Below are 59,481 nucleotides of genomic sequence, written 5' to 3' on the forward strand. Positions count from 1 at the left end.
AAAATTTTAGAGGTTTAATAGTAATGAAAATAGTGATAAAGATTAGAATAATAAGAGATAAAAATTATAATAAATAAATAAATAAAAACATAAATATAATAATGGAAAATATATACTATATAAATATAAATAAACATATAAAGTTAAATAAATATAAATAATAACAAATAAATAAACTCAAATCAATAAAAATAAATAAAAATAAATATAATAAAAATAAATAAAATAAATAAAATAATAAATAAGACAAAAATGAATAAATAAATAAATAAAAAATAATAAATAAAATACATAAAAATAAATAAAAATAATTTAAAAGGTAAATAAATAAAGTAAAATAAATACAATAAAATGAAAGTAAATAAATAAAAAATAAATAAAATAAACAATAAACAAGATTTAAAAATAAATACAAATAAAAAGTGAAGAATTGTGGAATTTGGGTGCCTGGCACTCTGCCACAAGGCACACCTTGCCAACAAAGGGTTAACCCTTAAAATCATGAGCCTGTTGCATATTCATAGATCTCATACCTTATTCTTGGCATGTTTCTGTTTAATTTTAGCTCCCTCCTCATCTTGTAAATCAACTTCCTTGGTTCCTCAAAATCTGGGTTTCCCCAATAAGGAGGCAATAACTCTTCTCTTGGGATCTTGGTGTCTGTTATTTCTATATTTCTATTTCTGTGCTCTTATTCCTATCCAGATAGAATAATGAGAAGAATTTCTTTATTATCTTTTCCATTCCTTGGAAATGGGTTAATTACAAAAACTATCTTATTAATCTATTTTAATGTTATGCTACAGACTAAAACCTATATTTAGGACACTACTTAAAATAGATTAATACAGCACTATTTAAAAGAGATTAATGCAGCACCAATTAAAAGAGATTAATGCAGCACTAATTAAAAGTGATTAATACAGCACCAATTAAAATACATAAATACAGCACAACTTTCCAACACAACACATATAGCATGCATTTCAATATTTGTGTGAAAAACACCAATCACTTGGTTTTTAAATTTTTAAAAGTTTAACAGTAATAAAATGGTCTTAAAAATAGAAATATAATTAGAGTAATAATAATTTGGACAATTAGGATTAGGAGAATACTATCTTGCTGCTATCCGATGTGAGTTCTCTCTTTTAAAAAGTATCTTACACAGCATAGTTTCTATTTTAACATTTTGGTATAACCTAAAACTGTATTCAACACACTACTTAAGAAAATTAACACAGCATAACTTTCTAATTGTGAAAAACGCCAATCACTTGTTTTTAGAATTTCAAAAGTTTAATAGTAATAAAATGGTTATAAAAATAATAATATAATTAGAATTAGGACAATATGAGACAATAAAAACAAAGAGTTACAGACTGTCTGGATACCTCTTTCTGGGCAAAATAAACCCAAGAAAGGACCCCCGTTAACAGAGGATTAACCCTTAAAAGCAACAGCCTGTTGCATATTCATACACCTCATCCATGATGCATAAATTCCATTCAAACACAGGATTCTGTCTGGGCAGTGTCAGATGCTTCCTCTGGATCCTCACAGCGCCTTCGAGGTGGGAAGAATTTCATTTCTTCTGATAAGGGAGCAATAAATTCTCTTTCTCTGAAAGATTTAGGTGTCCTGTGGCTGCTATCTCGCTACGAGTCCTTTCTTTAGAAAAAAGTATCTTCCACCGCATAGTTTCTATTTTAATATTTTGTTAAAGCCTAAAACTATAACACACTACTTTAGAAAATTAATACAGCATAACTTTCTAACACAACACATATAATATTCATTTGAATATTTGCGAAAAGCCAATCATACAATGCGCATACCTGCAATTTATAATTTAATGATCCGGTCCGCCCCCGTGACCCACCCGGCACCTCCCAGTGCCCACAACCGGTACCGGGGGGGTTCCGCGGCTCCTACCCCCGGCTGCGACCAAAGGCCACCCGGTGCCAGTCAGATTTAGCACGTTCCATCCCGTTTTAGCTGGGTTTACCCGGGTTTAACGCATTTTAGCTCATTTGAGCCCGTTTTACCCGGGGCCCGGCCAGCCACAGCCCTGCCCGCGGCACCGGCAGCTTTGGACCGTCCCGAGGCACCGGGCACTGCCAGGCCAGCACCGACCCAGCGGCGCTGAGGCCGCAGCAGCCGCGCTGGAACCCCGTTCCCCCGGGATTACACCATATTTTATTTTATTTTGTTTGTTTTGTTTGTTTTATTTTGTCTCGTCTCGCCTCCCCTCTCCGCCGCGCCTGGGCGGCGCCACTTTGGCAGCCGCTGGGGTCACATGACACCTCCCCGAGCTCTCGCGAGACTTCTCCTCGCGAGGGCCTCCAGCGCCGTTTCCCGCGCGCGCCCCGAGGAGCTCTCGCGAGAACCGCGTGCTGCAGACGGGAAGGACAAGATGGCGGCGACAACGACGATGGCGCTGGTGAGGGGGCGGCGGGACCGGGCCGGGTTGGGCTGAGCCGGGCCGGGCTGGGCTGGGATGAGCCGGGCCGGCTCCTCGGGGCGGGATGCAGCGCGGCCGCCGGGCGGATCCGCCCGGGCCGGGCCTTCTCCGGTCCCGCGGCTATGAGGGGTCGGCGCCGCTTCCCGTCTCTTGTGGGCTCCCGTGGCGGCCTTCTCCGTGTGGGGAAGGTGTCGGTGTCCCCCCGCGCCGTCCTGAGCTGCCGCCTCGCCGTGGCTGTCCCAGCATTGAAGGGAGCGGGCTCGGCCGTCCCGTACTGGATGCCGTGCAGGCAGGCCGCGGTTCTGGGCTGCTGCTGCTGCCAAATGCATCGCTTTAAACGCTGCTCTTTCGGCTCCCGTTCCCAAATGCATCGCTTTAAACGCTGCTCTTTCGGCTCCCGTTCCCAAATGCATCGCTTTAAACGCTGCTCTTTGGGCTCCCAAATGCATCGCTTTAAACGCTGCTCTTTCGGCTCCCGTTCCCAAACGCATCGCTTTAAACGCTGCTCTTTGGGCTCCCAAATGCATCGCTTTAAACGCTTCTTTGGGCTCCCAAATGCATCGCTTTAAACGCTTCTTTGGGCTCCCAAATGCATCGCTTTAAACGCTGCTCTTTGGGCTCCCAAATGCATCGCTTTAAACGCTTCTTTGGGCTCCCAAATGCATCGCTTTAAACGCTTCTTTGGGTTCCCATTCCCAGATCCATCGCTTTAAACGCTGCTCTTTGGGCTCCCGTTCCCAAATTCTCCCCTTTAAATGCTCTGTGTTGCGATAGGCTTCCCAAATCTTAAATCCTGCTTTTGGACTCCCGTTCCCAAATTCACCTGTGTAAATGCACGGTGTGTGGCTAGGTTTCCCAAATCTGCTTGTTTAAATGCTGGTTTTGGGCCCCCATTCCCAAATCCACTTGTTTAAACGCTTCTCTTTGGGCCCTCATTCGCAAATTCCTCTGTTTAAATGCATGGTGTTGAGTTGGGTTTCCCAAATCCACTTGTTTAAATGCTGGTTCTGGACTCCTATTCCCAGAGTCACCTGTTTAAGTGCTTGGTGCTGGGCCAAGTTTCCCAAATCCGCTTGTTTAAATTCTGATTTTGGGTTCATTCCCAAATCCACCTGGATAAAACCTGAATTCCCTGATTTTATGGGAGTCCTTTGTGAGTTCTGGGACATTTCTTGCTCTTTGCTGGGTGGGTGCAGGTGTGAGAGAGCAGGAATCTCGGGGGTGAGCTGTTGGTTTTTGTGAAAAACGCCAATCACTTGTTCTTAAATTTTTAAAAGTTTAATACTAACAAAATGGTTATAAAAATAGTGTGGAAAACGCCAATCACATGTTTTTAGATTTTTAAAAGTTTAATAGTAATAAAATGGTTATAAAAATAGTCATAAAGTTAGAGTAATAAAAATTTGGACAATTGGGATTTAGGACAATACGAGATAATGAAAACAAAGAGTTGTGGACACTCAGGGTACCTTGGTGTGCTATGGGGCACAGCAGGGCCAGGGGATGTGTGTGGGATTCTCAGGGATTCCTGGATGGCCCTTGGTGTGATGTGTGGGATTCTCAGGGATTCCAGGATCCTGTCCCTTGTTGTGCTGTGTGGGATTCTCAGGGAATGCAGGATGGCCCTTGGTGTGCTGTGTGGGATTCTCAGGGATTCCTGGATGGCCCTTGGTGTGCTGGGTGGGATTCTCAGGGATTCCAGGATCCTGTCCCTTGTTGTGCTGTGTGGGATTCTCAGGGATTCCTGGATGGCCCTTGGTGTGCTGGGTGGGATTCTCAGGGATTCCAGGATCCTGTCCCTTGTTGTGCTGTGTGGGATTCTCAGGGATTCCAGGATGGATCCTTGGTGTGCTGTGTGGGATTCTCAGGGATTCCAGGATGGATCCTTGGTGTGCTGTGTGGGATTCTCAGGGAATGCAGGATCCTGTCCCTTGTTGTGCTGTGTGGGATTCTCAGGGATTCCAGGATGGCCCTTGGTGTGCTGTGTGGGATTCTCAGGGATTCCTGGATGGCCCTTGGTGTGCTGTGTGGGATTCTCAGGGAATGCAGGATGGATCCTTGGTGTGCTGTGGGATAGGGCAGGACCCAGGGATGTGTGTGGGATTCTCAGGGATTCCAGGATGGCCCCTTGGTGTGCTGTGTGGCCAGGTGGAGATGGCATTTGGGGACATGGTCACTGCTGGCCTGGGCAGTGCTGGGGACAGTTGGGCTCGGTGGGCTGTGAGGGCTTTTCCAGTCTCAACAATTCCATGATTCCACACCACTTTGTCTGGTTTTCAGCTTGGCTGTGGCTCCGTGCACTGCAGTTTGCAGCTCCAGCCACCTCTGCTCCTGTGTCCCTGTTGGCGCCCTGGTGTTGCCATCATCCTTGTGTTCCTTGTGTCCCACTCCAGCCATGGGGAACACCTGCAGCTCTGGGTGCTGTCCAGACACCTAGAGAGCAGGATTTTGTCCTGGGAGGGTTTGTTTTCTGCTCCATGTTCACAAATCTGGAGGCTGCACAAAACCAGGAGTCTCATTCTTGCTGCAAAATAGGAGTCAGAATATTGGGGATATATCCTGGAATGGCTGGGCTGGGAAGGGAAGCTGTGGCTGCCTCATCCCTGGCAGTGTCCACAGCCAGGTTGGAGCAGCCTGGGCTAGTGGAAGGGGTCCCTGCCATGGCAGGGGTAGAATGGGATGAGCTTTAGAGTCCCTCCAGCCCAAACCATTCCATTATTCAGGGCAATCCAGGAGAAGCTTTGATTTTGGTCTTGGCTCGATCCTTTTACTCAGGCAAAGACTTCCCACAGGAACATGTCCAGGACCACAGGCTGGGGTTGTCCCGGCTGGTATTTGGATGGTTGGTGGGAAATGTGGAGCAGAGAGAAGGAACCAGCTCTGTTTTGGTGGATGGTGCCATCAGAACCCCTGTGAGCACCAAAGGCAGGGCCAGGTCCTGCTGTGGGGGCTGAGCTGGGGGTCCCAGCGCTGGATCAGGCTGGGATTGGGGTCCCAGCAGGGGCAGCACCGGGCTGCTGGATTGCGGGAGTCACTCATGGCTCCAGGAGTGGGATCATTATCCTGGAGTCAGTCATGGTCCCAGCAGTGGGATCACTGTGCAGGAGTCATGGTTCCAGCAGTGAGATCACCATCTGTCACAGACATTTTTTCACAAAAATATTTTCTTGAAATTTGTGTGTTTTCTGAGAAGCAAAAGCCCCAGAAAGAAAATGTAAACAATTGTTATCAGCTACTGTAGAATGCAGTAGGATGCACCTGTGATTGGTTCATGTTCCCATGTTTATAATTAAAAACCAATCACAAGAGCAAGCTAGGGACAGAGTCCTTAGACACAACTTTGTTATAAATTCTTTCTATTCTATTTTTAGCTTAACAGCCTCTGCAACTTCTCTCTTTATTTCTAGTTAGTATAGTTATAATATATATCATATATCAATAAATCCAACCTTCTGATCAAGAAACAAAATTCTCGTCTTTTTCTCTCACCACCAAGCGACCTCCTCAAGTCGCTGTAATACACCATCCTGGAGTCAATCATGGTTCCAGCAGTGGGATTGCTGTGCTGGAGTCAGTCATGGTCCCAGCAGTGGGATCCATGGTTCCAGCAATGGGATCACCAAGCTGGATCCATGGTCCCAGCAGTGGGATTGCTGTTCTATAGTCAGTCATGGTTCCAGCAGTGGGATCCATGGTCTGAGCAGTAGGATCACCATGCTGGAGTTGTGGTCCCAGCAGTGGGATTGCTGTGCTGCAATCCTAGTTCCAGAGAGCTAGAGAGGGACTTTAGACAAGGGCTTGGATTGGTAGGAGAGAGGGGAATGGCTTCCCACTGCCAGAGAGCAGGCTCATTTGGGGTATTGGGAATAAATCCTTCCCTGTGAGGGTGGTGAGGCCCTGGCAGTGGTTGCCAGAGAGGCTGTGGATGCCCCATCCCTGGAAGTGTTCCAGGCCAGGTTGGACAGGGCTTGGAGCAGCCTGGGATGGTGGAAGGTGTCCCTGCCATGGCAGGGGGTGGGACTGTGTGAGCTTTAGAGTCCCTCCAAAGCATTCCATGATTCTGTGATTTGGGAAAGTTTCAGAGAAGGTTTTAAACTGAGAACTTGAGAAAGCTGGGTCAGCTGGGAGGGAGAGGGGAGGAGAGCATTGATGGGGAACACTAGACAGTGGGTCTGTTGAGGGGGATGGAGATGGTGTGAGCAAGGACTGGGGATTATCTGATGGTCAGTTCACACAAATCTGACTGGAGAACTCTGTAAGTGTCCAGCAATCTCTTGGCTTGGACAGTTGCTGGGATGGCACTTCCCACAGAGAGTGGTGGGAATATGAACTGGTTTTCCTGACATCCAACAATCTCTGGGTTTGTACAGTTGCTGGGATGGCACTTCCCACCGGGAATGGTGGGAGTATGAACTGGTTTTCCTGACATACAGCTGGCTTTGGGAAGGGTTCTTAGCCAGCTCTCATGTTCTGACATGAAGCTTTGGTTTTCTGGGAGGGAAGACAGGTCACTCCTGTGAGAGCAGATTTCCCTGAGCATCTCCTGTTTCCTCAGGGCACGGAGTCCATTAAGATGGAGAACGGGCAAAGCACGGCAGCCAAGCTGGGGCTGCCCCCTCTCACCCCAGAGCAGCAGGAAGCTCTCCAGAAAGTGAGTAAAACTGGTGGGAGTTTGCTCTTTGGGGGTGGGGGTGTGCTTTAATGAGCCTCTGGCACTGGTGGGGCCAGAGGGAACTCACCACCTGGTCTGTGGGGTCGTGGCCATGCTGGAGGGTCCCACAGTCACATTTGGGGCCAGGAACTGCTTGGTTTGGTTTGGAGTTCATGGACACCTCTGGGAGCATGATGGGAATTGCTGTTGGGTGGGTGAGAGTGGGTTTCATTAAAAAAGTCAGTCAGTTCAGAAAAATGGCATCCTGAGTCAGATGGGAATTCTGAGCTAGGGTGTGGGTGCCACTGAGGAGCTCCAGGAGGGCTGAAATTGGGATCTGCTGCACCTGGCCTGTCACTGTCCACACCCAGAGTGGGACACATCCCAGAATATCCCTGTCCTCGCGGTGGCAGGGACACAGAGCTCTGTCCCCCGTCCTCGGGGTGGCAGGGACACCGAGCTGTGTCCCCTGTCCTCGGGGTGGCAGGGACACAGAGCTGTGTCCCTCTCTGTCCTCGGGGTGGCAGGGACACAGAGCTGTGTCCCTCTCTGTCCTCGGGGTGGCAGGGACACAGAGCTGTGTTCCTCTCTGTCCTCGGTGTGGCAGGGACACAGAGCTGTGTCCCTCTCTGTCCTCGGGGTGGCAGGGACACAGAGCTGTGTCCCTCTCTGTCCTCGGTGTGGCAGGGACACAGAGCTGTGTCCCTCTCTGTCCTCGGGGTGGCAGGGACACAGAGCTGTGTTCCTCTCTGTCCTCGGTGTGGCAGGGACACAGAGCTGTGTCCCTCTCTGTCCTCGGGGTGGCAGGGACACAGAGCTGTGTCCCTCTCTGTCCTCGGTGTGGCAGGGACACAGAGCTGTGTCCCTCTCTGTCCTCGGGGTGGCAGGGACACAGAGCTGTGTCCCTCTCTGTCCTCGGGGTGGCAGGGGCACCGAGCTGTGTCCCCTGTCCTCAGGAGGCTCTGTGTGGCTGTGCCTGGGCTGTCCCAGCTGTCCCTCTGTGTGAGCTGGCTGCCTCCCAGCTGTGTTCCCTCTGGCTTCTCTGGAGCTGACAGATCCAAGCCCCCCGGTCCATTTCCAGTTCCCAAAGCACAGCCCTCAAACCCCTGTGTTAGATCCTGCTGTTCCCTGGCAGCTCCCAAGCACAGCCAGGGACACCAGGTGCCAGGGGGTGGCTGTGTGTGTGTCCTGGGGGGTGCCTTGGCACTGAGCTCTGTGCTGGCACCCTGCAATCTCTGGCTTTGTCAGGTTTGGGGAGGACTAAGAGGAACCCCAAGAGAGCCTGGTGTGAATAGGGAGAGCCAGAGGTGAGCTCTGGGGTGTTTAGGGAGCAGAGGGAACAGCTGCGGCATTAAAGGAGCAGAGCCAGAGGTGAGCTGGGGCATTTAGGAGCAGAGGGAAGAGCTGGTGTGTTTTGGGAGCAGATCCAGATGTGAGCTGGGGCATTTAGGGAGCAGAGCCAGAGGTGAGCTGGGGCATTTAGGGAGCAGAGCCAGAAGTGAGCTGAGGCATTTAGGGAGCAGAGAGAAGAGCTGGTGTGCTTTGGGAGCAGATTCAGAGGTGAGCTGGGGTGTAGCGGTGTTTGAGGTTCCCCAGGACAAGGGAAGATGTCTTGACTCCATGTTCCAGAAGGCTGATTTAGTATATGATATCTGTTATATTAAAAGAAAATGATACTGTAAAACTACACTAAAGAAATAGAAAGAAGACATCAGAAGCCTAGAAAGGAATGAATAATAAAATCTTGTGACAGGCTCAGAGTCTGACACAGCTGGCTGTGGTTGGCCATTAGTTAAAAACAATTCACATGCTGGGTAAACAGTTCTCCAAATCACATTCCAAAGCAGCAAAACATGGAGAAGGTGAAGCTTCCCAGCTTCTCAAGAGAAAAATCCTGGCAAAGGGATTTTTCAAAAAATATGTCAGTGACACTGGGGCATTTAGGGATCAGAGGGAAGAGCTGGTGTGTTTTGAGGAGCAGAGCTAGGGAAGAGCTGGCATGTTTTGGGAGCAGATCCAGAGCAGGCCGGGCGTGCTGAGGGGGCAGACCCCAGCACAGGGGTGGCCATGGGGGAGAGGAGCAGGGAGCTGGAGCCCCTTCCCTCCTGTAGCAGCTGTCTGTGCAGAGGCTCTCAGAGCAGAGGACAGGACCGGAGGAGGCCGTGCCCGCCCGGCCCTGCAGGTAAGGGGCTGCGGGGGGCTGTGGGGATGGAAAAGGGGAACGCTGAGCTCCTGGTGCATGCTGCTTCCGTGGGCTGCCGCTCACGACATCCTCTGTGTCCTAGGGCCCTGGGGAGCTGGGGGTAGTGCCCTGGTGCTTAGGCATGGAGAGCAGAAGGTTCTGGGAGCTGTGGAGGCCTCCTTCCCTGCCCCGCTGTGCCATGCTACCCCCACAGCCCCTGTTTTCCTTGCAGGCCAAGAAGTACGCGATGGAGCAGAGCATCAAGAGTGTGCTGGTGAAACAAACCATCGCCCACCAGCAGCAGCAGCTCACCAACCTCCAGGTGAGAGCCCCCTGTGAGCCGCTCCCCGTGCCTCGTGCTCCCCCCGACACGGTGGAGTTCTCAGGGCCCTCGGAACCAGAGCACAGCCCTGAGCCTGCAGCTCCCCCAGGCACCCCGACTAACCTCACAAATTGCCCGCAGATCTCTCTTGTTCCCAGAGGAAATGGTTAAAAGTTCCTGTCCTGTTGGACGTCCCTTCTTGAGATACGAGAAGCCAAAGACTTTGCCGTGGGCTTTGCTTCTGAGCCATGTTTGAGGTGGTGAAGGCAGAAGGGATCCTGGGAACGGTGTCACCATCTCCTCTGCCTGAGGGAGGGTCCCTGTGTCCCCGTGTGCCAGTGCTGCCCCATTTCCCTCCCCTGCACCCGGGTGCTCTCAATTCTGGAGAAGTTCTCTTGGCTGTTCCTGCTTGCACTGGAATGCCCATACCGGGAGAGCCCTTAACTGGGGTTTGACCTCCCCTCCTTCAGAGGTTTCTGGAACATATCTCAGCGCCTTTCCTCAAAGTCAGGAAGGCCAAAATGAGGGCTTTGCCTGAGGAACCCCTGCGGATGTGCTCTCCCTGCCCGGCAGCCGAGGCCGTTTGGGGCTGTGCCTGGTTCTGAGGGTCTGCTCTGGTTGAGGGGCTCCTTTTAAATGCTGGGGGTGAACCAAGGACAGTGGTCGCAGAGGTTGCTATTGCCTTGAGTCCCCCCTGGGATCCCACCCTGCTTCCTGAGGCAGCGGCAGCAGCACAAGCCCACCCTGGCCTGGTGGGACCGGGCTCGGCAGGGTCCTGGCGCCGGACGCTCCTGGGGACCAGGCAGTGAGGGCCGAGGAAGGAGAGGCCTCTCGCAGGTGCCCCTGCGCCGCCGCTCTGCTTGAGTTTGTACAAACAGCCGTAGTATGCTCAGCTCCAACAGACTGAACTCTGTCTTTACTGTCTTTCAGATGGCAGCAGTGACAATGGGCTTTGGAGATCCTCTCTCACCTTTACAATCGGTCAATAGACATATTCACTTCTTCTGGGGCACTTGTCTTAGTCAGGGCCTAGCGTGGGGACGTTCGTAGTGGTGCCAATGCTCTTGTCCGCGCCCAGCGCAGCCCTCCCACATCCCCACGTGTACTGGACACGCCCAGGAGCAGAGCGAGGTGTCACTGCCCCGAGAAGACCCCAGGCTGTGCAGTCTGCGGGGACACTGCCACTCGGGGGCACAGACAGCTTTAGATTTCCACCAGTTCTGAACACACCCGTGAAATTGTGGGAGCTGCATTTCTAGGGATGCTACAGTTCTGAGGTCCCGACCTAAAACTAACGGCCAAGGTAACTCACCAAGGGGCGACTTGTTGTGGAACGACCTCCCAGCAGCCAGAGCCGGCCGCTGCTGGGGAGGGCCGGGGTGCCGGAGGTTGGCAGAGCATGGTGCAGCCCAGGCTCAGACTCTCTTTACTGTGCACGCTCCAGACCAGAGCAGTATGGCACGTTCTGAGTGCAGCCAAAGCAGGACGGGAGGGACAGAACTGCAGGGCTGATCACAGAGCTCCTGTGAGCCTTTGTGCCCCTTCTAATCAGAGGCCACAAAGAGCTGAATGACTTGGCGTGAGACATCCCCTCCTTTTTCTGGCAGAGTGTCCTGCGACTCCTCTGTGCACCCAAAGGTTCATTTGTAAATTCATTTGCACATTTGTAAATAACTCTCTGGCTTGCTGGACTATGAGATTTGTGCCTGGTGTAAAACACAGGTGGAGGTTTGAACTCCAAGGAAAAGGGCACTGAGGTGAAATGCCCAGTCTCCCTCCCTTGGCAGTGAGTGGTGTGTCAGTGGGCAGCCAGAGTGGCTGTTCTGGGGCAGGGTAAGTTTGGAGTGGAGCAGAGCAGCCTTCTTGGTGTGGATTTGGCAGAGATGGTGTTGGAGCCCTCATGCCCAGGAACTCCCCCCATCCCTGGAGCTGCTGCCTGGCAGTGGAACTGCAGCAATTTGGCCTAGATTGTTTCTGGCTCATTCTCCCAGCTGGGCACAGCTGAGTTGGTGGCACAGGAAAGTTTTAATGGCTTGTGACCCCTTTTCCTCAGCCATTCCTCCGTGGGCAGTGACAGGTGGACACAGCCCAGGAGCAGGAGCAGGTACAGTTCAGAGCAGTCAGGATATCCCTTTCTTGGCAGGTGCTTCATCCCAGAGCCCACTCAGGATGCACAAAGTGCAAACAGGCCCCTGTCCAGCACTTCTCCTGTGGCCAGGGTTCCCCAGTTCCTTTGTGGAGGCAGCACAGCCTGAACTGAACTCCCTGAGCTCTGGGTCTCAGGGCCTGAGTGACAGCTTCCCCTGGGCTCAGTCCTCAGTGTCACAGTGTGAGATTTCCCACATCCCTTCACCATCCCCTGTGTCATGGCTGGTGCTCCTGGTGAGGGCTGTGCATCACCTGCTTTGGTTACAAGAGCACCCTAAGGTGGGGTTTTGGCCTGTCCTTGAAATAACCTCCAATCCCTTTAGAGCAGCATTGCACAGCTGCAGGTGGGGGCTGCTGCCTGGCTGAGGCTTCAGGTGCTTTTCCATGTGACAGGAGGAGAAGGAGGCACAGGGAGCAGTGAGATCAGCCTGGGGCTGCTGAGAGCACTGAGATGTCCAGGCAGGAGGCCCTGACACCGACCTGTGCTGAGCTCAGGGGCCCAGGGCATATCCCCCAGCCAGATGCTCCTGTTGGTGACCCACAAACACAGAGTCAGCACAGCCCATCTCAGCTCTGCCTTCTGCAAGCCCAAAATCCCAGGGTTATTGGGGCTGGAAACAACCTCCAAGGTCATAGAGTGCAAGCTGTGCCTGATCCCCACCCTGTCACCAGCCCAGGTGTTCCCTGGACACCTCCAGGGATGGGGACTCCACACCTCCCTGGGCAGCCTCTTCCAGTGCCTGGCCACCCTTTGCAGGAAGGATTTCTGCTGTCTGAAAATCCCAAGTCCTCCTCACTCCCCCAGCTCTCCTTTAGAGTCCTGTGGCAGGGCAAGGTGGGCATTTCCTCCTGCAGAGGCTCCTTGGGAGAGGCACCTCCCTGGGACACCCAGGGTGAGACTGCTGGTGGCTCTGAGCCCCTCAGCAGATGAGCTGCACACTGAGGGGCTTTCCAAAGCTGGGGATGTGCTGGAGCATCTGGCAGAGCAGCCAGCCTCTGTGTGCTGCATGTGCACGTGCCATAGTCCTGCTGGTCACAGCCTGCAGAGTAAAGAGAGCCATGGCCCAGCTGTGCTGGGAAATCCTTAGCCAGGCAGGGGAAACTGGATGTCACCCCAGGAGCAGCAATTGGGGCTGGATGTCACCTCAGGAGCAGCAATTGGGGTTTAATGTCACCTCAGGAGCAGCAGCTGGGGCTGGATGTCACCCCAGGAGCAGCAATTGGGGTTTAATGTCACCTCAGGAGCAGCAATTGGGGTTTAATGTCACCTCAGGAGCAGCACTTGGAGCTGGATGTCACCACAGGAGCAACATTTGAGGCTTGATGTCACCTCAGGGGCAGAGTCTGGGGCTTGATGTCACCTCAGGAGCAACAATTGGGGCTGGATGTCACCTCAGGAGCAAAATTTGAGGCTTGATGTCACCTCAGAAGCAGCAGCTGGGGCTGGATGTCACCTCAGGGGCAGAGTCCGGGGTTTGATGTCACCCCAGGAGCAGCAGTTGGGGTCTGATGTCACCTCAGGGACAGTCTGGGTTGAGAGCTGTCCCTGTTTGCAGTGTCCTGTATGGAATGGCAGGAGTCAAACCCTCCCAGGCTGTTTCCAGTGGCAGTCCTGGACAGGAGCAGGAGTCCCTCGGGTACAGGCTGTGTCCCTGCTGCTGTGCCTGTCACAGACGAGCTCTCCCTCCTTTTGGGCTGCAGCATCCCCAGGCACAGCTCCTGTGCTTGTTGGGGCACCCCAGAAATCAGCGTTGAGGAGGCCCTGAGTGCTTTCCCTCTGCCCCAGGGGTCCTGTGCTCATTGGGACACCCCAGAAATCAGCCTTGAGGAGGTCCTGAGTGCTTTCCCTCTTCCCCAGGGGTCCCCAGGTGTCGCAGAACTCCTCTGCTCCTTAGGGCACCCCAGAAATCATCTCCTGAAGGCCCTGGGTGCAGCCCATCTGCCCTGGGGTTGCTAGGGAGGGAAGGGGGGGCTCAGAGCTCCCTCTGTGCTGCAGGGCAGGGCCAGAGGCATCACTTACTGCTGCTGCACGTGCTCTGCACCAGCCTCTTGGTGCCCCAGGTGTGTCCCACCTGCCCCAGAGCCGTCCCCTCACCTGCAGGCAGTGACGCCCCCAGAGCCCCAGGTGTGGCCGCATCTCTAGGGCTCCGTCCCTCAGCAGCTCTAGAGCTGCTCTGGGGGTGACAGCACGAAGGACAGACACACTGTGCTCTGCTTTTGGGATCCCTCCCTTGAGGAGTGGCTGGATTTGTCTGAGAGCAGGTTTCCAGGCAGACGTAGGGCAGCGCAGCAGGAACCCTGCGTGCAGCGCCCGCGCGGCAGGGCTGCCGTAGCACAGCCAGTGCTGCCAGGCAGGGATGAGTACTGGCACCACACGCTTCCCAGGAGTCCCGCTGGGCCACGGGAGTGCTTGGCTCTGCTGTTGAGCTGTGGCAGGGGTGGTGCCCAGTACTGGATCTCGCACTGCCGGGGGCGGGGGGAGGCTCTGGTGCCGGAGGGAGCGGGGGGAGGTTCCCAGATCCAGGCCCTGTGCTGCCGGGGAGGGGGCGGGAGTGCGATGGATCTGTGCTGCTGGGGGGAGCGGGAGGGGTTCTCCCAGTGCCCCGAGCTGAGCCCTTGGCTGCCTGGAGGGGAAGCTGCCCTAGAGCGAAGGGATTCCCTCCTCCTGCAGGCGAGGCTGGAGGTGAGACCCGGCCGGAGGGGCCGAGCCGTGCGTGCCCCGGACTTTATCCGGGACCGAGGCGGGCGGATCCGCTCCAGCGGCCTGTGCAGCGAGCAGGGAACTCCTTCTGGTCCAGGCTGTGGCTCGCTCCGGGAGGGAAGCAGCAGGGGGAGGAGGCCCCGTGGCCGTGGCCAGCCCGGCACTGACCAGCCAGTCCTTGTCTCGCTACAGATGGCGGCCCAGAGGCAGCGAGCACTCGCCATCATGTGCCGGGTCTACGTGGGCTCCATCTACTACGAGCTGGGCGAGGACACCATCCGCCAGGCCTTCGCCCCCTTCGGGCCCATCAAGAGCATCGACATGTCCTGGGACTCCGTCACCATGAAGCACAAGGTGGGACAGGGTTAGGGTTCCCTGGGAGGTTCCTTGCCTGCAACAAGGGGCGCAACCAGAGGAGCTTTAAGGTGCTGTCCCACCAAAACCCTTGTGGGATTGCCTGGGTCTAGCAAAGAGGAGGTGAACTGTCTTGAATTCCTTGGGGGCAGCAAGAGCTGGTGGTGCTGATGCCCAGTGATGAGGGGTTTTGGGGTCTTCTGCAAGGACATTTCTTTCAGCCATGTGTCCTGAACACAAAATGAGCAACTTTACAGAATTTTGGAAGGAATTCTTCCCTGTGAGGGTGGGCAGGCCCTGGCACAGGCTGCCCAGAGAAGCTGTGGCTGCCCCATCCCTGGAAGTGTCCAAAGTCAGGCTGGATGGGGTTTGCAGTAACCTGGTCTAGTGGAAGGTGTGGAACTGGATGGGCTCTAAGGTCCCTACAACCCAAACCTTTCCATGGTTCCCAGCCCTCAAGGAAGATCCTCCTCTCTTCAAGGCTTGCCAGATGCAGCCAGGAGAGGAAAGGGCCTCTATCCCTGTCAAGAACAGGCTCCTTTTAGCACTGGGGGTGAATGTTTGCAGCTCCCTGATCTGCTTAGGGCAGGATTGTGGTGGGAGCTGGGGGTCTGTGGGGTGAAGTGCATGGAGTCAGAATCGTTGAGGTTGGAAAAGAGCTCCCAGAGCACTGAGTGCCACATCAGTCATTCCTTGGACATCTCCAGGGATGGGGACTCCACAGCTCCTTGGACAGCCCCTTCCAATGCCTGACCACCCTTTCAGTGAAGAAATTCCTCCTGCTGTCCAGCCTGAAGCTCTGGAAGTGCTGACAAGGCAGCAGCCCTTAGTTAGGTGGGGTTTTGCTGCAGAGCCTCAGAGTCTGAGAGGCTCCAGAGTCAGATGTCCTTGGGGGAACCTCTGCAGGCATCTTCTGTCACATTAAAATGCTTTTCTAAGGGATCTCCTTGGGCCACGAGCAGGAATCAGTGAGGTGGGAATCAATCCCACCTGTACATCCATGGGCAAGTTTGGCGCAGCTGGAGTGACTGACAGGTGTCTCCTCCCATCCCAGGGCTTTGCCTTTGTGGAATACGAGGTTCCTGAGGCTGCCCAGCTGGCCCTGGAGCAGATGAACTCTGTCATGCTGGGGGGAAGGAACATCAAGGTGAGTTCTTGCTCTTGCTGTGCAAATTCCTGCTGCTCTTTTCCTGGAAATGCTCCCTACAGCCCTGTGGTGGGGGAAGGAACCTAAAGACTGTTCCCTGATGGACCTTGATGTCCAACATGGGGCACATGGTGGCTCTGGGTCCCTTCTCCTGGGGAGAAACCTGCAAGTCCCACCTGAGACTGGCCCCAGGGACTGCACTCAGGTTTTCCCACCCACACATGGAATTCTTTTGAAGACAAAGCAAAGGGGATTCTTTATATCTTTTATGGTGTCTCTAACGCACCCTGAGTGTGTACAGGGTGCCATGGCCCAGGGGGTTTAGGAGAGAGGGAGGGATGCTGTGGTTTGCTTGCAGAATGCTGCTCAGTCTCTGGAAGTTTGTGTTTGGCAGGTCAGGGAAGGTAAATGGGTACAGGGAGGAGGGAGCAGAGCCCAGGACCCCGTCAGTGCAGGCTGTTCTGGACCTGTTCCCTCTGAGCTGTGCTGTGCTTTGCACAGGCAGGGGCCAGGTGCTCCATGGGCTGTCCATACCACAGAATAATGGAGCTGTTCTGGGCCTGTTCCCTCTGAGTTGTGCTGTGCTTTGCACAGGCAGGTGCCAGGTGCTGCCCTGCTCCATGGGCCATCCACACCACAGAATAATGGAGCTGTTCACATGGGAAATCCCTCCCAGCCCATCGAGCCCAGTCTGTCATCCAGCCCAGAGCACTGAGTGCCACATCCAGCCATTCCTTTGATGTCTCCTGGAATGGGGACTCCAGCATCTCCTGGGCAGCACCTTCCAATGCCTGAATGCCTTTCCTTGAAGAGATTCCTCCTGATGTCCATCCTGTGCCTCCCCTGGCCCAGCCTGAGGCCATTCTCTCTGCTCCTGTCCCTGTTCCCTGGAGCAGAGCCCGACCCCCCCCGGCTGTCCCCTCCTGGCAGGAGCTGTGCAGAGCCACAAGGGCCCCCCTGAGCCTCCTTTTCTCCAGGCTGAGCCCCTGCCCAGCTCCCTTAGGGATTCTGCAGCCCCTTCCCAGCTTCCTCAGGTACTCCAGCCCCTTCCCAGCTCCATTTCCACCCTGTCCCTGCAGGTGGGGAGGCCCAGCAACATTGGGCAGGCTCAGCCCATCATTGACCAGCTGGCAGAGGAGGCCCGAGCCTTCAACCGCATCTACGTGGCCTCGGTGCACCAGGACCTGTCCGACGACGACATCAAGAGCGTGTTCGAGGCCTTTGGCAAGATCAAATCCTGCACCCTGGCCAGGGACCCCACCACAGGGAAGCACAAAGGCTACGGCTTCATTGGTACAGCTGGGTGCCTGGGGCAGGGGGTGTCCTCTGTTCCTGGGGTGGGGCAGGGCAGGGGGTGTCCTCTACTCCTGGGGCTGGGGCAGGGCATGGGGGTGTTCTGGGCTGCTCTCGGGGCTGGGATTTTCCTTAGGGGGTGGGAATAAATTTGGAGCAGGTCAGGGCTGAATTTAGGAATGTAATTTATGGTGGCTGTGAGGGGGTGAGGCACTGGCACGGGGTGCCCAGAGGAGCTATGGCTGCCCCAGTACTGGCAGTGCCCAAGGCCAGGTTGAGCAGGCTTGGAGCAGCCTGGGACAGTGGAAGGTGTGTCTATGGCAGGGAGTGGGGCTGGAAGATGTTTGAGGTCCCTTCCCACCCAAACTGTTCCATAATTCCGTGGTTGCACAGGCTTGGAGCAGCCTGGGACAGTGTCTATGGCAGGCAGTGGGGCTGGAAGGTGTTTGTGGGTCTCTTCCCACCCAAACCATTCCATAATTCCATGACTGAACAAGGGAAGGCTCACTAGTGAATGATCTCCTCCTGCAGAGTACGAGAAAGCCCAGTCCTCCCAGGACGCCGTGTCCTCCATGAACCTGTTTGACCTGGGGGGTCAGTACCTGCGTGTGGGCAAGGCTGTGACACCCCCAATGCCACTGCTGACCCCTGCCACACCTGGGGGGCTTCCCCCTGCAGCTGCTGTCGCTGCTGCCGCTGCCACCGCCAAGATCACAGCGCAGGTGAGACACGGGCTGGGACAGGGGAGACACGGGCTGGGACAGAGGGTGGACAGGTGAGACACAGGGGTGGAACAGGTGGGACACAGAGTGGAACAGGGGATGGACAGGTGAGACACAGGGGTGGAACAGGTGGGACACAGGGTGGAACAGGGCAGGGATAGGTGGGACACAGGGATGGAACAGGGACAGCACAGAGCACCGCACAGGGTGTCCAGAGAAGCTGCCCCAACTCTCGAAGTGTTCCAGGCCAGGTTGGGCAGAGCTTGGAGCAGCCTGGGACAGTGAAAGGTGTCCCTGCTCGTGGCAGGTGTGTGACTGGATGAGCTTTAAGGTCCCTTCCAGCACAAGCCATTCCAGGGTGCCGTGATTGCAGATCATACTCTGTCCCAGGATTTCACACATGGAGGCTTGTCCCTGGCAGTGGGCAATCTGAGACACCAGATTGTGGAATCATCTGGCACAGCTGATGAGAGCTTCATTCTAAGAACTGGTGGGGAAGGGTGGAGGGAATTCCTAGTTTGGAAACCAAGCCAGCAGTGAGGGAAAAATGTTTGCAGGAGAGGCTGAAAGAAAGCAGGAGAGGACATGGAAGGGATGAGGGCTGGGGGCAGGAGCAGCACTCTGGCTGCAGGTCACACCTGTAGCAGGGTGGAACAGGCCTGGGATGGCTTTAAGCTGCTAAAAACAGGGAAAGGCAGAGATGGGGTGGGTTGGATATTGGTACAGAGCTTGACTTCTCTGATTTTGTTTTCCTGAAGTACCAGGAGCTCCTGGGTGGGACAGATTCCCAAGGCTGTGCCCCCCTCCCAGCCTTGGGCAGCAGGATCCCCCCATGGCACTGCAGCCCCTGGAGCAGGACAATTCCAGCACTGTTTGCGTTGTGGGCTTTGCTTGGGCAGGAATTGCTGGGCAGAGCAGCCCCTGGTGGTGCTGCAGCGTGGCTGAGGCTCCAAAAGGCTTTTTGGGAACGTTCCCTGAAGGGGAAGGTGGAGGCAGGAGTGGGAGGAGCTGCCCCTCATGTGGAACTCACAGGTCCCAGGAGAGATTCCAGAGGGCTGGAAAGCTCTGCAGTCAGGGCAGGGAGGAAGCTGAGACATGGCTGGAATTACTTGGATCAGAATCACTTGGGAAGGGAGAATGGACTCTGCTTAATGATGGGGATGTGGTACAGACACGGGTAAATCCTGCTGTTCTGTCAGGAAACTGCAGGATCTGTTCCTGCCAGGAGAGTGGCACTAGAGAGAGAGAGGAGCAGGGGTCACCCCTGTCTGCCTGAGGGGGCAAAAGTCAGAGTTGCAGGGAAGTGAAGGAACCAGAAGTATTGGGAGAAGTTTTTTAGCCATTTCCAGTGGAGCCAGAAATTCCAGTGGGTTTGTTCCAGCACTTTCCCATTCCCCTTCAACAGGAGCTTCATCTCCAGTGGAAATAGGAGTGGCCTTGTGGGCACTGGGGTCAGAGCCCTGATGGGATGGGTTGGATCCCAGGGCTTGGGCATTTATGTAGGGGAGAGTTAGGATATCACAGCAGTCACAGATCCACTGACATCTTGGATGGAAGGACAAAACCTTGGCATCTTCTGCTCTGCCACACCAGGGATTACAGGAACCCCGAGAACACAAGGGAGAGGAGGATGGGAGCAATTAAACCAGGACTACAATGGCCTGAAAAGTAGCAACAACCAGAAAACATGGGGATCCTGGGCTGTGTTTTAGGCACATTATTTCAGTACTTCCATGGAAGTGCTTACTGTTCAGCTGCATGTTCCTCCTGGATGCTGTTGGTGTTCTCAGTGTCTGGAGTCAGGGTGTTCCTTGGGATTGGAGTTCAGGAGGAGCTTTTTCTTCCTTGGGATTGCAGTTCCAGGAGGAGGTTTTTCTTCTTGGGATCGGAGTTCCAGGAGGATTTTCTTCCTTGGGATTGGGGCTCCAGGAGGAGGTTTTTCTCCCAGGGTTTCATTCAGAGTTTCTGTGTCCCTGCTGGGCTGGGTGACACCTTTGCCTTCCCTCACAGCCCTGGGAGTTCCTGGGGATGGAGTGTTGGGATTTCCAGGTGCAGGGAGCTGAGCCTGGCTGGCTGCTCTGTTCCTGGGGATGGAGTGTTGGGATTTCCAGGTGCAGGGAGCTGAGCCTGGCTGGCTGCTCTGTTCCTGGGGATGGAGTGTTGGGATTTCCAGGTGCAGGGAGCTGAGCCTGGCTGGCTGCTCTGTTCCTGGGGATGGAGTGTTGGGATTTCCAGGTGCAGGGAGCTGAGCCTGGCTGGCTGCTCTGCAGGGACAGTCCCCGGAGCAGGGCTAACCCCAGGTTTTCCCTGTGTCCCCAGGAAGCCGTGGCAGGAGCTGCAGTGCTGGGCACGCTGGCCACCCCGGGGCTCGTGTCCCCTGCCCTGACCCTGGCCCAGCCCCTGGGGGCTCTGCCCCAGGCTGTGATGGCTGCACAGGCCCCTGGTGTCATCACAGGTGGGTCCCCTCCTCCTGGTATGTGTGTCCCCTGTCTGCTGGCACCTGTGTGTGTCCCCTTCTGTCACCTGTGTCTGTCCCTTCTTCCTGGCACCTGTGTGTGTCCCTTCTTCCTGGCCCCTCTGTCCCCTTCCTCCTGGCACCCCTGTCCCCTGTCTGCAGGCACTTCTGTGCATCCCCTTCTGTCACCTGTGTCTGTCCTTTCCACCTGGTACCTGTGTTCCCTGTCTGCTGGCACCTGTGTGTGTCCCCTTCTGTGACCTCTGTCTGACCCTTCTTCCTGGCACCTGTGTTCCCTGTCTGCAGGCACTTCTGTGCATCCCCTTCTGTCACCTGTGTGTGTCCTCTTCTGTCACCTGTGTCTGTCCCCTCTTCCTAGAACCTGTGTGTGTCCCTTCTTCCAGGCCCCTGTGTCCCCTTCCTCCTGGCATTTGTGTGTCATCTTCTGTCTGTCATGTGCGTGTGCTCTGGTCACCTTTGTGCTTCTCCTCCTGTCACCCTTGTGTGCTGTGCCTCTTGTCACCTCTGTGTGCCCCTCCTCTTGTCACCCGTCTGTGCTGTGCCTCCTGTCACCTGTGTCCCTTTTCCACAGATGCCACTCTGTGCCACACGTGAAGCTGGACTCCTGCTCCTGGCCCTGCCTGGGCTGGAGCTGGGAAGTTTTATGGATTCATTTTGTGTCCAATAGATGGGACAGGCCATGGTTCCCAGCAGGAACACCTGGCATGGGGGGAAAAGCTGGGAAATTGGCACTGGGTGTCACTGACCATTGTCCAGGTGTCACTGAGCGTGACCTAGTTGTCACTGACTATTTTCTGGGTGTCACTGACCATCGCCCAGGTGTCACTGACCATCACCCAGCTGTCCCTGACCACTGCCCCGCTGTCCCTGACCACTGCCCTGCTGTCCCTGACCATCACCCAGCTGTCACTGACCACTGCCCAGCTGTCACTGACCATCACCCAGCTGTCCCTGACCACTGCCCCGCTGTCCCTGACCACTGCCCAGCTGTCCCTGTCCACTGCCCAGCTGTCACTGTCCACTGCCCAAGTGTCACTGACCGCTGCCCAAGTGTCACTGACCGCTGCCCAGCTGTCACTGACCACTGCCCGTGTCACTGACCATCACCCAGCGGTCCCTGACCACTGCCCAGCTGTCACTGACCACTGCCCAGCTGTCACTGACCATCACCCAGCTGTCACTGACCACTGCCCAGCTGTCACTGACCGCTGCCCTAGTGTCACTGACCATCACCCAGCTGTCCCTGACCACTGCCCAGCTGTCACTGACCGCTGCCCAGCTGTCCCTGACTATCACCCAGCTGTCACTGACCGCTGCCCAGCTGTCACTGCCCATCACCCAGCTGTCCCTGACCATCACCCGGCTGTCACTGACCACCCTCCTGTCCCTGCCCTCTCCCAGGTGTGACCCCTGCCCGGCCGCCCATCCCGGTGACCATCCCGCAGGTGGGCGTTGTGAACCCCATCCTGGCCAGCCCCCCAGCACTGGGGCTGGTGGAGGTGAAGAAGGAGAATAAGGAGGAGGAGGAGGTGTTCCAGGAGTCGGAGCGGCCGGAGATGCTGAGCGAGCAGGAGCACATGAGCATCTCGGGCAGCAGCGCCCGCCACATGGTCATGCAGAAGCTGCTGCGCAAGCAGGAGGTGGGTGTGCCAGGGGACAGCTGCCAGCTGGGTGCCAGGGGACAGCTGCCAGCTGGGTGCCAAGCTGGGCTCAGCAATAGCAGTTCAGGGTACCCACAGCACCCCTGGGCTCTCCCACAGCACCTCTGAGCTCAGGGGCATGAGACAGTGTTCACAGAGGTCCCAGGATGAGGGAAGAGATGAGGATCTGACTCCATGTTTCAGAAGGCTGATTTATTATTTTATGATATATATTATATTAAAACTATACTAAAAGAATAGAAGAAAGGCTTTCATCAGAAGGCCAGCTAAGAATAGAAAAAGGAATGATAACAAAGGCTTGTGGCTCGGACAGAGTCTGATCCAGCTGACTGTGATTGGCCATTAATTACAACCAATCATAGATGCACCTGTTGCATTCCACAGCAGCAGATAACCAATGTTTACATTTTGTTCCTGAGGCCTCCCAGCTTCTCAGGAGGAGAAATCCTAAGGAAAGGATTTTTCATAAAAGATGGCTGTGACAGTGGCACCCACAGCACCTCTGAGCTCAGCAGCACCCACAGCACCTCTGAGGGGCACCCACAGGGCTGTGAGGAGCAGCCACAGGAAATGTGGAGCCTGGAATGGGATGGGGCAGAGGCTGGAATGCCCCAGGGGTGCCAGGGCCAGGTGCACAGAGCAGCCTGCCCAGAGGGGGGAGGGTGGAATTCCTGTCCTTGAAGGTGCCCAGAGGCCACCTGGATGTGGCCCCGGAGCTCAGGCCAGGTGATCTGAGAGCCCGAGGGGCTCAGTCATGGAAGGGCTGGGTGCAGGTGTGTCACCCACCTGTGTGTCCTGTTGGGAGCACCCAGAGCACCTGGGGAAGCCTTTACTGGGAGGGCAGGAAAGGAACACAAAGAGACTTGTGACAGAACTGGGGAACTGTTGAGGAAAAGCCAGAAATACCTGTGTGGTATTTTTGGGGTCCCCTGTGAAAGGTGAGGAAAATGATGAATCTGACTCCATATTCTTAGAAGGCTAATTTATTATTTTATGATATTATATTATTAAAGAATACTAAACTAAACTATACTAAAGAATACAGAAAGGATACCGACAGAAAACTAGAAAGACACCAATGAAATCTTGTGACTCTCCCCAGAGTCCTGACACAGTTTGACCATATTGGTCATTAAGTATAAACAATTCTCATGAAACCACTGGAGCAATCTCCTACCACATTCCAAAGCAGCAAAACACAGGAGAAGCAAATCAGATAAATTATTGTTTACATTTTTCTCTGAGGCTTCTCAGCTTCCCAGGAGAGAAATCCTGGTGAAGGGATTTTTCCAGGAAATATGAGAGTGACATACCTGGATGGCAGCAGCACAGGGAAGATGGGAGTGGTGCCCAAGGCTCGTTGTGCTTCCAGGGCGTGTCCCAGGAAATGGCACGCAGCATTCCCAGACGGGGAGTTCTGATCCAGGGGCCAGCAGCACACAGGCCTGGAAACTTGCTGCCACATTTGTCCTCACAGGGAAAAGCAAGGCACAATTGTTCCCAAGAATATTTCTGAGTTTCACGTTCTCTGAACATCAGAGAAAGGAAAAACAATTCTTATCATTTGCTGTGATTGTGTTGCAATGCAATATGGAGATTGTTTACCCAGAGTGATGGTGTTTTGTTTCCTTGGTCTGTCAGGGCCAGGGGTGTGTGTGTGTTTGTGTCCTGGATTGTCTGGACAGTCATGAGAGAGAGTCAGGAGATGAGTGCACAGAGAGCACTTGTGTGCAGAGTGAGTGCTTGGCAGATTCACTTTAGGTGTAATGTAGCATAGTATAATAAAGTAATTAATTATTATTGAAGTAATTATTAACAATTTTATTATTTTAATTAATTAAAATTAAACAATAAACATTCCGTAAAATTCATTAAAAATTAAAAATATTTTTATTAATTTTAATTATTAACGCAATTAATTGTTATTAAAGTAATTAGCCTTCTAATAAGATGAAGTCCTCCTCATCATTCCTCCTTCACCGGGCTGCCAGGCAGCAATAGGATCTCAGTGATTATCCCTGAGAGCCTGAGCCTGCAGCCCATGGACGGTGCCTGTGCTGGTGTTCACAGGAGTCCCAGGATGAGGGAAGAGATGAGAATGTTGACTCCATGTTTCAGAAGGCTGATTTATTATTTTATTATATGTATTATATTAAAACTATACTAAAAGAATAGAAAAAAGGATTTCATTAGAAGGCTGGAAAGGAAGAGGAAAGGAATGATAATAAAATCTTGTGACTGACCAGACAGTCTGAGACACCTGGACTGTGATTGGCCATTAATGAAAAACAACCACATGAGACCAATCACACATGCACCTGTTGCATTCTCAGCAGCAGATAATTCTTGTTTGCATTTCATTTCTAAAGCCTCTCAGCTTCTCAGGAGAAAAAATCCTAGCAAAAGGATTTTACATAAAATACCATGGCAGCAGTGCCTGCAGTGGGTTTGGGGTTTGGGCTGTGCCCCGTGCGTGTCTCCAGCCTTCACCCCTCCTCTCCTCCCTCCCTGCAGTCCACGGTGATGGTGCTGCGGAACATGGTGGATCCCAAGGACATCGACGACGACCTGGAGGGAGAGGTGACGGAGGAGTGCGGCAAGTTCGGGGCCGTCAACAGGGTCATCATCTACCAGGAGAAGCAGGGAGAGGAGGAGGACGCCGAGATCATCGTCAAGATCTTTGTGGAGTTCTCCATGGCCTCAGAGACTCACAAGGCCATCCAGGCGCTCAACGGGCGCTGGTTCGCGGGCAGGAAGGTGGTGGCCGAGGTCTATGATCAGGAGAGGTTCGACAACAGCGACCTCTCGGCATGAACTGCGCCCCGGGGCTGGGGCTGGGCCTGGAGATGGGCCTGGACCTGATCCTGGGGATGGATCTGACCCTGGGGCTGGGATTTGGATTGGGCCTGGACCTGATCCTGGGGATGGATCTGACCCTGGGGCTGGGATTTGGATTGGGCCTGGATCTGATCCTGGGACTGGGCCTGGACCTGACTGATCCTGGGGCTGGGGATTGGCCCGGGCCTTATCCTGGGCCTGGATGTGACACTGGGGCTGGGATGGGCCTGGGCCTGAGCCTGGATCTGATCTGGGGCTGGGACTGGGCCTGGGCCTGGATCTGACCCTAGGCCTGGGGATGGGCCTAGGGCTGGGCCTGACTCTGATCCTGGGCCTGGAGATGGGCCTAGACCTGATCCTGGGCCTGGGCTGGGATTGGGCCTGGATCTGATCCTGGACCCTGGGGATGCTCCTGGGGCTGGGCCTGGATCTGATCCTGGGGCTAGGGATGGGCCCAACTCTGATCCCGGATCCTTGATCCAGAAAATGGGCCCAACTCTGATCCTAGGGCTGGGTTGGGCTTGGATCTGGGGATGGACCCAGCTGTGATCCCAGGGCTTGGCCAGGCTCAGATCCAGGGAATCAGCCCAGCTCTGTCCCAGGAATTGGCCAGGCTTGGATCCAGGGACTCAGCCCAGCTCTGATCCCAGGAATTGGCCAAGCTCTGCTCTGGGGCTGACCCTGCCACCTCTGCCTCCCGGGGTTTTTGTAGCCGTGTGTAAAGGACATTCCAGGGTGGGCAGGGATCTGGTATCTGGGGAGTTGAGATAAAAACTCAGAGAAAGCCGGTGTCACTTGTGTGTTTGTGTGACAGGGCTGGCACCACCTCGGCCCGGGCTGGCACTGCACTGGCACCTCCTTGGCCTAGGCTGGCACAGGGCTAGCACCTTCTCGGCCCAGTTTGGCACCTCCTCAGCCCGGGCTGGCACCCTGAGGAGCAGGGCTGGCTGGCCCCAGGAGGTGCTGTGGGTGCCCCTGCCCAGCCCCAGCCCCCTCAGGCAGAGCAGGGTCAGTTCGCTGGGGGAAGGAGTGGCCCTTTCCCTCTGGGATGGACTCCATGGGTTGGGATGGAGCCAGGGGGGAACCTGGGGAGGGGGAGACACCCCTGGGGGCTCCTGTCCTGGCACTGGGAGGAACTGGGGGTGCTGGGAGGGAGCCTGATCCAGAGGAACCGAGCTGAGCCTGTGCTCGGGAATTACACAGAACTGGGACCCAGCTGGAGGAAATGATCCTGTTACTGAAGAAATGCAGATCTAAGGAGGATGATCCCCAGGGAACTGAAGCCTGGAATTCCAGGAATCCCGGGAATTCCCAGCCCAGCCTCCCTCTGGGGTTGCTGCCAGGCCTGGGGATGTCCTGCAGCTGAGCCTGGGACACTCAGCTGGGGCTAGAATGGCTCAGCCTGGAGGGCTGGAATGACTCGTCCTGGAGCACAGCCAGCAGCTGTTTCTGGGGATGTTGGAATGCTGGGATGCCGTGTCTAAAACAGCTGGGGTTTTGGGATGCAGAGATTTGGGGATGCTGTGCCTGCAGCACCTGGGGTTTGGGATATAGGGATTTGGGATCCTGTGCTACAGCAGTTGGGATTTTGGGAAATAGGGATTTTGGGATGCTGGGATTTTGGGATGCAGGGATTTGGGGATGCTGTACAGCAGTTGGGATTTTGGGATGTAGGGATTTCAGAATGCTGTGCTACAGCAGCTGGGATTTGGGGATTCCATGTCTACAGCAGCTGGGGTTTGGGATGCTGGGATGCCGTGTCTAGAGCAGCTGGGGTTTTGGGATGCAGGGATTTGGGGTTGCCAGGTCTGCAGTAACGGGTTTTGGGATATAGGGATTTGGAGGTGCTGTGCTACAGCAGCTGGGATTTGGGATGCAGGGATATGGAGATGCTAGGGCTTTGGAGATGGTGGGATTTTGGGATGTGGGGATTTTGTTGTCAAGGGAAGACATCCCAAAAATGCGGGGTTTAAGCACGGGAGAACCTGTGCGCCCAGCGGGCAGCCGGGACAGCCTGCCCTGCTCGTTCATCAGGGTGGGGAACTGACCCAAATGCACCTGTCCAGGACCTGAAAGAACCGAGCAGGGAAGCAACCAAATCCTTCTGGCAGTGGAAGCACTAAGAGCTTGGAGCTGTTGTCACACTGATCCATCAAATACATTTATGGACGAGATCCATACCAACATTCTCCTTCTGTCCCAGGGAAGAGGTGGCTACCCTATCCCTGGCCATGTCCCAGGCCAGACAGGGCAGGGCCTGGAGCAGCCTGGCCCAGGGGAAGGTGTCCCTGCCCATGGCAGGGCTGGCACCGGATGAACTTTAAGGTCGGTCCATCCCAAACCATTGCAGAGCCCCCGGGGCCGGGATGGGGCGGGCGCTTGGCAGTGCCAGCAGCTCGTGCTGCCGCCTGCTGTTGGCACCCGGAACTGCAGCTGGGAGTGGTGCATGTGCAGTGCTGCTGATTTCCAGCTCTCGCTGCTGCCCTCCTGTGGACAATTCGTGAACTACAATCCCAGGAGATGTGCGGGTAAAGAGGGAAAATCCCTGATTTGAATGAAAAAAGTTTCCTGAGCAAAACAGCCCGTTTTTTCCATAAATAAATGGGCCGTGCTGCCTCTATCCCCATTTATCTATTTTATTTCTCACCCTTCTTCATTCTGTTTGCCTCCCAGCGCTTCTTACCTCAAATCAGAAAGTTTGGAACTGTCCCCGAACTGATTATTCATTCTTTTTTAATTGTGCTGAACAGCCCCCACTAGCTCCCTCAGCCCTTCCTTGTGCTTCAGACCCTTCCCCAGCTCCATCCCGTCCCTGGACATGCTCCAGCCCCTTCAGGTCCTTTCTGAGAGGCTGCAGTGTACGAGGAAAAAGGGAGGAACATTTTTCCAACACTTCTTTGAAGATCCAGCTTTGAAAAATAAAGCTTTGAGTTGCCTCTAACAAAAACTCCAGGAACTGCTTTATTTTAGGAAATGAGGCGCTCTGCAGGAAAGGCATTATAGAAGCTGTAGCAGATACATCAGGTGAGCCAGAAGCAAAGTTTGGTAAACTATTGATACACCAGGCAAGCAAGGATCAAATTTCTGATAAACATTTGATACACCAGGTGAGCAAGGATCAAGTTTTTGATACATTTCTTATACAGCATGTGAGCAAGCAGCCTATTGATGCAACAGGCGAGGCAGCCAAGGAGCGCTAGGAGGTGGCCGTGGCATTGCCACTCCCAAACCCCTCTATTGGGAAGAGCCCAAGTAGCCCCAGGCACTGCCCAATCTCTGCTGTCCTGTGCTGTTCTGGCTGCTCCAGCCCCCTGTGCTGGCCTTGCTGCCCTGGCATTGCTCCCTCACTGGGCAGCTCTCGGAGGGGCTTTTCCAGGATGGACACCTTGGTACAGTGACCATGGTGGCCACAGAGGCCATGGTGGCTGCAGTGACCTTGGTCACCTTGGAAACCACACTGGCCACGGTGGCCTCAGTAGTTACAGTGGTTACCACAGTAGCCACAGTGGGCATGGTGACATCATGGGTCACTGTGGGCACAATGGCCATGCTGACCATGGTGGTTCAAATGCCCAGAGTGGCCAGATTGGTCATAGAAGCCACAGTGGCCGTAGTGGTAATAATGGCCACAGTGGTCACACGGGACAAAGAGACCATAGTGGTCATAATGGCCTCGGTAGCCTTGGTGGCCTCAGTTCCCTGGGGGTCCTTGTGGCCTTCATGCTCATGTTGGCCACAATGGCCCCCAGGGCCACAGTGACTTTGGTGGCCTCGTGGCTTACAGGGTTCCAATGGCCACTGCCATGGCCATGGTTGCCAGGAGAAGCCCCCCAAGGTGGGGGGAGTTCCTATGGAGGCTCCTACCTGTGGGGACAAAGAGAGTGGTCGGGGGGATCATGGGATGAGAGGGTCAGTTGGGTCAGGAGGGCCATGGGGAAAGGGACAGGGGTAAGGGGGGACCCTGAGGTTGTGAGATCAGAGGGGGCCATAATGAGCCCTTTCCTCTGTGCCCAACCATGGGTGACCTTGTTGTCCCAACTCAAGTAGGTGTTCCCAGCACTGGATGTCCCTGTTCCCCTCACCTGCCACTGGGTGTCCCCAACCCCGGTGCCCAAACAATGCTGTCCCTGTCCCTGTCCCCAGATCTGGGTGTCCTGCCTCCCAGCCACAGTGTGTGTCCCTGTCCCCTCTGGGCCATGGGTGTCCCCATCACCGTGTGTCCTTGTCCCCAACCCTCACTGAGTGTCCCCATCCCCCCAGGTTGTTCCCAAGATGTCACCTCGCAGCCACTCGCAGTTGTAGTTGCTGGAGTTCCCGGTGGAGCGAAGCACAATCTGCACCTTCTTCCTTTCCCTGGTGACTTTGGTGACTTCAAAGGTCTCGAAGGGTGGGATCAGCACCTCCTTCTCACTTTGATTGAAGGAGAACTTCTGGATGTCGGCGCCGTGGCACGTGTGCACCTCAAACATTGTGACATTCCCATAACCCTGGGCCACTGTTTTGTCCAACGATGATGAAGCAAATTGACCAAAGCGGACTTTATCGCCAGGTGTCACATTGAACTGGACCGGCCTCACCTCACGGAACACATCTGGACACTCATGAGGGTGTCTCAGCTTCTGGAGGGCCTGGGTCAGCAGGAAATGCAGCGTTTTGAAGTGGAAGTTGTCCTGGTATTCCTGGTGGGAGCGCCCAGCCTCGCGCATGGCCGGGTTGAGCTGCTTGTGCACGTCCCCCATCGTGTAGGCCATGAGGGCGATGGCCTGGTCATTGGTCAGAGGGGATGAAGAGGAGCCCCGCTTCTGCCACTCGGCCCTGGCCTTCACCCAGGCCTGGGAAAACTCCTTGTTCTCCTGGAACTCAGAGTCATTGAGGGCTGGCAAGGCCTCAGTCATGGCAGGGCCACAGTTGAGGTACTGGTCATCAAAGGAGTTCTGGGCCATGTCCAGAAGCACCACCTTGAAGGCCGCAGTGGCCACGGTCATTGTCAGCAGTGCCAGGGTGTGGGCCAGGGGGGCCCTGGCAAGACAGGCCATAGGGACCAGTGTGGGACACTGGGGGACATAGAGGGGACACAGAGGACAGACTGTGTGACACAGGGAAGACATTAGGGGATACCAGGGGATGCTGGAAGGACACTGCTGGGCACCAGGAGACACTGATGGGACAGAGGGGGATGCTGAGGGACATGGAGGGACATGGGGAGGCTTCCTTGGGGAGGGGTTGGGGAGGGAGAGTGGGGTCAGCCCAGGGAGGGGGTCACCCTGGCCAGGAGATCCCAGTATGTTTCCTGGGACCCTGATCCTGGGGTCACTCATGGGGGCCCTGGTGTCCTCCAGTCCCCCCCAGGGACCCCAGTCCCACTCCCATAGTTTTGAGCCATTCCCCTGGGGTCCCCTCAGCCCCCTCAAGACCCCAATCCAAACCTGGGGTCGCTCTCTGAACCTCCAGTGTCCCTCTCACCCCATCCCGAGACCCCAACCCCACTCCCAATCTAGCGTCCCCTTTGGGGTTGTTGGAAATGATACACACCAGGACCCCAACCCAAATCCCAGGATCACTCCCTGCCCCCTGCAGAGTCCTCCAGCCCTCCCAGGGCCCCAGTCACACTCCCAGTTCCCCCCTGCTGCCCCCCGGAGCCCTATGAACACCAATCCCATGTCCCCCAGCATCCCCCATCTTCCTGAAGGACTCCAACCCCGCATCACATTCTCCCCCAGGGTCCCCCCCAGTACCCCCAGGGTCCCAGTCCAGATGTCAATGTCCCCTCTCTCCCCCTCCAAGTGTCCCTTGGAGTGCCCCCAGCCCCTGATACCAAAATCAGCTGGAGTGAAGTCCCTGATAGAAATGGAGGTATCAAAACTCCAGAATTCTTGATCAGCTCAGACTCACAGCAGATCTCTCCTGGTCCTGCAGCTCAGTAGGGCTTTGCCACTTCTATCCACTGTAATTAAAAATATTTATTAAAATGGGCTTCTTAGCCAATACAAAACCAGCACATTTCCTGTAAATAAGTGCCATGGCTCCACCTCTCTCTTCTTTTATTTTTCTGGAGAAATCCTAAGAAGCCATCTGGAGGTCATTTTCAATAATTGTCCCAATATTCCAGACGTCGTCGCGCAAACTTCCGCTTTTGGGTGGCGCCGTTCCTTCTGTGTCACAGAGCTTGTAAAAAACCCCTCTGGAGTTCCCCATTTTCTCTTTCTCCACTGCTTTCAGCCATGTTTATTGTCCCCTGTAAATACTTATATGTCCTTTCCTCATTTTTGCCAGTCAGACTTTAAGCTCTGCCCAGCACCTTCAGTATGTGGGGAAAAGCCACACTATGAAAAGCCCAGGGTCCTCAAAGTAGTCTTGAAACTTGATTCAAATAAAGGGACAGAGTTTCCACAGCCATAGCCCCTGTGGAGTTTCTCTATCGAGGATTCAGAGGGCACAACCTCCTTTTATCTCAAACTGCCAGCTACACATTGCCCTCTCCCTTTCCCCATTGGCTGAGGTACAGGAAGGTGCACCTGTCACAAACCTCCTACCCCATATCCTCCTTCAAGCTGTCATTTTCTCCCAAGGTTCAGAAGTTCAGGCTGTCAGGGTGATGGAATAGGCTGTGTGGGGACCCATTACTCTTATTAGCCAAAAATTCAGGACTACCAACTTTCTGGTCAAACCACCAGGATACTGTGACAAACCACATGTCTTCTTGTGTAGACGTATCAAGGAACCATTTTGAAGACACTGACAACAATTCCTCCTAAAGACCTCCAGTGCTCTGAGTCATTTTTCAAAGACATCATGACCCATCTTTCCTATAAAATCCTTCCCTGTGGGCATGGTGATGCCTTGGCACAGGCTGCCCAGAGAAGTTGTGGCTGCCCCATCCCTGGCTGTGTCCCAGGCCAAGTTGGACAGGGCCTGGAGCAGCCTGGCCCAGGGCAAGATGTCCCTGCCCATGGCAGGGCTGGCACAGGGCGGGCTTTAAGGTGGCTCCATCCCAAACCATTGCAGAGCCCCCAGGGCCAGGATGGGGCGGGGCGGGCGCTCGGCAGTGCCAGCAGCTCGTGCTGCCGCCTGCTGTTGGCACCCGGAACTGTAGCTGGGGGCGATGCATGAGCAGTGCTGCTGATTTCCGTGCTAGCTGCTGCCCTCTGGTGGGCAATTCCCAAACTGCAACCGCCAGAATCCCCAAATCCCAGAATGGGTGAGGCTGGAAGGACCCAGAGTGGGCACCTGGCCCAACTTCCCAGCTCAGGCAGCGTCATCCCTGAGCACAGGATTGAGTCCAGAGCAGCCCAGAACTGGACACGGCACTGGGCAGAGCTGAACACAGCTCTCCTGATGTGCCTCACTGGGCATGACAGAGGGGCATGATCACTCCCTGACTTCCTGGACCCACTATTTCCAACATCTCCTGGATCCCTCCTGGCCCCAGGCCACACAGCCAGCTCCACTGGTCACCCACTCCCACGTCCTTCTCCAGAGCTGCCCCAGCAGGTCCCCACCAGCCAGGATGGGCACTGGAGACAATCCTTCCCCAGGGACATGACCTGCCCTTGCCCTCTTGAACTCCTCAGTTTCCAGCTGTTAAGAGCCCCTGAAGTGCAGGATGTGGAAGGATGCTCTGCTTGGAATGTAGCCAAGGGACAATGCCCCATTTGTGGCCATTGGGGCTGCATTGAGAGGGGTCTGCTGCAGATTTTGGTAAAACTCACCGCTCACCAAGTGAGGGTGGATCATCAGTGGTGGGCTTGGCTGCTCATCATCTGACCCTGGGAATGACCAGTCCTCACTCAGACAGAGATTCCTCTCCCCAGTTCCTGCTTATAATGAAACATGCGTGAGGTTCCTCTTTTGGGAAGGGGATGCTTCCCAAGGATCCTCATCGAGGTTGAGAGAAAAGGACATTCCCATGAGTGTTGTCTGGGGAGTGACCTGGAACCCTGCTTAAGAATGGTCACTTTTTGCTGGCTTTGTCAGAATTATTTAATAGAATTGCTTTGCACAATGGCCTTGGTGTGCACAGTGGCCAGAGTGGCTGTGGTAGACTTGTGGCTCAGGGTGTCTTGGTGATCAAGGTGGTCACAGTGGCCTTGATGGTTATAGTGACCATGGTGGCCAGATTGGCTGTGGTGGCCGCTGTGACCACAGTGACAGTGGTGGTTCCAGTGTTGTCATGGTGGCAACAGGTGGCAATGTGGTCATTGTGGCAGTGGTGGCCTTGGTAGCCTTGATGGCCTCATTTCTCTGGGGGTCCAGGCAGTTTTGGTGATCATGGTGGCCATGGTTGCCACAGTAACCACAGTAACCTTGGTGACCTTGGTGGCCTCATGGCTCAGATGATCCTAGTGGCCACTGCCAGGGCAGCAGTTGTCAAGAGGAGTCCTCCAACGTGAAAGGAAGCCCTGGGGACGCTCCTACCTGGGGCAGAAAAGGGGCAAAATGGGAGTTGAATAGGGGAGTAGGGGGTAATTTATGGCCATAATGGGGGGTTGGGTATGAAAGGAGAGATGGGGGCCATGAGGTGACAGGTGACAGCGTGTTGAGGGGGGGCATGGGGGGGTACATGGGCCAGGGAAGTCAGGGGAGTCATGGTGGGCTTAGAGGTGACAGGGTTCAGGGGTATTCAGGGAAGCCATGGAGGGTTACAGGGGGTTACAGGGTTTCAGGGAGTGGCATGGGGAATCCTGGCCCACCCGTGTTCTGTACACAGGGCCCATCCCCACAGCACTGCCTTTAGTAAGGAGGGACATGGTTGGTACCCTCAGGGTCCCTGTCTCTGTCCCTGTCCCTTGTCCCCTGGCACGGATGTTCCTGTCCGTGTTCCCTCCCAGAACTGGGGATCCCCATCCCTGTTCCCTGTCATGTGAGTTCCTGTCCCTGTGCCCACAATGGGTGTCCCCAGACTTGGTGTCCCCAGCCCAGGGTATCCTTGTCCCACCACACACTCTGTGTCCTGTCCCCCATCCCCACTGAGTGTCATTGTCCCCTGTGCCTTATCATGGCTGTCCCCATTCCCCCTGGCTGTCCCCTGCGGTGTCACCTCGCAGCCACTCGCAGTTGTATTTGCTGTAGGTCCCGGTGGAGTGGAGCTGGATCTGTGTCTTGTCCCCTTCCCGGGTGTATTGGGTGACCTTGAAGGTCTCAAAGGGTGGGATCAGCACCACCTTCTCTTCCAGATATTTGCTGTAAAACTGGATTTCCACGCCATGGCACGTGTGCACCTCGAGCATAGTGTCATTGGAGCAATCGCCAATTGGTTTGCTCAGGAACATTGGCACGAATAGACCAAAACGGACGGTGTCACCACGCTGTGCCTCAAACCGGGTGTTACACACCTTCAGGAACGCGTCCTGACACTGCCCTTTCTGAGTGTCCCTCAGCGTGGCCAGGGCATCAGTCAGCAGGAAATGCAGCGTTTTGAAGTGGAAGTTGTCTCTGTATTCCTGGCTGGAGCGCCCGGCCACACGCATGGCCTCATTGAACATGCGGCTGAAGCGTCTCATTGAGAAGGCCATGATGGCGGTGGCCTGGTCTGGGGACAGAGGGGACACAGGGGGCCCCCGACTCTGCCACTCAGCTGCAGCCTTTACCCAGACCTCAGCAAACTTCTCGTTCTGCTCAAACTCGGAGTTGTTGAGGGCTGGCAATGCCTCAGTCATGGCAGGGCCACAGCCCTGGTACTGGTCATCAAATGAGCCTTGGGCCATGTCCAGGGGGATCACATCAACAGCCATGGTGGCCATGGCCATTGACAGCAATGCCAGGATCTGAGCCAAGGGGGCCATGAAGAGGAGAGGCCACAGCGACCAGAGTGGGACACTGGGGGACACAGAGGGGACATGGGGGAGACACGGGGAGGATTCATCAGTGAGGGACTGGGCAGGGGAGTGAGGTCAGCCCAGGGGGAAAGGAGGCACTCCTGGCCAGCAGACCCCTGGGCATGTCTGGGGTTTCCTGATCCTGAATCCTGGGGTTACTTGTGCCTCCCCAATGTCCCACAGCCATAGGTACCCCAATCCCACAGTACCATGCCCCCCAGAAGCCCAATCCTACTCCCATGACTACAAGTCCAATCAGCCCCCCCAGTAGCCCAACCCAAATCCTGGGGTCACTCCCTGAGTCCCCCATTGTCCCCCTCGGACCATCTCCAGACTCCACTCCCACTCCCAGTCCCCAATTTCTTCAGTGTCACCCCAGAACCTCAGCACAAATCCTGGCATCACGTCCTGCCCCCAAAGTGTCTCCCAGGCCCCCCATGACCCCAATCCCACTCCCACCATCTCCCCTCAATTTTCCCCAGAGCAGCCCATGACCCCAGTCCCAGTCCTGTGACTCTCCCAGTGTACTCACAGGACAGCAATCCCAATCCCTATCCCTATCCCACGGTCACATCTCCCCCCATTCCCCCACACCCTAGGGGTCCCCTGAAGTCCCCCCAGCCCCTGATACTGAAATCAGCCGGAGTGAACTCCCTGGTGGAACTGGAGGTATCAGAAAGCTGGAATTCCTTATCAGCCCGGACTCACAGTAGATCTCTCTTGGTCCTGCACTCAGGGCGTCTTTGCCACATGTAATTTATTCAGCAAATTTATAAATATTCATTAAAATGGGCCTCCTAGCCAATACAGAAACATCACTTCTCCTGTAAATAATTTGCATGGCTCCGCCTCTCTCAGGAAATCCTCTTTATTGTCCTAAACAATAAGTAAGAAGCCATTTCAAAGAATGCCCCAATACCACACATAACCTCACCTCAAACTTTCAGTTTCGAGAGGTACTGCTCCTTCTGTGTTACAGACCTTGTCAAAAACCACACTAGAGTTCCTTTTCATCTTTTTTCCACTGCTTAGAGAAAACGTCCTAAGCAGGCAAAAAATCTGAAAATCTTTAAAGAGATGGGCAGAGAGCAGGAGGAATAGAGAGGTCATAGGCTCTATTTTTTGGGGGGTACAAATACCATCTAGAGCCTGGGATAATTTTAAAATTGGGTTTCCAAGAAGAAGAAGAATTGGAAATACTCCAAAAATTTATAGTGTAAGCAAAAGCACTGTAAAAGTAACAGGAACAAAAGGAAAGAGTTTCACAGTTCCTGTCATAAAAAGATGTAGTAATTGAAGGAGAAACTAAAATTTAGATGGAGGATGTCTCATTAGTGCCTGGGGCAGATAGCAACTTATTAAGAAAAGGCTTACAGAAAAATAATAGAGGCTATACCACAAGAAGGGAAAATGACAACTAAAGATTTAAAATTAGGCCAAGAGAATGAACGAAAACTTCAACAAGGAGGTTTGGGCTGGGAAGGAAATAGGGGATACAATTGAGGCTGTATTATCCATAAGGGTTACAACTGAGAGAGAAGATCGTCCCATATGTGTAAGTCAGTACCTCATATCTTTAGAAGGATGGGAAAATTTGAAGCTGGTAATAAAAAAAAAAACTTACAAGAGATGAGACATTAGAACTTCATATGTCTTCTCATAATACCCCTATTCTCCCAGTAAAGAAGTCCAATAGAAACTATTTTTTTTGTAGAAACCAAAGTTAAAATTAGAGAAGCTACTATATAACTTTTGAATTTTCTGGGGGGAAAAGGATTAAGGGTATCAAACGCAAACTGTAATTTGTAGAACCAGAGGTAAAATATCATAGACATTTAATAAATACAGGTAGCTGGAAACTCAACCATGAGAGAATTGCAGGAATTTTTTCCCTTCTCCCTCCCTCTTCAAAGAGGGAGATCAGAAAACTACTTAGATTATTGAAATATTACAGATTGTGGATTGAGGGGTACACACAGGCAGTAAAATTTGTGTATGAAAAATTGACAGAAGGAGATGATATAAAACAGACCAAGGAAGATACAGTTAAACTAAAAGAGGTGAAGTTAAAAATAGCCTAAGTACCAGCTTTAAGCTTACCCTTGTTAGAAAAATCCTTTATCATTTATACATAAATACAGAAAATTGAGTAGCTCAAAAAATTTTAATTCTGGAGGGAGGAATAGTAAAAAAAAAAAAAGAGTAGCTTATATATCAAAGATGTTAGACCCAGTAAGCCACAGCTAGCCAGTATGTATTTAAGCTGTAACAGCTACTGCAATTCTAGTCAAAGAAAGTTGTAAGCTTACTTTTGGAAGTAAACTAGTTGTGTGTACACCTTGTACTGTCTAAGGTGTGTTGAATCAAAGAAAATAGAAAATGATAAGGAAATAAAAAGAAAGTAAGAAGGGAAGAAAGAGAGCAGTTGAAGTATGGGGATGGTTAGCAGACTCTGGTATGTTGAAATGTGAAGACATCTTGGTGCTAGAAGAGAGCAGAAGTGTGAATGTGTATTTTTTTTTTTTTGCATGAAAGGCAGGAAAGTGTCCTAACACATGGTTGTTAAGAGCTGAACTGGGATCCAGAAAGGGTTTAGCAGAACGTGCCCTCCTTGAAGAGAAAGAGGATAAGTCGACTAAAAAAGGAAAAAGAATGTCAGGAGCACCTGGGGACGCCAAGTTTGGGGTTGTCAAGGTTGGGAGGTGTCTGACTGCTCCCTATGAGTGGCGGGGTCTCCGGGACTGCGGCAGGGACCGATCCATGGAGGTGACCCGCGGTGGTGCTGGCAGCAGAGGACACAGGTTTGCTGGCCAGGAGCGGGCTGGCTCCGTGGTGGAACTGCCGGGAGGGCTCCCAGACTGTCGGGGTCCCGAGTCCAGGATGGCAGCGTGGGCCCGGTAAGTGGGCTGAGAGAGAGAGAGGGAAAGAAAAAGAGAGAGAAGAAGAGAGAGAGAAGGAAAGAGAAAGAGAGAGAAGAAGAGAGAGAGAAGGAAAGAGAAAGAGAGAGAAGAAGAGAGAGAGAAGGAAAGAGAAAGAGAGAGAAGAGAGAGAGAAGGAAAGAGAAAGAGAGAGAAGAAGAGGGGCAAAAGGGACCCCACGGTCCCCATGCCCGTGGCTGTTCTCCCCTACTCCTGCCCTGCAGCCAAGTGGCAGCAGCTGGGGAAGGTCAAAGAACAGCATTGACATCAATGTTGTGAAAAAGAGGGGGTGGGGGGCCAACACTAAAAAGATAAAATCAAAGCAGAGATTGCTGACTCTCCAAAGCTCACAAAGTGGTTTATTTTTTAAAGTAAGGGGTTTTTTTTGCATTTTGTTTGCTGCCAAGAAGAAGAGGCATTTGTTCTGAAGAGTAGGTCTGTAAGACTAAAACAGTTAAATGGTGCCCAAAAAGTAAAAAGCCATAGTTGTGATTCATCTCATGTAAAAATTGGCCTTTCTTATTTAACTGACTGTAACTCACAGATAGAAGAATTTGCCTCTGCAGCTATTAGCACAGCTGGATATAAGAAGAAGAGGCTGCTGTGGAGAAAGCTTTTAGCTAAACCCAGAAAGTTTGGAAGAAAAGAGAATGGTAAAAGTTAATGCAGTATTATCTTTCTTTTATTACTATGCTATTAAGAAGTTCTTTCCAGGTACTACTGAAGCAACAATCAGAATCACGGAAAGAGGGTGAATTCATGCCAGCAGAATCAAAGGACTTAGGAAGGAATCTGAGGAATGGACTATCACATTTAAACGTGGTGATACCAAACTGACTTTCCAATGGGGACTGAGTGGTAATGGTTTAGGAAAACCCAAATGATCCAAGGAATGTACAAAGAATAACACCGAATTAAGAAATAAGGCAACTCCTATATCACTGGTTTTAAGCACTGCCTCAATAAAACATCTCCTTGGGGAAGGAATACTTCACATAGAAGGATCAAGACTGTTTTTATATTCTGACCTTAGCCTGTGAATTGTACAGGGAAGAAGGGAAATTACCATTTCTATCAGTACCATGCTGTAAACTTTGATTCATCTTGATACTGGACATGCTAGCTGGGTTATAAGTAAATGCTTGAATTGTGAGAATAATTAGCATTGGAGTTCACAAAATTTATGCTCTTGTTGCAAGAAGTGTTAAAGTAATAATTTTGTTTTGTAGATGGGAATTATTAGTGCCTGTTGAATGGGAGATACCTGAGGAATGGTGGGAGACCACAGTTAAAGGGTGTCAAACACAATTTACCTGGAAATTAGTTAGAGAAAGTAACAAGGAAATAGAGGGAAAGACCAGATTGGCCTCTGTATTTCACCACCGAGAAGATCAAATACACCTGCTGTGGGTTGCAACCTCACAGGCACGGGAGGTGGGAGTATAAGCCAGACTGGAGCTCTGTTATTCCTGTTTCTGGCACTCATTTGTTGTCTCTTCCATTTCGGGATACCAGCAAGATCATGTCACAAATGCTACAGAAAGCATCACATGGAAAGAAACCAAAGTTCCTCTTTTATTACACACACCTATGTCAACAGCCACTGTTATAACACATCCAAATTAAGAACCTGTAGGCAAAATGGAGAAAATTATTGGATTACAAGAAACTTAGGAAGAAGTGGTAATAGATTTGGAATTGAATGTCTAAAAGGAGAGAGATGGATTTGTTTTACATTTAAAGATACAGTTCAGGATTCGGTAAAAAAAACCTAGTAAACAAAAAGGTAAAACCAGCACAGCAATTTAATTCTGTATTGACCCCAAATTATCTGTTGAGTCGTATTACAAGGCTCCAAGCAATTACAGAAATGATAACAAAAACAGCCACCCAGGCATTAGCATTAATATCAAGTCAGCAAAGCCAAACAAAAACTGTAGGGTATCAGAATAGATTTGCTTTGGACTATTTATTGGCTAAAGAAAGGGGTGTTTGTGGAAAGTTTAATATATCAGATTGTTGAAAATTGATGACCACAGAAAAGTCATTCTAGAAAAAGCAAAAAAAACAAAGGAAAAAATACTTATAATAACCCAGGTACCAGTCCAAAAATTAGAAAACAACATTAAAACCTAGCTGGCGGGGTAATATATTACAAGAAATTAAGATTTTTCATTTTATGTGTTACAACTGTTTTTGATATTTCTTGTTTGTGTAATCCCCTGTTTTAATTTGCCAGCATAGTTCAGAAGATGCAAGTAGACAAGAAATATTGCTCAAGCCAAATGATTTACAAAGAAAAAGAGTGGGAGTTGTGAAAAGTGCATATTTTATGATTGGCTTTTTGCAAATATTCAAATGAATATTATATGTGTTGTGTTAGAAAGTTGTGCCATGTTAATTTTCTTAAGTAGTGTGTTAAATATAGTTTTAGGTTATAACAAAATGTTAAAATAGAAACTATGCTAAGATACTTTTTTTTCTAAAGAAAGGACTCACACTGAGATAGCAGTTACAGGACACCTAAATCTTTAAGAGAAAAAGAATTTATTGCTCCATTATCAGAAGAAATGAACTTCTTCCCTCCTTGCTCGGGCAGGATGCTGCGTTAGGATTCAGAGGAAGAAGCTGACACTGCCCAGACAGAATCCTGTGTTTGAATGGAATTTATGAATCATGGATGAGGTATCTGAATATGCAACAGGCTGTTGCTGTTAAGGGTTAATCCTCTGTTAACGTGGGTCCTTTTTCAGGCTTATTTTGCCCAGAAAAGGTACCCAGACTGTCCATAACTCTTTGTTTCTATTGTCTCATCCAATTGTCCAAATTCAAATTGTCCAAATTATTATTACTCTAATTGTATTACTATTTTTATAACAATTTTATTACTTTTAAAATTTTAAAAACAAGTGATTGGTGTTTTTCACATACTACGAGCTGGGCGAGGACACCATCCGCCAGGCCTTCACCCCCTTTGGGCCCATCAAGAGCATCGACATGTCCTGGGACTCCGTCACCATGAAGCACAAGGTGGGACAGGGCTGCCAGGAGGTTCCCTGCCTGCAGCATGGGGTGCAACCAGAGGAGCTTTACGGTGTTGTCCCACCGAAACCCTTGTGGGATTGCCTGGGTCTGGGAAAGAGGAGGTGAACTGTCCTGGGGAGGGGTGGAATTCCTTGGGGGCAGCAAGAGCTGGTGGTGCTGATGCCCAGTGATGAGGGGTTTTGGGGTCTTCTGCAAGGACATTTCTTTCAGCCATGTGTCTTAAACACAAAATGAGCAACTTTACAGAATTCTGGAAGGAATTCTTCCCTGTGAGGGTGGGCAGGCCCTGGCACAGGTTGCCCAGAGAAGCTGTGGCTGCCCCATCCCTGGAAGTGTCCAAGGTCAGGCTGGATGGGGTTTGCAGTAACCTGGTCTAGTGGAAGGTGTGGAACTGGATGGGCTCTAAGGTCCCTACAACCCAAACCTTTCCATGATTCCATTATACCCAGCCCTCAAGGAGCATCCTCCTCTCTTCAAGGCTTGCCAGATGCAGCCAGGAGAGGAAAGGTCCTCTGTCCCTGTGAAGAACAGGCTCCTTTTACCACTGGGATTGAACGTTTGCAGCTCCCTGATCTGCTTATGGCAGGATTCTGTGGTGGGAGCTGGGGGTGTTTGGGGTGAAGTGCATAGAATCAGAATCCACAGCATCTCTGAGCTTGGGGGCACCCACAGCACCTCTGAGCTCACAGGCACCCACAGCATCTCTGAGCTCACCCACAGCACGTTTGAGCTCACCCACAGCATGTCTGAGCTCACCCACAGCACATCTGATCTCTCCCACAGCACCTCTGAGCTCTCCCACAGCACCTCTGAGCTCAGGGGCACCCACAGCACCTCTGAGCTCTCCCACAGCACCTCTGAGCTCACAGGCACCCACAGCACCTCTGAGCTGTCCCATAGCACTTCTGAGCTCACCCACAGCACCTCTGAGCTCTCCCAGAGCACCTCTGAGCTCAACCACAGTGCATCTGAGCTCAGGGCACCTGCAGGTTCCTCTGAGCTCAGGGGACTCAGGGGCACCTGGCCTTGCTCTTCAGGATTAATTTACCTGGGCCTGGAGTGCCAGGACATGTAAATGGTTTCCCACTGCCAGGGTCAGGGTTAGGTGGGATATTGGGAAGGAATCCTTCCCAGTATTCCATATATAATCATATAATATCCCAATAATGAAGAGTGTTAGTCCCTGGCACAGGGTGCCCAGGGAAGCTGTGGCTGCCCCATCCCAAGGCTGGACGGGGCTTGGAGCCCCCTGGGATGCTGGAAGGTGTCCCTGCCCATGGCAGGGGCTGGGACAGGATGGGGTCTTGGTCTCTCCATCCCAAACCATCCTGGCATTCCCTGATCTTCCCCAAGTCCCTTGGAGGGCTCAGAGCAGGCCCTGGTGAGCTGTCTCTGACTGAACTCTGGTGTCACTGAATCAAACCCCGGTGGCCTTTGGGCTGGAAGGGTGGCACTGGCTCAGGCCAGGCCTGTCTGTCCCAAGAACCAAGTTTACCCTTGTCCCACAACATCCCATAGAGGGGAGAGTCCTGTGCAGAATCCCAGAGGAGCCCCCAGTCTGGTGACAGGGTGGGCATTGGTTGGACTCAATGGTCTTGGAGGTCTTTTCCCACCTGAATTGATTCTGTGAATCCCTGAGGTGTTGATCGAACAGAAACAGAAGCCTCTCAGCTTCTCATTTTAGCAAAAGGATTTTTCATAAAATATCATGGCTGCAGTGCCTGCAGTGGGTTTGGGGTTTGGGCTGTGCCCTGTGCATGTCTCCAGCCCTTCACCCCCTCCTCTCCTCCCTCCCTGCAGTCCACGGTGATGGTGCTGCGGAACATGGTGGATCCCAAGGACATCGACGACGACCTGGAGGGAGAGGTGACGGAGGAGTGCGGCAAGTTCGGGGCTGTCAACAGGGTCATCATCTACCAGGAGAAGCAGGGAGAGGAGGAGGACGCCGAGATCATCGTCAAGATCTTTGTGGAGTTCTCCATGGCCTCAGAGACTCACAAGGCCATCCAGGCGCTCAACGGGCGCTGGTTCGCGGGCAGGAAGGTGGTGGCCGAGGTCTACGATCAGCAGAGGTTCGACAACAGCGACCTCTCGGCATGAACTCCGCCCCAGGGCTGAGGCTGGGCCTGGATCTGGTTTGGGGCTGGGACTGGGCCTGGGCCTAGATCTGACCCTAGGCCTGGGGATGGGCCTGGGGCTGGGCCTGACTCTGATCCTGGGCCTGGGGCTGGGCCTGGATCTGATCCTGGGCCTGGGATGGGCTTGGATCTGGGGATGGGCCAGATCTGATCCTGAGGCTGGGCTGGGCTTGGATCTGGGGATTGGGATGGGCCTGACTCTGATCCCAGGGCTTGGCTGAGCTTGGCTTCTGGGAATTGGTCTATCTGTGATCCCAGGGCATGGCTGAGCTCAGATCCAGGGAATTGCCCAGCTTGGATCCAGGGAATTGGCCCAGCTCTGATCCCAGGGCTTAGCCAAGCCCTGCTCTGGGGCTGGCCCTGTCACCTCTGCCTCCCGGGGTTTTTGTAGCCGTGTGTAAAGGACATTCCAGGACATTCCAGGGTGGGCACGGGGGTCTGGTGTCTGGGGAGTTGAGATAAAAACACAGAGAAAGCCGGTGTCACTTGTGTGTGTGTGTGACAGGGCTGGCACCACCTTGGCCCGGGCTGGCACGGGGCTGGCACTGCACTGGCACAGGGCTGACACCACCTTGGCCTGGACTGACGCGGGACTGGCGCTGCCCTGATACAGGGCTGGCACTGCACTGGCACAGGGCTGACACCACCTTGGCCTGGACTGACGCGGGACTGGCGCTGCCCTGATACAGGGCTGGCACTGCACTGGCACCTCCTTGGCCTAGGCTGGCACAGGGCTAGCACCTTCTCGGCCCAGTTTGGCACCTCCTCGGCTCAGGCTGGCACCCTGAGGAGCAGGGCCGGCCCCAGGAGGTGCTGTGGGTGCCCCTGCCCAGCCCCAGCCCCCTCAGGCAGAGCGGGGTCAATTCCCTGGGGGCAGGAGCAGCCCTTTCCCTCTGAGATGGACCCCAGGGATTGGGATGGAGCCAAGGAGGAACCTGGGGAGGGGGAGACACCCCTGGGGGCTCCTGTCCTGGCACTGGTAGTCACCCCTGGGGGCTCCTGTCCTGGCACTGGGAGGAACTGGGGGTGCTGGGATGGAGCCCCAATCCAGAGGAACCGAGCTGAGCCTGTGCTCAGGAATCCCACAGAACTGGGACCCAGCTGGAGGAAATGATCCTGTTACTGAAGAAATGCAGATCTAAGGAGGATGATCTCCAGGGAACTGCAGCCGGGAATTTGGGGAATTCCCAGCCCATCCTCCCTCTGGGGTTGCTGCCAGGCCTGGGGATGTCCTGCAGCTGAGCCTGGGACAGCTCACCTGGGGCTGGAATGGCTCAGCCTGGACCGCAGCCAGCAGCTGTGTTCACAGCTGGGATGTTGGAATGCTGGGATGCCCTGTCTAAAAGAGCTGGGATTTGGGGAATGCAGGGATTTGGGGATGCTGTGCCTGCAGCAGTTGGGATAGAGGGATTTTGGGATGCTCTGTCTACAGCAGCTGGGGTTTGGGGATGCAGGGATTTGGGGATGCTGGAATATAGGAATGCAGGAATTTTTGGGGTGCTGTGCCTCCAGCAGCTGGGGTTTTGGGATACTGGGATGTTGGGATGCTGGGGTTTGGGGATGCAAGGATTTTGAGAAATAGGGATTTTGGGACGTTGTGCCTACAGCAGCTTTGGTGATGTCTTTGGCAGCCCCAGGCTTTCAGGAGTAGCTGCAAAAATCACTGAGCAGCTCTGTTTGGGGCCATGTCAAAGGAGCCTCTGGTGTTTAGGGAAAACATCCCAAAAATGCATGGGTTAAGCACGGGAGCGCCGGTGTGCCCAGTAGGCAGCGCTGCTCACACCAGCAAGGGACAGCCTGCCCTGCTCGCTTGTCAGGGTGGGCCACGGACCCAAATCCACCCCAAACCACCTGTCCAGCACCTGCAAGAACCACACAGGGAAGCAACCAAACCCTTCTGGCAGTGAAAGCACTGAGGGCTTGGAGCTGTTGTTACAAGAATCCATCAAATACATTTATGGACCAGATCCACACTGATGTTCACCTTCTGTCCTAGAGAAGCTGTGGCTGCCCCATCCCTGGCTGTGTCCAAGGCCAGGCTGGGTGGGGCCTGGAGCAGCCTAGCCCAGGGGAAGATGTCCCTGCCCATGGCAGGGCTGGCACTGGACGGGCTTTAAGGTTGCTCCATCCAAAACCATTGCAGAGCCCCCAGGGCCGGGATGGGGCGGGGTGGCCTCTCAGCAGCGCCAGCAGCTCGTGCTGCCGCCCGCTGTTGGCACCCAGAACTGCAGCTGGGAGTGGTGCAGGCACAGTGCTGCTGATTTCCTGCACTCGCTGCTGCCCTCCTGTGGACAATTCCCAAACCACAACTCCAGGAGATGAGTGGGTAAAGAGGGAAAATCCCTGATTTGAAAGAAAAAAGTGTTTCCTGAGTGAAACATCAGGGATTTTTTTTCATAAATAAAAGGGTGGTACTGCCTCTGTCACCATTTATTTTATTGTTTATCCTTCTTCATTCTGCTTCTTTTTCTTTTTTTCCTCACAATGCTTCTTCTGTTGTGTTACCTCAAATCAGGAACTTTAGAACTGGCCCCAAACTGATTATTCATCCTTCTTAATTGCACTGAGCAGCCTCCACCAGCTACCTCAGCCCTTCCTGGTGCTCCAAACCCTTCCCCAGCCCCATCCCTTCCCTGGACACGCTCCATCCCCTCCAGGTCCTTTGTGAGGGGCTGCAGTGAATGAGGAAAAAGGGAGGGAAATTTCTCCATCACCTTTTTGAATATCGAGGTTTGAAAAATAAAGCTTTAATTTGCCTCTAACAGAAACTCCAGGAACTGCTTTATTTTAGGAAATGAGGCGCTCTGCAGGAAAGGCATTAAAGGAGCTGTAGTGGATACATCAGGTGAGCCAGCAGCAAATTTTGGTAAACTTTTAATAGACCAGGCAAGCTAGGATCAAATTTCTGATAAAAATTTGACATACCAGGTGAGCAAGGATCAAGCTTTTGATACATTTCTTATATGGCATGTGAGCAAGCAGCAATTTATTGCTACATAAGGCAAGGCAGCCAAGGAGTGCTAGGAGGTGGCCCTGACATTGCCACTCCCAAACCCCTCTATCGGGAAGTGCCCAAGTGGCCCCAGACACTGCCCAATCTCTGCTGTCTGTGCTGTCCTGCACTGTCCTGGCTGCTCCAGCCCCCCCATGCTTGTCCTGCTGCCCTGGCATCGCTCCCTCTCTGGGCAGCTCTCGGAGGCATGTCCCCTAGATGGACACCTTGTTACAGTGACCGTGGTGGCCACACTGGCAATAATGGCCAAAGTAGTCACAGTGGACAAAGGGACCATAGTGGCCATAATGGCATCAGTAGCCTTGGGGGCCTCATTTCTCTGCGGGTCCTGGTGGCCTTCGTGACCATGGTGGCCACAGTGACTTCCAAGACCACAGTGACCTTGGTGGCCTTGTGGCTTAGAGGGTTCCAATGGCCACTGCCATGGCCACAGTGGCCAGGAGAAGGCTCCCAAGGTGGGGGGAGATCCTGCGGAGGCTCCCACCTGTGGGGACGAAGAGAAGGGTCAAGGGGATCATGGGGTGGGAGGGTCAGTTAGGTCAGGAGGGCCCTAGGGGGAGGGACAGAGGTGGTTGGGGTCCCTGAGGGTGTGGGATCAGAGGGGGCCATAATGAGGTCCCCTGTGCCCAACCATGGGTGACCTTGTCCTCCCCACCCCTGTGGATGTCCCCAGCACTGGATGTTCCTGGCCCCTCACCTGACACTGGGTGTCCCCATCTCCTGTGCCCACCAGTGCCTGTCCCTGTCCCTGTCCCCAGCACTGGGTTTCCCAGCTCCCATCCACAGTGGGTGTCCCTGTCCCCTCTGGGTCATGGGTATCTCCAGCACCGTGGGTCCTTGACCCCAACCCTCACTGAGTGTCCCCATCCCCCCAAGTTGTTCCCATGATGTCACCTCGCAGCCACTCGCAGTTGTAGTTGCTGGAGTTCCCAGTGGAGCGAAGCACAATCTGCACCTTCTCCCCTTCCCTGGTGACTTTAGTGACCTCAAAGGTCTCGAAGGGTGGGATCAGCACCTCCTTCTCACTTTGATTGAAGGAGAACTTCTGGATGTCTGCTCCATGGCACGTGTATACCTCAAACATTGTGACATTCCCATAACCCTGGGCCACCATTTTGTCCAGCGACGATGAAGCAAATTGACCAAAGCGGACTTTATCACCAGGTGTCACATTGAACTGGACTGTCCTCACCCCACGGAACACATCTGGACACTCATGAGGGCGTCTCAGCTTCTGGAGGGCCTGGGTCAGCAGGAAATGCAGCGTTTTGAAGTGGAAGTTGTCCCGGTATTTCTGGTGGGAGCGCCCAGCCTCGCGCATGGCCGGGTTGAGCTGCTTGTGCACTTCCCCCATTGTGTAGGCCATGAGGGCAATGGCCTGGTCATTGGTCAGAGGGGATGAAGAGGAGCCCCGCTTCTGCCACTCGGCCCTGGCCTTCACCCAGGCCTGGGAAAACTCCTTGTTCTCCTGGAACTCAGAGTCATTGAGGGCTGGCAAGGCCTCAGTCATGGCAGGGCCACAGTTGAGGTGCTGGTCATCAAAGGAGTTCTGGGCCATGTCCAGGGGCACCACCTTGACGGCTGCAGTGGCCACAGTCATTGTCAGCAGTGCCAGGGTGTGGGCCAGGGGGGCCATGGAGAAGACAGGCCACAGGGACCAGTGTGGGACGCTGTGGGACACAGAGGGGACACAGAGGACAGACTGTGTGACACAGTGTGGATGTTGATGGACACCAGGGGATGCTGATGAGACACAGAGGGCCACCAGGGAACACTGATGGGACATAGGGGGACATGGGGAGGCTTCTCTGGGGAGGAGTTGTGGAGGGACAGTGGGGTCAGCCCAGAGAGGGGAGGCAGGTCTGGCCAGAGGACCTCTGGATGTGTCCTGGGACCCTGTTCCTAAATCCTGGGGTCACTACTGGTGGGCCTGGTATCCTCCAGTCCCCCCAGGGACCCCAGTCCCACTCCCACAGTTTTGGGTCATTCCCCTGGGGTCCCCTCAGCCCCCTCAAGACCTCAACCCAAATCTGGGGTCACTCTCTGAACCTCCAGTATCCCTTTCAGCCCATCCCCAGACCCCATTCCCATTCCCAGTCTGGTGTCCCCTTTTGGAGTTATTGGAAATGATACATGCCAGGACCCCAACCCAAATCCCAGGATCACCCCCTGCCCCCTGCAGTGTCTTCCAGCTCTCCCATGGCCACAGTCACACTCCCAGAGCCTCCCTGCTGCCCCCCAGAGCCCTGTGGACCCCAGTCCCATGTCCCCCAGCATCCCCCAGCTTCCTGAAGGACTTCAACCCCGCATCACATTCTCCCCCAGGGTCGCCCCCAGTACCCCCAGGGTCCCAGTCCAGATGTCAATGTCCCCTCTCTCCCCCTCCAAGTGTCCCTTGGAGTGCCCCCAGCCCCTGATACCAAAATCAGCTGGAGTGAAATCCCTGATGGAAATGGAGGTATCAAAACTCCAGAATTCTTGATCAGCTCAGACTCACAGCAGATCTCTCCTGGTCCTGCAGCTCAGTAGGGCTTTGCCACTTCTATCCACTGTACTTATAAATATTTATTAAAATGGGCTTCTTAGCCAATACAAAACCAGCACATTTCCTGTAAATAAGTGCCATGGCTCCGCCTCTCTCTTCTTTTATTTTTCTGGAGAAATCCTAAGAAGCCATCTGGAGGTCATTTTCAATAATTGTCCCAATATTCCAGACGTCATCGCGCAAACTTCCGCTTTTGGGTGGCGCCATTCCTTCTGTGTCACAGAACTTGTAAAAAGCCCCTCTGGAGTTCCCCATTTTCTCTTTCTCCACTGCTTTGAACCACATTTATTGTGCTCTGTAAATACTTATATGTCCTTTCCTCATTTTTGCCAGTCAGACTTTAAGCTCTACCCACCACCTTCAGTATGTGGGGAAAAGCCACACTATGAAAAGCCCAGGGTCCTCAAAGCAGTCTTGAAACTTGATTCAAATAAAGGGACAGAGTTTCCACAGCCATATCCCCTGTGGAGTTTCTCTATCGAGGATTCAGAGGGCACAACCTCCTTTTATCCCAAACTGCCAGTCACACATTGCCCTCTCCCTTTTCCCATTGGCTGAGGTACAGGAAAATGCAGCTGTCCCATAGCACCTACCCTATATCCCTCTTGAAACTGTCATTTTCTTACAAAGTTCAAAATTCAGGCTGTTAGGGTTATGGAATAGACTGTGTGGGGACCAATTTCTCTTATTAGCTGAATGGTCAGGACTTCAAACATTCTGATCTAACCACCAGGGTTCTGTGAAAAACTTCATGTCTTCTCATGCAGAGATATCAGGAGCCGTTTTGAAGACACTGACAACAATTTCTCCTAAAGGCTCCCAATCCTCTGAGTCCTTTTCCAAAGACATCACCACCCATCTTTCCTATAAAATCCTTCCCTGTGGCAGTGGTGATGCCCTGGCACAGGCTGCCCAGAGAAGCTGTGGGTGCCCCATCCCTGGCTGTGTCCAAGGCCAGGCTGGGCAGGGCCTGGAGCAGCCTGGCCCAGGGGAAGATGTCCCTGCCCATGGCAGGGCTGGCACCAGATGGGCTTTAAGGTCACTCCATCCCAAACCATTGCAGAGCCCCCAGGGCCGGGATGGGGCGGGGCGGGCGCTCGGCAGCACCAGCAGCTCGTGCTGCCGCCTGCTGTTGGCACCCAGGACTGCAGCTGGGGGCGGCGCATGTGCAGTGCTGCTGATTTCCTGCACTCGCTGCTGCCCTCCAGTGGACAATTCCTGAACCGCAACTGCCAGAATCCCCAAATCCCAGAATGGGTCAGGCTGGAAGGACCCAGAGTGGGCACCTGGCCCAACCTCCCAGCTCAGGCAGCATCATCCCTGAGCACACGATTGGGTCCAGAGCAGTCCAGAACTGGACACAACAATGGGCAGAGCTGGTCACAGCACTCCTGATGTGTCTCCCTGGGCAGGACAGTGGGGCTCCATCACTCCCTGATCTCCCAGCCCTGCACTTCTGATGCCCCCTGGATCCCTCCTGGTCCCAGGACACACGGCCACCTACACTGGTCACCCACCAGCATCCCCAGATCCTTCTCCAGAACTGCTCCAGCAGGTCCCCACCAGCCAGGATGGGCACTGGGGACAATCCCTCCCCAGGGATAGAACCTGCACTTGCCTTCTTGAACCTCCCATTTTCCAGCTTTTTACATCTCCATGAAGTAGAGGATATGGCAGGGTGCTTTGCCTGTAATGGGGCCAAGGAACAATGTCACATTTGTGGCCATCAGGGCTGCATTGTGAGGGGTCTGCTGTTGATTTTGGTGCTGAATTGGGCCAAAACCAGCCCAAATCACCAACCCCGAACTGGAAAGTGAGGGTGGATCACCAGTGGTGGACCAGGCCATCCATCATCTGACCCTGGCAATGTCCAGTACCCTTTCACACAGTGATACCCCTCCCCTATTCCTGCTTGGGATGAAATGTGAGTGAGGTTCCTCCTTTAGGATGTGGATGCTGCCCAGGGTTCTTCCTCAAGGTTGCTAAAAAGAAACATTGTCACAAGTGTTTGTGTGGAGTGTGACATCGAGGCCTGCTTAGGAATTGTCACTTTTTCCTGGCTTTGTCAGATTTATTTAATGGAATAGTTTTGATTGAATTATTTAATACAATTGCATTGCAAAATAGCATTGCTAGCCACAGTGGCTGTGGTAGCCTTGTGGCTGAGGGAGTCTAGGTGATCATGGTGGCCACAGTGACCTTGGTTATTGTTTCCATGATGGCCAGAGTGGCTGTGGTGGCCACAGTAGCCTTGGTGGCCTCGTTTCTCTGTGGGTCCTGGTGGTCTTGGTGATCAGGGTGCCCACAGTAGCCACAGTGACCTTGGAGGCCGTGGTGGTCTCGTGGCTCAGAGGATCCCAGTGGCCACTGCCAAGGCTGTGGTGGCCAGGAGGAGTCCTCTGAGGTTGAAGGTGGCCCTGAGGACACTCCCACCTGCGAGACAAAGAGAGGGACATCAGGTGGACCATGTGGGGAGTGAGGGGGTTGGGGACATGCATATTGGAGGGTTAGGGGTGACAGGAGAGATGGGGGCCATGAAGTGACAGGGTGTCAGTGGAGGCACAGGGTGGTACAGGGCCTGGGGAGGTCAAGGTGGGCTTAGAGGCAGCAGGGGTCAGGGGGAGTCAGGGGGTGCCATGGTGGGTGACAGGGTGTGACAGGGTTTCAGGAAGGGATATGAGGGTTCCCAGCCCACCCACATCCAGCACACAGGGCCCATCCCCACAGCACTGCCTTTGGTGGGGAGGGACAGGATCAGAATGAGGACATCCCTGTCTCTGTCCCTGCTGTCCCCTGGCAGGGCTGTCCCTGTTGTCAAACCCTCAGTCAGTGTCCCCACCCCCTGTGCCCTGTCATGGGTGTCCCCTGTCCACAGTTGGTGTCCCCAGAACTGGGTGTTTCTATCCCCTCACCCCCACTGAGTGTCCCCAGCACTGGGTATCCCTGTCCTTGCCTGCAGCCATGGGTGTCCTTGTCCCACCTACACAGTGGGTGCCCATGTCCCTGTCCCACAGGCCCAGTGAGTGCCATTGTCCCTGTGCCTTCTCATGGGTGTCCCCAAGGCCACAGTGGGTGTCCCCATCCCCCTAGGTTGTGGTGTCACCTTGCAGCCACTCGCAGTTGTAGTTGCTGGAGGTCCCGTTGGAGCGGAGCTGAATCTTCCTCCCCTTTCCTATATTGCTGACGTTGATGACCTTAAAGGTCTCAAAGGGTGGGATCAGAACCTCACCAGGATAGTGGGAGAATAGCTGGATCTCTGTGCCATGGCACGTGTACACATGGAAAACTGTGTCATTCCCAGAGTACCAGTGACTTCTTTCCATCCGTGATGCTGACATGAATTGACCGAACCGGACAAAGTCACTGGGCTCTGCCTTGAATTGGACACCTTCCACGTGGCAGTACATGATGTGACACTGCGGTCTCCGAGTGTCCCTCAGCATCAACAGGGCTTGGGTGAGCAGGAAATGCAGTGTTTTGAAGTGGAAGTTGTCTCGGTATTCCTGGCTGGAGCGCCCGGCCACACGCACAGCATCATTGAACACGCTGCGGAGGCCATCCATTGTGAAGGCCATGATGGCGGTGGCCTGCTCTGGGGAAAGAGGGGACTCAGGGGGCCCCCGACTCTGCCACTTGGCTGCAGCCTTTACCCAAACCTCGGCAAACTTCTCATTCTGTTCGAACTCGGAGTTGTTGAGGGCTGGCAATGCCGCCTTCATGGCAGGGACACAGCCCTGGTACTGGTCATCAAAGGAGTCCGGGGCCATGTCCAGGGGGATCACATCGACAGCCGTGGTGGCCATGGCCATTGCCAGCAATGCCAGGGTCTGAGCCAGGGGGGCCATGGTGGGGAGAGGCCACAGTGACCAAGTGTTGACACTGGAGGACACAGAGGGGACACAGAGGGGACATGGGGAGGGTTCATCAGTGAGGGACTGGGGAGAGAAGTGGGGTCACCCCAGGGGGAAGGGAGGCACTCCTGGCCAGCAGACCCCTGGGCAGGTCTGGGGTCCCTAAACCCAAATCCTGGGGTTATTTATGCGTCTCTGATGTCTCCATGCCCCCGGGATTCCAATTCCAATCCCACAGTACCATGTCTTCCTGCCCCCAGAAGCCCAATCCTACTGCCATGACTCCATGATCCCCAGCAGGATCCCAACCCAAATCCTTGGGTCATTCCCTGAGCCCCTCAGACTTCCCCTCGGCTCATGCCAAGACCCCACTCCCACTCCCCTTCCCCAATTTCTTCGGTGTCACCCCAACACCTCAACCCAAATCCAGGCATCACCTTCTCCCCCACAGTGTCTTTTAGGGCCCCTCATGACCCCAATCCCACTCCCACCATCCCATGTCCCCCCGCATTTTCCCCCAGAGCCCCCCATTACCCCAATCCCAGACCTGTGACTCCCCAGTGTCCCCCCATGTGCGCTATCCCAATTGCTCAGTCCCATGTCCCCCCCAAGTGTCCTCAGGTGTCCCCCCAGCCCCAATACCAAAATCAGCCGGAGTGAACTCCCTGATGGAACTGCAGGTATCAGAAAGGCAGAATTCTTGATCAGCTCAGACTCACAGTGGATCTCTCCTGGTCCTGCAGGTCACGGGGGACTTTGCCACAGGGTCTTCATCCACCACAATTGCAAATGTTCGTTATAATGTGTCCCTCACCTAGCACAGAAACAGCACTTTTCCTAGCAATAATTTGCATGGCTCCACCTCTTTCTTGAAATCCTTTTATGGTCCTGGAGAGTTCTAATAATGAGTTTTCTCAGTGTGCCCCAATATGCCAGAAGACCTCAGCTTGAACTTTCACTTTTGGCAGACATTGCTGCTCCTTCTGTGTTAAAGAATTTGCCAAAAACGCCTCACAGGAGTGCCCTTTATCTCTTTCTCCACAAGTTCCAGCCACCTTTGCCCGGCTCTGCTCACACTTCTACATCCATTCATTGTTTTTTGCTCATTCTTCTTTAAGCTCTATGCAGCACCTTCAGGACAACTCAAACTTTCTATTCTCTCTCCTACTGCTCACCCCCCAGGACCCAAATCTCACCAGCCCATGTTCCCCCACTTTCTCCCAGTCCCACTCCCCACTGCTCACTGAGTTACTGTCACACCTCAGATACCAACTGGGTTCGTTATCAGATGACATCCCTGTAGGCACCTTGAGCCTAGGGATGATCTCTTGGAGGAGTACCTGGGTGATTTCCCTAGCCTTGTTGTTGTGGCAGGAGAAGTTCTGGACCCCAAAAAAGGGATCCACCAAAACCATGAGATACCTGAGCCCATGTTGGCATGGTAGCTCAGCAAATCCATTTGCCAGTAATCCCCAGAAGTGTTTCGTCTTTCAGTGATGCCTGGAGGGAATGGTTTTGAATTCAAACGGCTTTTTTGAAAACAGATCTGGCATTGCTCTGTAACATACCTGACTGTTTTGTCCTACAGACACTGAGGATCTGAGGCTGCAGACCTGTCCCCATCTCATCAATTCCCCAGAGCTTTGCTGGCGCTTTTCTCCTTTACAAATTGCAGCATCCGTTGGGGAGGGCTGGACCTCGCTATTGGGAGTTGCCTCTCACCTACCCACCCAGCCACCCTCTTTATTGTGGGCTTTTAGATAAGCAGCCAATTTTGAATTTGCCCAACTCTATCCAGGCGTCACCTCTGGCAGTGAAATTCCTCTCTTAGGAATTAAGACCAGGATGCTTTGTTGCGGAACCTCTTGTGCAGCTTTAATGCAAGTCTATTTTTCACAGGGATTTGTCAATCCCCAAGCTGGTGTGCCCTGGATTGTAGTACAGCCACATTTTGGGCAGCTGGGAGGAATCAAGGAGGGATGATAATTCCTTTTTGCATTTAATTGGAGATCCTTGTGCTGTTAATTGGCTTCTTTCTTTGCATATGGCTCCATGGGCATGAGCAATGCTCAAAGCAGATGGCAAGTGAGTTCCTATGTTTGCCCTTTTTCTCACTGCCAATTCTAGAGCTCTTTGTAATATGTCAAGTTCTGCTCCTTGTTCCACATCTTCTTGCAGTTACAGCGAGCAGAGTATATACCATAAAGTTTTGTCTCAAATTGGATTTCCTGGCCTCTTGGATGAGGAGAACAGTTGCTGCTATGGCCCAAAGACATCTGAGCCAATCCTGGCTGATGTCGACTTTTTTGGAAAAACACCCCACAGGTCACTCAGAATGATCTTTGAGTTGGACTCCTGAGAAAGGACATGGGTTCTGTAACTCAGAGATGGCCCTGATGTCCACGTCTCCCATGGGATTTCTTCTCCTTTCAGCTTTTTGTGTATCAATGACAGCAGCAGGCGCTGGGTGTCCTAGCTACTATCCAGCGGCCCAAAGAAGTGAGTGTGATACAGTCCAGGGCACATCAGTTTGGGGATTGACAAATCCCTGTGAAAAATAGACTTGCATTAAAGCTGCACAAGAGGTTCCGCAACAAAGCATCCTGGTGTTAATTCCTGAGAAAGGAAACTCACTGCCAGAAGTGAGGCCTGGATAGAGTTGGGCAGATTGAAAACTGGCTGCTTATCTAAAAGCCCACAATAAAGTGGGTGGATGGGTGGGTAGGTGAGAGGCAACTCCCAATAGCGAGGTCCAGCCCTCCCCAATGGATGCTGCAATTTGTAAAGGAGAAAAGCGCCAGCAAAGCTCTGGGGAATTGATGAGATGGGGACAGGTCTGCAGCCTCAGATCCTCAGTGTTTCTAGGACAAAACAGTCAGGTATGTTACAGAGCAATGCCAGATCTGTTTTCAAAAAAGCCATTTGAATTCAAAACCATTCCCTCCAGGCATCACTGAAAGACGAAACACTTCTGGGGATTACTGGCAAATGGCTTTTCTGAGCTGCCATGCCAACATAGGCTCAGATATCTCCTGGTGTTGGTGGATTCCTTTTTTGGGGTCCAGAACTTCTTCTGTTATACCAACAAGGCCAGGGAAGTCACTCAGACACTTCCCCAGGAGATCATCCCTAGGCTCAAGGTGCCTACAGGGATGTCTGTTGAGGGATTTTTGCGGGAAAATGGACACTGTCCCCAAGCCAGCCTTTATGAGGTCTGAGTAGAATTTCACATTGTCCCCCATAGCTTGAAAATAGGAAGAGCCTTCTCAAGAGAAAAGCATGTCCAGGATGTGGGGCGCGCTAAGAAGACGGAGCAAAAAACCACAGCAGAGTGCATGAAGGCAAAATAGCAACCCACAGAGAGATGCATGAAGAAAGAAGACTAACCCATCAACTGAAGGCTTGAAATGTGTGCACAGCTAGGCTGAACCAATAATTCATTAGCTTGAGGGGCAAACAGTAGAACAAAGCATAAATACAGTTTGTTCTTGTAATAAATTTGACTTCATTTGATCATATTGATCATGGTGTGATGTCCCATTGCTGATCCTCTGCAGATGGCATCTGATAGGGGACCCCAAGTGGTATCAGAGATGTGGCAGCAACTCAGTGAGCAGTGGGGAGTGAGACTGGGGAGAACTGGGAGGATATGGGACGGTGGGATTGGGGACCTGGAGGGTCAGCAATAAGAGAGAGAATAGAAAGTTTGAGATCCCTGTAATGGTTTGACACTGGGACAATGCCAGTGCCCCAATGAAAACGTATTCTCCCTAGCGTCTACTCTGACATGTGAGCAGAAATAGTGCAAAGCAGGCTCCAGCTTAGGAATAAAGGAAAAAAATCTTTATTAACTTACAATATGTAAAAGAAACACAGAACTCAGAATGAAAACCTTCCAAAAATATTCCTCCACCTCCCCCCAATTTCCAACACATCACAGTAAGACAAAACCTTGGATTCTCAATTCAGTTAGCACCCCTCAGGTAATCAACTCTCAGTCTCTCACCACCCTTCAGATAATCAATTCTCATTTCATCAACAAGGGAGTATGCCCTCTTGTGCCATAGGCTTTCCCTGGAAACACAGTTGAAACCTCTTGTGTTTCCATGTCACTCATGGCACTGCCCAGAGATCATTTGCCCTCGTGACATCTTCCTTCCATGTCCAGTGCTCTCACCACTGCACATGGACCAGAGCTGCCTCTAGGATTCTCTTTTTAAGGATGCTTTGCCCAGTTGCAAAAAAGCAACAGTCTCTCACTTTCAGGACACCAGTCCCCCGCACATTCACCCCCTGGGGCCAAGGGGTGTCAAGAACAGAGATCATCTTCTTCCCTGAAGACAGAGGGCACCACCACCACCATCCTTACCCATTGTCTCTGTTCACGCACTCCTTCACATAACATCACTGCACTCTCTTGGCTCCAAGCCACTGCCTCCCCCTAGATACAGTCTCTGTGTCACAGGAAAAAATTGTTCTGTCCATGGCTATACAAGAAAAGTCTAGCCAAAGGCCACTCCATCACCTCTTCTCACCCAAGATTCTTCTCCACTTCTCTCGCGGCCCATTTCCTCTGATCTCATCTCTATCTCTCTTCTCATTCAACTCCAGGAGGATCGCCATTTGTAAGGTTTCCATCATCCAAGAAAAGGGTTAAAAATCTCAGGCCCTGCCTGTCCAGAACTCCCACGCTGCCCTGCTGGGCACCTTCTCACTGCCCAACCCCCGCCCCCCCTTCTCCTTCTTGGCCGGCCATGCTATCAAATTTCAAGGTGGCACAGGCACCAGCTTGCTCTATCTCTCTCCTGGGGTGTGTGGGGTGGCTGCCCGATGCCTCTTGGTGCTCCTCCACCCTTCCATCCTCAGGGCCCTGGCTCACCTCACCCGGCCACAAGGCTTCTGCTCTCCTGCCCAGCCCGCAGCAGCTGGGCAGGGGAGGTCTGAAGCTTTCACTGACCAGAACCAATAGAGAGTTCTCCTGGGAGTTCTCTGCTTTTAGACTCCTGTGTACTAAGAGGCATATCCATGTACTCAGTGGGCACACTAGGTGCCAGTATTCAAAACTGAGCACCTATTGCTTTGACCACAGCATCCCAAAAAACTCACTTCCTCTCAAATCAGGACACTGAGGTACCAGGAAGGTGCAGCTCTCCCAAACCACCTACCCCACATCCCTCCTGAACCTCGCATTTTCTCCCAAAGTTCCGAAGTTCAAGCTGTCTGGGTTATGGAATTGACTGTGTGTGGGGATCCATTTCTCCTATTAGTTGAAAGTTCAGGACTTCAACCTTTTTGGTCCAACCACCAGGGTTCTGTGACAAACTTCATGTCTTCTTGTGTAGACATATCAAGAGCCATTTTGAAGACACTGACAACAATTTAACCTAAAGACCCCCAACCATTTGAGTCATTTTTCCAAAACATCACCACCCATCTTTCCTATAAAATCCTTCCCTGTGATGGTGGTGATGCCCTGGCACAGGCTGCCCAGAGAAGCTCTGGCTGCCCCATCCCTGGCTGTGTCCAAGGCCAGATTGGGCACTGCCTGGAACAGCCTGGCCCAGGGGAAGATGTCCCTGCCCATGGCAGGGCTGGCACCGGACGGGCTGTAAGGTCGCTCCATCCCAAACCATTGCAGAGCCCCCGGGGCTGGGATGGGGCGGGGCGGGCACTCGGCAGAGCCAGCCGCTCGTGCTGCCACCTACTGTTGGCACCCAGGACTGCAGCTGTAGGCAGCGCATGCGCAGTCCTGCTGATTTCCTGCGCTCGCTGCTGCCCTCCAGTGGACAATTCCCAAACCACAACTGCCAGAATCCCCAAATCCCAGAATGAGTCAGGCTGGAAGGACCCAGAGGGGGCACCTGGCCCAACCTCCCAGCTCAGGCAGTGTCATCCCTGAGCACAGGATTGGGTCCAGAGCAGCTCGGACCTGGACACGGCACTGGTCAGAGCTGGTCACAGCACTCCTGATGTGCCTCACTGGGCAGGACAGAGGGGCACGATCAATCCCTGACCTCCTCACCCCATCCTTCCTGATGCTCCCTGGATCCCTCCTGGCCCCAGGACACATGGTCCCCTACATTGGTCACCCACCAGCATTCCCAGATTCTTCACCAGCAGGTCTCCACCAGCCAGGATGGGCACTGGCACAATCCCTCCCCAGGGACACGACCTGCCCTTCCCTCTTGAACAACTCAATTTTGAGCTTTTAACATCCCCCTGACGTAAAGGTTATGGCAGTATGCTCTGCCTGGAATGGGGCCAAGGGACAATGCCCCATTTCTGGCCATTAAGGCTGCATTGAGAGGGGTCTGCTGTTGATTTTGGTGCTGAATTGGGCCAAAACCAGCCCAAATCACCAACCCTGAACTGGCAAGTGAGGGTGGATCATCAGTGGTGGGCCTGGTAGTCCATCTTTTGACCCTGGTAATGTCCAGTACCCTTTCAGACAGAGATTTCCCTCCCCTATTTCTGCTTGGAATGAAATGCATGTGAGGTTCCTCCTTTAGGATGTGGATGCTCCTCAGTGTTCTTCTTCAAGGTTGCAAAAAAGAAACATTGTCACAAGTGTTGGTTTCAAGAGTGAAATTGAGACCTGCTTAGGAATTGTCACTTTCTGCTGACTTTGTCAGATTTATTTAATGGAATAGTTTTGATTGAATTATTTAATACAATTGCATTTCAAAATGGTATTGGTAGCCACAGTGGCTGTGGTAGCCTTGTGGCTGAAGGATTCTAGGTGATCCTGGTGGCCACAGTGACCTTGGTGGTTATAGTGACCATGGTGTCCAGAGTGGCTGTGGTGGCCTTGGTAGCCTTTGTGGCCTCGTTTCTCTGCGGGTCCTGGTGGTCTTGGTGAGCGGGGAGGCCACAGTGGCCACAGCGTCCTTGGAGGCCGTGGTGGTCTCGTGGCTCAGAGGATCCCAGTGGCCACTGCTAGGGCTGTGGTGGCCAGGAGGAGTCCTCTGAGGTTGAAGATGGCCCTGGGGACACTCCCACCTGGGGGACAAAGAGGAGCATCAGGGGGACCATCAGGGAAGTGAGGGGGTTGGGGATGGCCATAATGGGGGGTTAGGGGTGACAGGTGAGATGAGGGCCATGAGGTGACAGATGACAGGGTGTCAGGGGGTCGTGGGGGGGAACAGGGGCCAAGGAGGTCAGGGGAGTCATGGTGGGCTAGAGATTACAGGGGTCAGG

General features: G+C 53.2%; 6 protein-coding genes across 8 annotated transcripts in view; 1 reads left to right on the plus strand and 5 right to left on the minus strand.

Annotated features, from left to right (window-relative positions):
* The first annotated feature begins 2,401 nt into the window (after positions 1 to 2,401).
* On the plus strand, positions 2,402 to 25,989 carry PUF60 (poly(U) binding splicing factor 60). 3 transcript variants are annotated; one of them, XM_058825086.1, is made up of 12 exons: positions 2,411 to 2,443; positions 7,020 to 7,115; positions 9,530 to 9,619; positions 10,550 to 10,600; positions 14,661 to 14,822; positions 15,877 to 15,969; positions 17,049 to 17,262; positions 17,794 to 17,984; positions 20,304 to 20,439; positions 21,862 to 22,100; positions 24,636 to 24,979; positions 25,034 to 25,989. In XM_058825086.1, exons 1-11 carry the CDS (start codon positions 2,417 to 2,419, stop codon positions 24,933 to 24,935), a joined length of 1,599 nt encoding a protein of 532 aa, XP_058681069.1. In that variant the 5' UTR covers positions 2,411 to 2,416; the 3' UTR covers positions 24,936 to 24,979; positions 25,034 to 25,989. The 3 variants fall into 3 exon arrangements, with proteins under 3 accessions (XP_058681077.1, XP_058681069.1, XP_058681086.1); XM_058825094.1 differs by lacking the exon at positions 10,550 to 10,600 and having other exon boundaries at positions 2,402 to 2,443; XM_058825103.1 differs by lacking the exons at positions 2,411 to 2,443; positions 7,020 to 7,115; positions 9,530 to 9,619; positions 10,550 to 10,600 and adding an exon at positions 10,650 to 10,922.
* A 2,611-nt stretch (positions 25,990 to 28,600) lies between these two features.
* Positions 28,601 to 29,995, minus strand: LOC131564579 (NAD(P)(+)--arginine ADP-ribosyltransferase 2-like). The gene is made up of 2 exons (XM_058815097.1): positions 29,239 to 29,995; positions 28,601 to 28,823 (listed from the first exon to the last, which is right to left on the minus strand). Exons 1-2 carry the CDS (start codon positions 29,993 to 29,995, stop codon positions 28,738 to 28,740), a joined length of 843 nt encoding a protein of 280 aa, XP_058671080.1. The 3' UTR covers positions 28,601 to 28,737.
* A 3,014-nt stretch (positions 29,996 to 33,009) lies between these two features.
* On the minus strand, positions 33,010 to 34,741 carry LOC131564654 (erythroblast NAD(P)(+)--arginine ADP-ribosyltransferase-like). The gene is made up of 2 exons (XM_058815219.1): positions 33,997 to 34,741; positions 33,010 to 33,092 (listed from the first exon to the last, which is right to left on the minus strand). Exons 1-2 carry the CDS (start codon positions 34,739 to 34,741, stop codon positions 33,010 to 33,012), a joined length of 828 nt encoding a protein of 275 aa, XP_058671202.1.
* Positions 34,742 to 46,286: 11,545 nt separating this feature from the next.
* LOC131564732 (NAD(P)(+)--arginine ADP-ribosyltransferase 2-like) lies at positions 46,287 to 47,524 on the minus strand. The gene is made up of 2 exons (XM_058815341.1): positions 46,783 to 47,524; positions 46,287 to 46,372 (listed from the first exon to the last, which is right to left on the minus strand). The coding sequence occupies exons 1-2, from the start codon at positions 47,522 to 47,524 to the stop codon at positions 46,287 to 46,289; spliced, it is 828 nt and encodes a 275-aa protein (XP_058671324.1).
* A 3,081-nt stretch (positions 47,525 to 50,605) lies between these two features.
* Positions 50,606 to 52,278, minus strand: LOC131564825 (erythroblast NAD(P)(+)--arginine ADP-ribosyltransferase-like). Its single transcript, XM_058815458.1, has 3 exons — positions 51,537 to 52,278; positions 51,007 to 51,011; positions 50,606 to 50,866 (listed from the first exon to the last, which is right to left on the minus strand). The coding sequence occupies exons 1-3, from the start codon at positions 52,276 to 52,278 to the stop codon at positions 50,606 to 50,608; spliced, it is 1,008 nt and encodes a 335-aa protein (XP_058671441.1).
* Positions 52,279 to 59,197: 6,919 nt separating this feature from the next.
* Positions 59,198 to 59,481, minus strand: part of LOC131564913 (erythroblast NAD(P)(+)--arginine ADP-ribosyltransferase-like) — a 1,468-nt gene continuing 1,184 nt past the window's right edge. The window contains 1 exon segment of the mRNA XM_058815568.1: positions 59,198 to 59,283. Within this exon segment, the coding sequence (XP_058671551.1) occupies positions 59,198 to 59,283 (86 nt within the window).

Source organism: Ammospiza caudacuta, chromosome 1 (genome assembly GCF_027887145.1).
Source record: "Ammospiza caudacuta isolate bAmmCau1 chromosome 1, bAmmCau1.pri, whole genome shotgun sequence".
Lineage (NCBI taxonomy): Eukaryota > Metazoa > Chordata > Aves > Passeriformes > Passerellidae > Ammospiza > Ammospiza caudacuta.

Coding starts and splice junctions, on each gene's coding strand:
- PUF60 (XM_058825086.1), top strand. CDS start 2,417: ATGGCGGCGACAACGACGATGGCGCTG. Junction 15,970..17,048: donor TGGGGGGAAGGAACATCAAG/GTGAGTTCTTGC, acceptor CTGTCCCTGCAG/GTGGGGAGGCCCAGCAACAT. Junction 17,263..17,793: donor CAAAGGCTACGGCTTCATTG/GTACAGCTGGGT, acceptor CTCCTCCTGCAG/AGTACGAGAAAGCCCAGTCC.
- LOC131564579 (XM_058815097.1), bottom strand. CDS start 29,995: ATGGCCTGTCTTGCCAGGGCCCCCCTGGCCCACACCCTGGCACTGCTG. Junction 28,824..29,238: donor CAACTGCGAGTGGCTGCGAG/GTGACATCTTGG, acceptor TTGTCCCCACAG/GTAGGAGCCTCCATAGGAAC.
- LOC131564654 (XM_058815219.1), bottom strand. CDS start 34,741: ATGGCCCCCTTGGCTCAGATCCTGGCATTGCTGTCAATGGCCATGGCC. Junction 33,093..33,996: donor CAACTGCGAGTGGCTGCGAG/GTGACACCGCAG, acceptor CTGTGGTCACAG/CGGCCACCACAGCCAATCTG.
- LOC131564732 (XM_058815341.1), bottom strand. CDS start 47,524: ATGGCCCCCCTGGCCCACACCCTGGCACTGCTGACAATGACTGTGGCC. Junction 46,373..46,782: donor CAACTGCGAGTGGCTGCGAG/GTGACATCATGG, acceptor TCGTCCCCACAG/GTGGGAGCCTCCGCAGGATC.
- LOC131564825 (XM_058815458.1), bottom strand. CDS start 52,278: ATGGCCCCCCTGGCTCAGACCCTGGCATTGCTGGCAATGGCCATGGCC.